Source organism: Polypterus senegalus, chromosome 4 (assembly GCF_016835505.1).
Source record: "Polypterus senegalus isolate Bchr_013 chromosome 4, ASM1683550v1, whole genome shotgun sequence".
Taxonomy (NCBI): domain Eukaryota; kingdom Metazoa; phylum Chordata; class Cladistia; order Polypteriformes; family Polypteridae; genus Polypterus; species Polypterus senegalus.
In genome coordinates this window covers 57,311,661-57,372,608 of record NC_053157.1, presented here as the reverse complement: position 1 = coordinate 57,372,608, position 60,948 = coordinate 57,311,661, and the positions used below count along the sequence as shown (strand labels likewise).

General features: G+C 35.6%; 2 protein-coding genes and 1 long non-coding RNA gene across 5 annotated transcripts; 1 reads left to right on the top strand and 2 right to left on the bottom strand.

Annotated features, from left to right (window-relative positions):
• Positions 1-1,023: 1,023 nt before the first annotated feature.
• On the bottom strand, positions 1,024-29,989 carry carnmt1 (carnosine N-methyltransferase 1). Of its 2 annotated transcripts, none has more exons than XM_039750703.1 (8): positions 29,738-29,989; positions 23,798-23,993; positions 19,731-19,897; positions 16,673-16,813; positions 11,733-11,911; positions 8,209-8,322; positions 6,137-6,240; positions 1,024-2,108 (listed from the first exon to the last, which is right to left on the bottom strand). In XM_039750703.1, exons 1-8 carry the CDS (start codon positions 29,887-29,889, stop codon positions 1,923-1,925), a joined length of 1,239 nt encoding a protein of 412 aa, XP_039606637.1. In that variant the 5' UTR covers positions 29,890-29,989; the 3' UTR covers positions 1,024-1,922. The 2 variants fall into 2 exon arrangements, with proteins under 2 accessions (XP_039606637.1, XP_039606638.1); XM_039750704.1 differs by lacking the exon at positions 29,738-29,989 and adding an exon at positions 29,562-29,694.
• A 653-nt stretch (positions 29,990-30,642) lies between these two features.
• Positions 30,643-33,129, top strand: LOC120527367. Of its 2 annotated transcripts, none has more exons than XR_005633326.1 (2): positions 30,643-31,281; positions 32,376-33,129. It is a non-coding gene; the product is annotated as an uncharacterized LOC120527367 (long non-coding RNA). The 2 variants fall into 2 exon arrangements; XR_005633325.1 differs by lacking the exon at positions 30,643-31,281 and adding an exon at positions 31,763-32,278.
• Positions 33,130-47,211: 14,082 nt separating this feature from the next.
• On the bottom strand, positions 47,212-54,179 carry LOC120527366 (alpha-1-antiproteinase-like). Its single transcript, XM_039750702.1, has 4 exons — positions 53,470-54,179; positions 49,111-49,378; positions 47,788-47,935; positions 47,212-47,442 (listed from the first exon to the last, which is right to left on the bottom strand). Exons 1-4 carry the CDS (start codon positions 54,137-54,139, stop codon positions 47,251-47,253), a joined length of 1,278 nt encoding a protein of 425 aa, XP_039606636.1. The 5' UTR covers positions 54,140-54,179; the 3' UTR covers positions 47,212-47,250.
• Between the last annotated feature and the right edge of the window lie 6,769 nt (positions 54,180-60,948).

The window sequence follows — 60,948 nt, the reverse complement described above, 5'->3', positions numbered from 1 at the left end:
TCAGCTCTTGGTTTTATATCAGATATAGAATTGTTTATTTTGATCCAATTCACATTCAATATGGTCAACACCAACAACCAAGACTCCCAAGCAAAGAACCATAAGACAGGTATTACCAATGGAAATAATTTGTTAAACATTTATTTTGTTTTTTGGCTGTCTACTGTATCTTGGATGATGAGTCTGTGAGTTTTAACATTCAAAAATAGCTAAAGACACTCTTCATCACCCATGTAACTATTCTTTCTCTGTGAACCTTGTGAAGTGGACTGGATCAGCTTTTAGTCTGCTAAGCTGTCTCTAGTTTGAATTGCTTTCTTTGTTTCCACTGTGAATATTTCTCTTTTCAGGGTTTCAGGTTTTTGTTTTAATGCTCCTAGTGTTTGCCAGTAATTCATTTTTGTTTCTACTCAACTGAAGTTTTCAGATTTATCAATTTGAAGGTGGACTTTAACCTTATCTACTCTGATACAATTTTTTATGCTTTATGCTATAAAGGGTGCTGTGTAAAATCAGTCAGAGGCAGAGACTGAATCGACAGCCTTGAAGTTTAGAGTACACTAGGCTGCACTGTCTAGCATGACTGATCTTGAAATGTATGTCATACTAATTCAATTACAAATATTTTAAATGCTCCTTTATATATTTCATTTTCATAATATTATTGCTGTTATTAATGTTACTGACTTGCATTTAAAGTTCAGTTTTAGGAACTGGCATAATCTGTGATGCACATATATTTTTATATAGGAATTTTTAGGGTTTTAATTTATTTCTAGGCATTTAATCTAATTTTGCTTTTGAAAAAGATGGTTCACTAAATAAGTTTAACTGCCCCTATTGAGGTGCCTGAACATATTCATTCAGTAGCCCAGGAAAAAGACTAGTGTGTGAAGGAGTAGCTACCAGAACTTGTATTGCACCCCTCACTCTGCAAGGAACTATACACTGGGTTTTAGAAAGCCATCCTCCATCTCTGAATTTTACAATCTCAAAAAGAAAAAAAAAAAAGACTTTACAGAATTTGCACACACAGGACATCAAGGCCCTGAATCTCCTTTATTAGAAGAAGAAAAACACTTTCAAGAATGTAAAGTTTGGTATAAGAAACAGCATTACACTATTTTATACTTCTTACATTTCTTACATAAGGGTTGTATTTTTTTTTTTATGAAAAAAAAAAATCAATTTCCAAAAAATCCTGGCACCCCATTACACCCAAAGCTGCCAGATCTGACCCAGCAACCTTGGACTGGATTAATGTAGGATGAAAATAGGTGGGTGGGTGAATAGATTTTCAAAAATATTCAGGATAATATAATTTTAGCGAATAAAGTCAGTCATCAGTAATTTTTAATAAAATAGATTTTAATTGAAAGAAAAAAGAATTTTTAAGACCACTTTAAGAAGTATTTGCTTCAGAAAAGCTAAATAACACCAGACACATGTCAGACTAGACCTAAAAAAAAAAATCACTCCTTTCTCATGATTGAAGGAAAAAAACCCAAAATACACACGGCTGTAACAGTCCAGTAATGAGGTACTTATTTTTAAAATACTGATGTAGTTACTCATTTTTTTATTCTTGAAGTAGTTCAAAAATGTAGACTCTTCTAAATCCATTCAACTTCTACTCAAAGCTTAGGCTTAGTGCAGTATAGTTAAGCTGCTCAGATAACAAAAGGCACACATTTGTGTATCTCACCCAAAAGGTAACAAAAGAAAAACATTTTCAGTAAAATACTGTTTCAGCAATTCATGCTGATTCACCTGTGAATATGGAGCAATTTGCTAGATAAAAATTAATGATTTGCTTTGAATTCACAAATTCATTTTGAAAATTTCACAAAACAGAAGCTTTAAAAATATTTTACCCTCAATGCCTTTATTTTGTCTCTGCTGCTGTTTTCAGTTACAGCCTGTCATGTTCTTTCAGATATTGGACCTTTCAAAGAGTCTTGAATCACTGCACCATTTGTAGTAGGCAATCCACTGGGAGTGAACTGATCAAGAGGTTTTCTCACAACAAAAAACACACAATCATAGAGGTATTTTAACATAGAACGGTCATTTTCTGTGTATGTCGTTGGCACCGATTCCTTTTCAATCTGTAGGGAAAGAAATTTATAGAAAGGTAAAGATTTAAAAAAGAACATTACAATATAATTATTTACAGACATGAGTTACTGTAACATATCAGCATTACACATACATGTAGCAATTGCATAAAGCTTACTTTCGATAAAAATACATTTTAGGAAAAACAGAGATGACTCAATACCACATTTTTGTTTTCCAGAGCTGATACCAATATTGAAATGTTCGGTATTTGAACAATTCCTACATTTTAATTGAGCTGTATTTATCAAAGTGCCACATTTAAGACAAAGATCTAAAGTACTTTGCTCAGACTGGTAACATTTTCACTCTGCTGTCCTAAAGGTAAGAAACATAACAACATGACTAATGAAAACTGAAGCTTTGTTTTATTCAAATGAACCATAAAAATATTATGAGTACTTTTATACAAAACTACAGTTTTTTAATAAGGCAAATGTAATTCTAGTTTAATATTTACATATCAAGAAAATCAAAACAAAAAAAAAATCTGCATGTACTGCGGCTCAACCCAAACAAACATGTACACGTAACTGCCTTTTAATAACTTTTACAGGAAATAAACAGAATTTTTTTTTGTAATTATTCAACCATTAAAAAGATCTAAATAATGTAAATCTGAAAAAAGACAAGTGTGGAACTTTTTAACTTACTGAGGTAGCGGCCTTACCTTTAACAACTTACTAGTTATCGACCTTTATATATATCTCACTGTGAATGCTTTCTCTTGCTAGAGAAACAAATTATCTCTTAAACAAATTGGCTTTTCAAGTTTTCTCAGCTGTCTGCCTATTCCTTCCTTCATCAATTATATTTGAGGCAATGCCTCTTAATTGCCACACTAGGGCTGTCAAATCATTTTGAAAATAGTCTGAGGACTCTTGACACTACATGTAGAGCTGTACTATTATAAGAATTTTTACCTTTTTCTCACAGTGCGTTTGAAAAGGACGAAATATTAATGACTCAAGAACTGTTGCTTAAAAGAAGGAAGTTAAGACTTACAAAAATATGACACTTAAAAATATAGCCCTCAGCAAAAATGCGATTCTCTATGTACACAAATTGCTGGAAGTAAAGAAAAAACAGAGATGGAAACACTCTGTACTACCTGTCATGCACATAACAATAACAGACCAATTTGATCATGATTGTTCAATCACATCATCAATATTTTTTAACGAATTTAATTGATTTACACATTTTTTTCACCAGGCATGCTTCTTTTTGCATCTATGTGAATGAGGAATGGTGTAAATTACAACTACACTTTGCAATTCTGACACAAATTCTGGCTGCTGGAATTCATCTATTTTATTTGCCCAGGGAAATAAATAACATCATCCTTATTAATGTTTATATTCCTACATCTGCAAATGGTGACTCAGCAATGGAAATGATCCACTCATTCTGAAATCTGCAGGAACAGATGGAGTCAGTTCTAAGGTCTTTGCTGACAAACTTTGTGGTTTCCTCCTTCATCTGTTTAAACTAACCCTAAGGCTTCAGAAAGAACAGCTTCTATGGAAAATATCCTGCATTGTTTCTGTTCCAAAGAAGGCAGTCACTTCTTCACCTAATGACTACAGACCAGTGGCAATTATATTTCACATGAAGATCTTTGACAGGCTGATCCTGGACCATATGAGTCCTCTTGTGTTAGACCACCTGGAAGATCTACTGAAGTTTGCCTATCAGACAAAGATTGACGAAGAGGATGCAATTATCCAGAGGATGCAATTATCTGTCTGCAAGGTTTATTCTCACCTGGACAAAGCTCAGAGATTTGCAGGTGGATGAGCCTATCATGTCCTGGATAATGGACAATCTGTCTGTCAGACTGCAGTTTGTGAGACTGAAGAACTATGTCTATGATACAGATGTGAGCAACACCAGAGCTCCTCTTCACAGCAGAAATTGAGACTTGCTTTTTCTGACCACTGTTAAACTGTGCTTGAAGCTCTTGTGCTATGAGGCGTCTATCACGCAAGCTGGCTACCCTCAAAAACTTGTCTTCTGATTGGGTTTTACTTTGAGTCTGCCAGATCTCTTCCTTCCAGTTTCCAATTGCCTTTGGATTGTGTTGGACACCATTGTACTCGCTGGCCCTTTGATTTTTTTTTGCAATTTCTCTAAATGAAAGACTTATACTTCCAAGGGTAATAATGCTTTGTCACATTTCATTTGTTAATTTCTATTTTCTTGTCATTATTACTGGAATTTACAAATCCTACAGTGTAATATTGTCCAAGTAGTACTTCAAAGGGTGAGTAACACAGTCTGTTCCAAATCTACTTTAAGACAGACACGGGTTTTTAAAGTAATCAACAGATGTTGGGACACCTGTGCAAATTGTTTTACTTCAACTTTCAAGCCTTAATTTACTTTAATTGCTGCATAGTTTAAAAAAAAAATCACATCTGTTTATTAAAAATGTAGTGTACCCAGCATAAGTAATATGGTGCTATAGCCTTTCAAACAAACAAGGGCCTAAAACCAGGAACCTTCTCAGATAAAGATTAATGTTCAAAACAAATTTAAATAGGATTTAAAGTTACAAACGTTCGCTACTATAGTTAAAAACATGCCATTTACAGGTTCCAAAAAGGCACTAACATCCATCCATCAGTCAGATTGCGCACCTCCCTTGTAAATAAATTTATTAAGTGAAATGACTGAATTTGTTGGAGAACTGGATCAGATTCTTACTTTTCTTTTTTCTGATATTTGATTCAGCAAACCTTTGCTAGTATTGGCCTGATACTCATACCGTGTATGGATTGGAGCCATCTAAAATTACAAGATGAATCCCATTACACTTGCATAAATCTATGTGACATTTCTCTGCCTAAAATTATAATTCATAACACCTTCATAAACAGACTTGAATTCTAGGCATAAAAATGAGAATGTTAAAACAAATGAAATAGAAATACAGATACATTCCTAATACAAGCATATAAAAGAATGGAGCATCATGATCTGTGTTACACTTGTCCTTGTGGCAAGTGTGGTAGCAACATACTTAGCTACAATACTTTCTGGGGGAATAACCCAGATGTTCTCAGGATAGCTGAGGGATTTAACTCCTTCAGCATGTCCTGGGTCTTCTTCCTGGGGATGAAGTGTCGCTGCCTTTTATGCTTGCTGATGGATTCTGAATACATGCAAGGCCAAACCATGTCACATGTTTTCCTCCACAAGAAATCACACGATGCAAATGGGACAAAAATAAGATAGGTCCTTAAAATCTTTTTTCTGAGATGTCAAAATAATAGGCCAAATGTGCACCTTGAATACTACTGTTCTTTAAAAAATATTGACATTAATTTTCAAATTTTTTAAAAAGTTTATTTAGAGTTTTTTTTTCTTATGATGTTAGTATACTGCACAGGAAAAAGTCTACATCTGTCAGTAGAGTGTTTCCATAAAACACACTGTATATGAAACTTTTTCATGCCAATTGACTTTTAAATATTTTGCTAACACACACATCTGCTATGCTTAGAATAATATATTTTAAGATATAGTTTTGATAAAATTTCAAAGATGGTCACAGTATGTACGTTTACTGTTGGATCGGTAATGACAGCAGCTTTCAAACTAAGGCAAATCCCAGCTCACAGCTGCTTCATTTTTCAAGCCCCGCATAGTTATGTGATTCCATGCCTTGCCTTACTCAAGACATTATTCAGAGGGCCACGGTTGTTGGTCTGCCTCACAGTTTCAAGCACATAAATATAAGAAAATTCATTCAACGAACAGGGTCTGGGTCTCTTGCACATCCGAGTGTGACAAAATACATATATTTAACTGAAGAGCAAGGAAAACTTACCTTAATGCAGTTACCTTACCGTTTTTAAAAATTGAGTTTTACAGTACCGGTATACCACACAGCACTAATATATACAAACTTATGCACACAAAAATTGCTACAACAATGGATTTCATTTTCTGAATTATCTAACTATTCGCATTTAATGCATTTATTGTTTGCTAGCAGACAAAATATTCTTACCTCTATTTTGAATCCATACTTTAAAATTACAGACTTTATATCTTCATAACTTAATTCTACTGACAGTTCATTTGCCATGCTTTCAAAGTGATACAGCAAAGGTCCTAGAATCAACAGAAAAAATAAAATGTTATATAAAATTGGAAAAAGAGATTATAGAACTATTTTTTCCAGTAGTAACAACGATACTTAGAAATATGCCACATGAACCTGTCCTACATAAAAAATCAAAAAAGAAACATCTCAGAAATGATGATTAGTGTGTGATCTGTGATGTTAGGCATCTTTTAAATAGCAGAGATAGCAACTTAAATGCCAAATGCAAGATAAGCACCAGTGGGGAGCGGGAAGCTTATGTGAAAAGATTGTAAGAATTTGTACCATTCAACTCTGAACAGACCATGATAAAGGTAATTTCTTTCATTATCCCTTATTTTTATACCTACAGGAAATATGTGATTGTCCAGTAGTGATGGCATTTTGTGGTGTCAGACTCTTCTTAAATGGTACATACTGGCTGATAGTGTGGGAAAACAATTAGTAATCTGTACTGGCCTTGGCAAGTCTACCTCAGTGCACCAAAATATACATGGAAACTACAGAATTCTCCATGAAAGGAAAGCAAGAAAGTTGAATGATGAATAAAAAAAAATTGATCAAGAATCTAGCAAATATAGAATGTTTTGATAAAGGAACAAACACTGCTAAATTTAGCAATCAGTAACAAATATTCTGTCATTTCCAAATAGCAAAACTAGTTTCTCAGGGAAACCCTACTACAATTAACAGAAGAAATTTTCAAAACGTGCATGGCTCAAAGAATTGTAAACTATTGTTTGTACAGATCCTGAACAAAGTATTATGGACAGTTGAAAGACTAATAATATTGCACCCAAATAATGACCATGTAAGCAGTCAGTAAAATACAGGGAAATGTCTTATCTTTTAGAAGACAAAAAATGTATAAATAATTTCTATTGTACAATTCTAAATCACCATCACATTTCTGCATGTACTGTATAAATCATGATCTGACACTGTCTTTTACACAGTTGTCCCATTAAAAAAAGTGCATAGTGAATAATATATGTTAAATTATTAGATTAGAAACAAATTATTTTAAATCCTCAAAGTGTGCCTTCATGCTGCTGTTTTTTCTACCTCTCGGTACTGGATAAAGATGATTACATTTTCACATTTATTTATTCTGAAATGTTTATATTGTTTTGTTTGTTTTTGGATGAGAGAACATTATCCAAACACATATTTTCTAGACTGCATGTCCTTACTGGAGGCGATGATGAAGAGATTATCAATAAAAGTGAATATTGCCTAAAAAAGCACAATTGTTATATTTCTTTTGCAACAGAAATAAAATGGGCTTCCATACTTATCATCATCTGAACTTTATCAAGGAAACAACAATGCCATCTCTATACAGTATTTTCAGGCGAGGAACTGCAGCATTTATGCTTCTAGAAACTGGGCTTTGTTTACAATTAAATAAATGCACAAAACTGTTAAAAAACTATAAAGGATACTTACATATGTATCAAACATTGCATTATGTATGTTAAAATTAGAACTGGGTGAAAGAGCAGCAGACTTCATCAGATTAGACGATCAGTCATAATGACCATATTGAAATATTTAAGTAATTATATTTTTAAAAAATGATGTAAATAGATTTTCGCAACACTTGTAAAACACTTTAAAACATACATTAAATCAAGGGTAACTGAAATCTGTGTTTTGTTTTTTAAATTAGGAAATTGTATGTAAAATATATTAAGTTCCAATTTGCATGAATAAGGTATAAAGTATTTCGAGATGTCAGCAACACATAAAAACCATTAAGAAATTTGTTTTTATGTTATCAGTGATATGTTTCATTTCACTTCTTTGGTTGAAAATTACACACAACAAGTAACTACAGTTAAGAAGTAAAACAATGTAAATAAATGATTTTCTTTTCGTATAATTTTTCTAAAAAACGTTGTGCTCCTCATGTTACATTGCATGACTATTACTTTATAATTTGAAATCCAAATCTTGGAAAAAAACAACATTACCTAAATTAATCCACACTCCTCCTGGTTTGAGAATTTTCCATATAGTGTCAATGTAGTCAATGACATTATGTGCTGTGTCAATAAAGAAGCAAGTTGCAATGCAGTCCCACGTACCTGTCAAGTTTAAAAACACATTAAAAGGTCAGATGAAATGCTGACTTGAATATTCACAAATGTGTTGCTTCAAATTGCTTTGATCTTTATCAAGAAACAAGAGCTAGATCATTATAACAATACAAATATTGTACATATGGAAAAAAGAGATACAATACATTTACAAAAAAACCTAATTTACGTATAATCAAGTATGGCCAGTCAGCAAAATGAGTTCTCTTTTTGTACAATTTGATGCTAAGATCATTCGTAAGAAAGTCTTAGAATAAGAGGCTAGGATGCACAATAATAGATGCACTACAAATATGTTGCTTTTGCCTTGCTGATGAACTACAAAGAGGTCATACTGGGTGTTCTGACCAGGACTGAATTAGATATTACTGTCACAAGACAGTGTCCATACAAATTACGTAGGTTAATAGTACAATCCCTTAAAGCAAAAATAATACGGTGGTATTTTCTGAAGTAATATGTTTGTACAAGACAGACTGAACAGAGCTGGACATTTACCACATGGCTCACATTTAACTGTGGGACAAGTCATGTCAGGTTTAGGGAGCAACAAGGCCTCTTTTGGGAGAGACTGTGATGTGTACCATTATAATGATTTGAATATGAATCAGAGGGCAACAAATGCATTTGGGAGGGAGTATGTACAGTTATTCAACAAAGGCAACAGGCCATAAATGGTTGTTGTTCAATTGTACGTTTTTGTTGATAAGAATGATTTACAAGAAGCAAGCAGTATAAATGAATACTGCAATTTGAGCATTTTCATCTATTTACGTAATATTTGATGAATGTTGTTTACATAGAAATTGAGCAGCAATTCTGGACTAAAAGGCAATTTCATCATAACTGATTTCCTAATAAAACTGAAAAGTTTATTGGGATCTCTGGTAGAATAAACCACACTTTATATAAGCACTCTGGGGTGTGGTGAAGCAATCTTAAATTCAGAGGTTATGCAATTAACAAAGAGCGCTATGTTTACAGATGTCTTCTATCTAAATTAAATTGTCATCTTTTGCCAATGAACTCCTCTTCTGAATACAGCTCATCTATAGCCACTGGAATTTGGTCCCAAAACTACCTTGTATATATATATATATATATATATATATATTTTACTTTCTCGTATATGAAGTATAGGGAAAGTATTGAAATCGTCCAAAGCTTCCATTTCAAGATTTTGATGTATCTCAACATTTTAGATCTCCCTGAGCCGAAAAATACCATTTTGGAATTATGTCTGTGTGTCTCTGTGTGTGTCTGTGTGTGTATATATATATATATATATATATATATATATATATAAACAAGATAATTGGAGTAAGCTTTTACTTAGCTCAACCAAATTTTGCATACAAGTATTAGGTACAAAACTTAGATTTCTATCAACTTTTGGGAGTATTTCCGATAACCAGAAGTGGTACCTTACCTTTTATTCATGCAGCTGCAGAGCCCAATTTATTCAACTTTACTTTTATAATAATTGTTCAATATATTATTAATTAGATTTCATTTGTTGTTGATGGATCTTTAATGTACATAATATAAAAATATAATCATTGTCTTGTGGTTCACTCTTCAAATATCTGTGTATACGAGAAAGTCTAGGGAAGACCACTCCTGATTTTGCTGCTTTTTTCATACAATGTATCTAAATATTACATAACATGTTGTGCTCAGAACTGAAAATTCTTAATAAGAATAAAATAATAAATATTCTTATGTAATACTAAGAATAAAAAGAACTGAATTGAATTAAACAGCAAAAACTATGTAATATATACAGCACAATACATATTCTTGATTATAAGTTGTGAAATTGCAGGTGTTTCAAGTTTCTCTATGGTTCAATTAATATCACACTACATTTGGAATGAAAAAAGTTTTTCATTACAGTATCTTATCCACTGCTGGGAGAAATTCAATCCAATGCATAGGTTGTCTAATGGGGGAGCATAACTGTCTTACCTAATCTCTAGAGCCTCACTAGCCCCACAGCACATTTATATTTAGGTCCTTCCATGGCAAGCAGCCTAAAACACAGCAGTCACATTGCTGTATAAATAATGACAACTGGTTACTTACAGGCAATGCAACATGTGCCCCTCTCCTTTTTCTCCCGCTATCCAAAATTTATTTTCTCTCTTCTCCAGAGAATGACAATGATGTTTAATCAAACAAGTTTACCTCCATCTCTACTCTTTACATAATTTATCTGCTGTGCATTAGAAAGCCTTTTTTCAAATTAAATCAAGCTATACATTCATACCAAATATGCCATCTTCAGTTAGTTTGAAAAATTTTCAGGCTCTGGTACCAACATATCCACGTCCACATTACAAGTAGACAGAAGGAATACCTTGACTGGATAATCAAAATTAATGCTCTCTTTGCCATTAAAACTAATTATGTAAATTATAAGTTACATTTTCCCATAGCAAAGGCAGGATCACAACACCTAAAATACAACATTCAAGTTATTTTTGTGTTTTCATTTTCGAAAGTTTAGCTCTTCTGCCCTCTATAAAGGCGTGCCACTAGTTACCAAATACATTTTTTTTGCATAGTAGATGAAAAAAGACAATATAAATTTTTTCACAAGGTTGAGAATTTGTGACACATAGAAACATATTATATGAAAGAGGCTTTAAATTAATCTAGTAATAATAAAATAATACCTAATCCAAAAATTAGTGCTACAAGAAAACTTTAGTTCTGCCCTGTGATCATATCTAAGCAAACAATATATTTTCATGTATCTTGTGGTTCGAAGCTAGATATCAACAAATACCTAAAATTCTCAGTATATTTATTTCCTGAGTACCATTATTAAACATGATACAACAGAAACTGAAGATACATAAAAGAGAATAAAGATATTTATTAATGGCAAAGTTTTCTGTCGCTGATGGCCAGCAAGCTTAAGCAATAAAGGCTGTGTTTATACTGTATCTATGGGATTTTGTAAAATATTTATTTCTGTTCAAACTTTTAAAACTATAGACTGAAAAAAATTCTGAACTTCTCTGCAATATTGGAAAGTTTAAAGCTGGTTTGGTTGTGCTAAATTCATGTGCATTTTCTTTGAGAGTGACATACTTGGGCTTCTTGGGTGTATAATACCTTAAGTACATTTTATTTAAAATACATGGCAACTCTGCCCAACTGAGTAAGAACTTTTTTTAACCTAATATAATTTAGAACAATTTTTGAACCTAATGGAATTTATCCTAAGTGCATTAGCAAAGACCTCTCCTACATCAACAGCAAAAAATTTAATATTTTAAGCTGAGAAACAATTCCTGTCCTTTTAGTTATGCTCACCTTCTCTGCTTTATAAAGCCATTTTTGATAATATAGTTTACTATATTATAAAAAATAAAATTATAAACACATACAAGGTTCTGTATAAACTTCCAGAAAATCTCCTGCTACCATGGAGAAATCAGAATTGGGTGGGAGAGACTGTGGATTGACATCAGGAAAATGAACAGGCCGAGTCTGGTCAGCAGACTGCTTGTTGTTGCTGAACTGATGAATCCAAGGATATAACGTCCTAGAGTTAACTTCTGAGCATCTGTTGAAAATCAAATTTAAAGCCAAAGGTCAACTATTGCCTCTAAAAGTGAAAATAAAATCGGACATAAGCAATACCGTAAAGCGATATTAAAAAAAAAAAAATAATCAGAAAAACAGAAAATACTTTATATAATAAACTGAAAACACTTTTAAGGGTATCTGCAACAGTTCTTGTTGAGCTACTTTTACATATACAGTATTAATTCTTCCTAATGTACGGATGATTTCTTGTAACTCACCATTTAAATTCTGCATTGCAGGACTTTATTGCTAGTCAAACTGCTAAAACAGAATATGTAGTGGATTACAAAAGCTTTGTTAGGACAGGTTCTGAATACAGCTATTCCACAAACATTTTTTCATCTCCAGTGTCGTCTCCAGTAATCTGACGAATATGTCTACATGCATTTTTATTAAACTGGTTGGTTATGGGCTGTAGATGAAAGATTATTACTGTTTCCCTCATTTGTAATGATATTTTATTTTAATGAACTTCATCATACTTAATTCTATGCACCTAATATTATTATGGCTATAAAGTACTGTTTTTATGACTCTGTTTTTGCTTTTCACATTCTTCGCAGTTAAGTAAATCCTTATTCAGATGTTTCTAAAAACTTTGACCATCTATAACAAAAACAAAAGTTAACACTGTCCTCATTCAGTTTATGTAAAAATAAAAATCTGAAAAGATGCTACCTTTCTTAATTGTGCATAATCATAAAATCTCAATTTATCATCAACCTGAAATATTTGTAGGATGTGAATAAAGGAATACACTTTTCATTTACTTGGACTGGTTTCTTTTTCCTATTAAAATCTCTTTCATTACTTCTGAACTACCGCATTATTACAGGTATGCAGTAGTTTGCTTTCTCTTAGTCATATTAAAATGGCTTTCAAGAGTACTGTCAATTTTCTTTCTGACATATATGGAATAGTGGATCATGTTATTTGTAATTTCTAAAGACACTTGCATTTTCATTTGGCTTATTTGTCATTCTCATCATTTAATATGATATAAATGAAGTAAGTCTTAAGACAAAAAAGAAAATAAACATAAACTTCAAAATTTTCATTAGATTTTTCAATCAGAAAATGGTGGTAAAGGGGTAAGCATTATTACCCAGAAAGTCTTAAACTCCAAACAGAAAACTTAAGTGTATATGTAACTGTTTTCATGTATGAATAAGGAAACTCATGTATTATCTAGGTTACTTGCACTACTTAGGTACTTTTGGCTATTACCAGTACCTCAAAGATTAGGTTAAGAGTGAGTGAGGCCCAGAATGAGAACAAGTGGTGCTACACCCAAGAAATGACTGGCATTCCATCTGGTTTTGATTTTTACTTTATGTTCACTGATGTCTGGATAAGCCTTAGCACCAACTAACCATGCATCCTTAAGCTAGTGTGTTGACCACAATGTCTAATACAGTATCCTTCATTTACAAAGAAAACTGCAAATATACTCAAATACATTTTTATTATTTTTAAGGTGCTAGGCCTCCCAGAAATACTCATACACATTATATCTCTGAGTATTCCCACCTTCTTTAAAAACTACCTACTTTCTCAGTGTCTTTGACTTATTCAATATTGTTCAAAAAGTAACAGTTCTGAATGTAGTGTATGCCTCCCATGAGTGCTGCAGCTGCACAGTTGTGGGAGAGTCAAGGATAAAGCCTTATGAGTGCGTAACAATAGTAGTACTGGTTTCTGTTTAGTCATTAAGTGGTCACACTTAATAGTTTAATCCATATTCTGTGATGCTGGTTGCAGTGATGTTAACTCTTCTGTGAGACAAAGATGCTCCTGCGACAGCAGCATTAGAATATTCATAGTAGTTGCACTGAAACGTTCTGTCCTGATGTAGTTTGTGATTTTTGACATTTTCATCTGATAATGAAGTGAATGAATCTCTGCACCATGTCTTTCAAAAGTTATTGGAGGGCTATGAGAAATAAAGTGTTACCAATTCCAATGATTTTTTTAAATGATTAATGGGAGAGTCTAAGATACTTTCAATTAACTTTTAATTTAATTGTAAACCAACTGCCAATTCCAATATAAACTGTCACATTTCTATCCTCACAAAGAAAGTTAACAAGTAATAGTGCTGGGGAATATATATTGTTTTTTTTAAATACCACTAAAAGTGAAAATAAGTTTAAAAATATGGAAATTGTGACAACTCTAAAAATTCTGATACACATTGTGATGGACGGATGGGGATCTTGCCCGGACAGGACGCCCTTTTAAAGAGAAGACCGGGGAGGAGGAGCTGTCCAGGCACCTCCTGTTGGTGGCCACGGCCCCCTGCCGGGTTGAGCTTCCAAGCTCCAGTTCCGTGGCCCCACTGTAAACCAGGGGGCCTGCCCTCTCGTGTCCCGGGGGAGGTACTGCTGGTCATATGTCCCTTCTCCTGGTCTTCTCTTTAAAAGGGCGTCCTGTCCGGGCAAGATCCCCATCTGTCCATCACAACATACATAGTTTAAGTTTAGACATTGACTTTCTAAACCCACCCGCACTGATCTGACGTAAATATATTTGCCTGTTTCAGGTCATTATCTTACTGTATAAGGAAGCCATTCCTCAGCTTTACCTCATGTATTTATGGCCAAATATTCTGCTAAAGATACTAAGTATAATAGATGGTTCCTTCAGTGAAGGCAATGGGTGCAGATCTTAATGCTGCAAATCATCCCAAACCATGACACTACCAGCCACAAATATGACTATTACTATGAGGTTCTTATTAGAGTTACAGTTTCCCATGTACACAATGGTGCTCAAAGAGTTCCACTTTTGTCTATTATGACCACAGAAAATGTATCCAAAACTCTTTGTCAATCATCAAGATGCAGTTTGTCAAATTTGAGGTAAGAACTAGTGTTCTTACTTATTAGCAGTTCAAGCTTTGCCACTTCGCCATGGGCTCATTTTTGGCCCACCGTCTTTATTAACACCAACCTTAGCCGAGGAGTGAAAAACAAAGATACACAGATATTATCCAACAGTTCTTACTGACTTCATGAATGATTGTATACCTTATTTTCAGAGAGATTCTGGTAGGGATCCCCCTGGTATGACTATGTCAAATTTTGTCTAGACCGTGGTGGTTTTTTTTTTGGCCATGAAATGATGTATGTCCCTTTAGGTCCTCTGTGTTGAAAACTTTGCTTTGCAAAATGGGTACTGGTGCAAGAATAGCAAAAATATATAGTTATTGCTAATTAAATGATTTAAATAGATCACATAGATCATAGAATAGATAAATTTAATCTGGCAGAATTTACCAGAGAGATACTTTTTCATGTCAGGATTAAGAAGAAAAAAAAAAGACTGATGAAGTTGGCCACTGACTTTTCATCGCCCATCTTCTCTTACTGAATGGTTATGCTATCAGTGCATAAGGAACACATGCCTGAACTACGTATACTTTAAATTATACTAATATTTATATTATATTAAAGTATGATTGGAGGAGGCTAGATTGTTACATCACACTTCAGACTTGTTTTACAGAATACTGTACATGGCAAAAATGCCCAAATAAGACATAGTTTATATTTTCTAAAGTACTGGACAATAAGTGTATAACAGTATATTTATTATTTATATACTGTTATATTATTAATTATTATTTTATATATTGTAATATATATATATATACTGTATATATAGATACATGTATATACACACACATACAGGTATATACATATATAGATTTATTTATAACACTTTTTACTACTATGATTAAATGAAAATGCCAGAAGCAAAAACATTTATATTTATGAAGCATCACACTATGAATAACTGAAAAATTCAGTATTGTTATATTTGTTCTGAATGACGTAATCAAGCAAGATAAAAGAACAAGGCATCAACAGATAAAGGAAACTGTCACATTCTTAGTAAATGATGCAAGAATGTTGGAAAAGGTATTCTTGGTTTCCAGCAAACTTAATTATGCTGCACACCCAGGTTATAGACACCCAGAACCCAGCCTGGACAAACACCCCATTTTAATAAATAAATTAACTGCAGAATCTTCAATTCTCCACATCAATTTCCCAAACACAGGAATACTGCAAGTTACATCACTCTTACCAACTTGGAACTGCTGTAACAAAAGTATAATGCACATGAAAAATCACTCAACTGCATTAATTTCTGAGTTCTCACAAATGTACGTATACTTTCATAAACTCGTTTTCAAATTAGTTTTATAATCTATTTATTAAGCACCCAACCGCAAATTTCTAAGCACTGTTACAGGTCACACAGATCGTCACAAACCATCAGAAGAAAATGTCTGCTTTGCAATAACTGCTCTGTTCATATAAACTGCATTAGTAAACTAGAATGCAGCTACTAGAATTTGACATAACACCATAATACAGAATTAACTGTAATCTAAATAATCACAGAGTACCCAATTGTTCGATTTAACGTATTGCTATTTGATACAATATGAATCCTGGATAAACATTGTCATAAAAGCTTGCACTTTTCAAATTTTTCAGTAAAATCTATTAGTGATTCTTTGGATTACTGTTTTCCAGATTGTTTGCACAATTACAAGTGAATAACCAAACCAATAGTCAAATACAGTTACAAATTTAAACAAAACAAGAAAAAAACTAAATAATCAGCAAAAAGGTATCTCTTTTAGTCAATGGCAGAAAAGTACGATAGCAAATAAATTAGACTTCAATAGTTTAGATAATTTCATAGCAAAAAATATATATATTACCTGTTTAATACAAAATTAGAAGAGAACAACATAAAAAAGCTCCACTCATTTCCTTGGCATGCATATCCCAGTTTGGCGATCTCCCAAGCTAGCCTTCCAAGACCAGCTCCAGGAACAAGAATACGGACTTGCCTTGGATCACTGTAAATGTTAAGAAATATTATAAACATGAATAATGTGTTATTTCAATTAAGTACAATAAAAGTACACTATGTGAATAATATGATTGGTATTGCATCTGTATCAACATTTACTTTTTTAAATATGATGTAGTTCAAGGCATTTTAGAGATCGAGATAATGAAACTCTGAAGATCCATTTTATAAAAACTGACCCAGGGTTGTTTTGTTTCTAAAGAAGGACAAAATGGTTTTATATTGCACCTTAGCCTGATCGTTTGGCACATAAATAGTGTAAGCTAGTCACATCTAGAGACAAACTATAGAGACTGAAAGCTGCCTGAGACAACCAAGCACCAGTCAACTAGATCTTAAAAATATTTATAATGGTAGTATTACTAGCTGCATATTTTAAAAATTATTTCAGTACTTGCATTAATGGTGTGATTTTTTTTCTATGGTTCTACTTGTATTCTAAGTATGATCTGAAAAGGTGATATAATGTATATGTAAACTGCCATTGCCCTAAAATGTCAAAAGGTCAGACTATCACTATTAGCGAAACTCAGAACAGTAAAGATACTTTGGAAGACTTTTCACAGTATCTTTATTATGACTTTGCTGCTCGTCTTTTTATTTTTCTGCTCAAAACCCAATCAAATTTAAAACATAAACTGTACTCATTTGAATAGTGCTATTTTATACTTTCTGTCTTAAAAAAACTATTTTTATTACTTTCATTACCAATTACAAAGCCAGAAACTTTAACAAAAACAAAAGTGAAGAAACTCCTTCACTCTCATGTCATTTGACATGCGCGTCAGGCAACGATATAAATTGGGCCAGGAGTCTTGGTAAACCAGAAGAAAAGTAATCTTACACTTTACACTGGTTATGTGTTATGCTTAACTACAAATACTGTACTTACATCAGGGTAACATTCCTGAAAATTATATGTACAGTGGAACCTCGATTCACGAACGCCTCGGAACATGTACAAATCGGTTTACGACCAAAAAGTTTGCCAAACTTTTGCATCTGTTCACGACCATAGACTCGGTATACGAACAAGCCAATTTCCCTTTCGGTTTGTGCGCGCCGATGATTTCCGCATGTGTTCAGTCTCTCCCTGTGCAGCAAGAGAGAGAGAGAGACAGACACACACACACACACACAGACGAGCGTGCGAGAGAGAGACGCACACGTGTGCACGAGACACACACACGCAAGAGAGAGAGACACACACGCGAGAGAGAGACACACACGCGAGACCGACACATGCACACACGAGAGAGAGAGAGAGACACACACACACACACGAGAGAGAGAGACACACACACACACACACACACAAACGCGAGAGAGACGGCTGGATGCATAAGGCTGAGAAGGCAGTTAAAGAATGCACCAGGCTTGTTTTTAAAGAGACAGATCCAAGCATTGTTTTAACCTCGTTGTATTTAATGAAGACTTTTTTCTATTGGATTTTAACCTTCACTTCTGTTTACACCGATCGGTTCATAGCGTGCATTGTTGCAATGTTACTTTTCTTGGTGGTTTATTAAATTACGGATTTTTCAAATGTTCATTTTTTTCCCTGTGCTTAAAACTCATTAAAAAAAGTGTTTTTAGCGAGTGGTTCATAGCGCTCTGTTGTTCAAGGTTTTCTCAGTGTTATTCAATGTTTTTACATTTAGTTTACTAAGATGCTGTGCATCCTATGGAATAATTAACTATATTTGTGCTTAAAAATCATTAAAAAAATATATTTACATACAGTTCATACGGTCTGGAACGGATTAATTGTATTTACATACAATCCTATGGGGGGAATTGCTTCGAGCTCACGACCAAATCGGTTTACGACCAGAGTTTTGGAACGAATTATGGTCATGAACTGAGGTTCCACTGTACTTTGGTTTCTATGTAATTGGTCAACTACTTTTGTGAGCACAAAAGTTGACAAGTTTCCTCTCTACATAAGAACCAGGTCAGGGAATGTGAAGCCTATTGCATGATCGAAGTAAACATGTTCCATGGGAATGTAGGTGCTGCATTATTTTAAATATGCCAGAGGATAGAAAATGGCAGCCAAAGAAAGAAGACCAAGAAAATATAGATATATACAGCCAAGAGAAGAAATGACAATAGTGAAAAGAGACAGATAATTATGAAGCCTGTCTCATGATCATAAATAGTACAAAATGAGAGAGAGAGTAACCTACTTTCCTGTTCTGTTTGAATACACCTTCACCCATTCACAATAGAAATGTGCAGTTTCTTTGCTTCTTTCATCACCCATGAACTGAAGATTACTTAAAATATCATGTGCATTGTCAATAATGTACCTTTTTATGATTTAACATTTGCCACACATGGTTAAATTACAAACTCATTCAGAATACACAGAACTATGGAGTATAAACCAATTGATTACCTAAAGTATGCTTGAGTAGCTATAAACATGTAAAGTATTAGAATCCTACTAAATATCCATCCATCTTCTTAACCCATTTATCCAGGGCAGGGTCACGGCGAAGCTAGAGCCTGTCTTTGCAAGAATCAGTTGCAGTCCAGCACAGGGTGTGAACACGAACGCACACACATGCACAATGGCCAATTTAAAAACACCTATTCATTTGACTTTTCGACTGTGGAAGGAAACTGGAACACCCAGAGGAAAACCACAGGGACGTGAATCTCAGTTTTCTTGTTAGAAGGGAGCAGCATATCCACTTTGCCACTGTGCTCTCTTAAATCACTATAACTTTAACTTAATGGTTTGATATTTTTCAGCTAATGAGATTGACAAATAAATTATGACATGCAAGGCACTTACAGAATTCGCAGATCAAAATGATAAGTTAAAAAAACAAAACATACACGTTACCATAATAGGATCACTAACTGTGTACAGTAACATCTAAAACTGAAAGTACCAGATGTCCTTTGGAAAGATTTCCACAATTTCATCAATAATGGGCTGATAACAAGCATCTCTTTCAGCTTTTCCCATATGACTCCAGTCTCTCACGAATTGTTTAATTGTTGATTTCAGCTTGTCCATGTCAAATGTAGAAGCTGGCTGGATTTTCCTTATATCATCCTGCAATTGCACTAAATATCAGAAATGCAATTCAAATCTTTACAATATTAACAAAAATGTAAAAAGTAAATGCTGTTAGATTACAAAATACAAATCAACAACTACTTGATTAGTCTATTAATACATGTTCTTACTTTTATACAAAATGAAGATTTTTTTCATACAAAAACATTTCACAAAAACAATGTATAAAAACAAAATCAATAAGATGGGTAGTTAAATCGATAAGCTGATCCTCCTTGCTATCCAAGCCTATCAGCTCGCTGTAAATAAGATTATTTACTATACTATATAGTAAAATTTGAAATGTGCATCATCTTTCAGATTGGAATATTGCTGAGTACTGAAATCAGACAGATAAAAAAACTCATTTACCTGTCCATTATTTTGCTTGCTTTGTGAATAAACAGAAATGGATATAATCAATGTCACAAAAACACATACATTAATATTAAAGGCAAATAAAAAAGAGGCAACCAGCATTCTCTACTCAGAGAAAAACTTTGTAAGCAGAATTTGCTGGACTCTGCTGGAATGCTTTCATGGCAATGACATGTAAATGCAATTTTTTTTTTAAAGTTGTGGTTAACTTAAAGAAACAAGCTCTGCTTCACATGAAGTATTTAATTCTAGCTCATAAGATTCATCTAATTTCATTACCGGCCATGCAGAATGTGAAAACAATTATCCAAAGTTTTAATTCACATAGTCAAATACAAAGAAACAGTATGATGACATCTGAATTATCAGATGCATCATCTTACAACATTTTAGTTAACAGAGCTATGCCTGTCCTGCACAAAAATCAACTGTGTATGTTTTATGTCTCTGGATAAATAAGGCAGATTTAGTTTTTAATGAAGTCGAACAGAAGATGAGACGCTGTTAAACACTAAGCCATAATTCAGTATCCAAAAGTCAACCCTATCTTTAAGCAAACTCTAAACAGTAATCAAAAGTCATATTCATTATTTTGAAGCAGAAACATCTTAAACAATGAGGCATATCAGCGAGGCTAATGAAACACCAATGCACAAGTGCAGCTTTATCTACATCTCAGAAAGGTCGGAAGTATGTTTACATTTTCTATCCTTTCACTATTCTAACTCAAAAAAGTGTACAAACAACCATGAATCAATTAATCTACAATCTTTCAGATCAAAAATATAGAAAGCAGGGTAATTTAATTCAGGTATCCAGCAAATCAGCTTGGAAGCTATAATTGGGAGTAGAAAAATAATAGCAGTACAATATTAGGAGTATTTTAATCACAATATATCATCAATATACTGGTAGTTTGAGGGACCGTATGAGATTCTCAAAACAAGATTATTTGTCTAGGGACTACTTGTTCTGGTAGTTGACAGCAGCAAAATCTGCCATTGAAAAGTCAGTGCCAAAATGCCCACCGGAGTTCTTTTTAAAAACCTTTCCAACTCCATAACTTAATTCAGTACATAAACTGTAAACATTTAAGATACCCCGAAAACACAAGTGAAGCACTATCGTGATGGCTAACAAACCTTATTAAATTTGTTAAGGCAACATTAGTCAGTCGGTCATTATCCAGTCCCAGCCAACACAGGGCGCAAGGCAGGAACAAATCCCTGGGCAGGGCGCACACACACACACCAAGCACAAACTAGGAATAATTTAGGATCACCAATGCACATAACCTACGTGTCTTTGGAATGTAGCAGGAAAACGGAGCACCCAGAGGAAACCCACACAGAAAAGGGGAGAACATGCAAACTCCACACAAGGAGACCCGGGAAGCAAACCTAGGTCTCCTTACTACGAGGCAGCACCACTACCACTATGCAACCATGCCGCCCTAATGCAACATTAACTGGAAAATTTAAGAGTGAATGTCCAAAAAATAACATTTCATTCTGTACTTTGCTCTTTATATAGCATAACACAGCATGGTACGTTTTGAATTTACAAGTTATTAGTTTAGATTTTCAGTCTGAACTGTTGTGCAGCTTCATCTGTGTTTTTATATCAGTGTTGTTACGAACATTTACTATTTCAGGGATACTGACTACAGATGCAAAAAACACTTGCTTAACCATACTTTGTTTCACCTCCTTTTAACAGGAAACTGTTTAGCCCAAACACACATTGATGAACATATCAGACGACTCTTTCAAACTCAACATTTACTCTGACTGTACTATCATAACTGTTACCAACACAGAACACATGCAGCTAACAGCAACGCATTGATCACTTTTACCACTAGTTCAGTGTTATATGAATACCAAAGTACTGTACAATCTATAGAATGGGTTTTACCTTGCAACAGGATATATTTATTTTTAACACATACAGTATAATGTGTTCTCTGCACACATGACGCACATGTATGAATTTAGCAGGAGTACTTTTGGGAGACTTTTCAGTCATTAACCATTCATAACCACAGGCCTACTAATCAAACATTGACTAGAAAACCACTTCTCTCTGGTGTTTAAATCACCACACCTACTTTGAGCCCCATTCCTTCACAAGATATTGGAATAATTTAGAAATGTCATATTGCAATTGCCTACAGACATATAATATGTACACTGGCCATACGAGACTAATAAACTGGAGACAAGAAGTTTTTTTTTTTTGCCACTATGCATATGAAAATTAACCTATGACATAGTGGTAACATTTCCATCGTTCTATAGTATATTATGATGAGCAGGTGATCTAAGGATCTTACAAGGAAGAAACTGAATTTGCTACCTAACGTACAAGTTTTGCTGGGAGAAAGAATTTGCAAAACAGCAGACTGCCATTGACTCAGGAGGAAAGCTGTTTAGTTTTAGATATAAAACCTTTCCTACACCTATATTTACATCTGTAACACTTTTCTACATGTACAAAAGCATGGGGATTTAATTTCTGGTGCATGCACAATTGGTTTAGCATGGCTTCATTGGCATTGCTAAGTTTGTACCTCCATGTTTTTATCTTATTTGCAAGCAATAACTTGTGCAAGCATGGGGCCACCATATGCTATGCTAGCAAAGGCAGACATAAGAAATTTATATTGCAAAAAAATTAGTGTTACTGTTCTCACTTATATCCCTAAAATCCCTACCACATGAACAAAAAAGTGTGACTCATTGAATATTATTTCTGAAAATTCTGCAATACTTGAAACGTAAAAAAGTACCGACTGCCTACTACATGAAACATATGGCTGATGTGATGTGCAATAATCTAAACTGTATAGACCAATAGAAAGTTTCCAATGTTGAAGGAAATTCTGTCTCTCCTATAGTTAAACTTATGCCTCTCCCATAGTTAAAAGTTAGACAAACTGGATGTTAAAATCAAGTTTAACTGAATATCCAGAAGACATGAAGGAAATTAAGTCCCACTAACAAAACTACTTACAGTAAACTACTTTTTAAAGAGTATTCTTCAGGTATAAAGTTAAATATTCAGAAACTCATAGACAAACTTTTAAAAAGTAGATAATTCTTAAAAAAATTCTCACTGATTACTTATCAACAACAAACTGCTAACTGATATTGTACATGTCCTGTGACACAAATAGTTTATATATTTGAGAGAAATATTATCTTCAAGTGAAAAGTCAAACTGTAAATATAGTTCAAAACTTCACAATATATTTTTCTTCATTATTTTCTCACATATTTCTAAAAAAAAATACATGTAAAAGAGATACTACATACTACTTAGTTTTTCATTTAAAATTACCTAAAATCTTTGATGTTTAGAACAATGGACTCAATATCTACAATACACATACAATTTTCCACCACTGTATATTCTACGGTCAAGGGAAAATATAGCATTAAGGGTGTTTAACATTAACTAACAGCCAGAATAATAATAATAATAAAGGCAGGTAAAAATAACACTTCATTTACCTACCTCTTCACCATATTCCATATTTTCAAACATATGAATGCAATTCTGCACAACACCTTGTAAGACTTCCTGATTATGATCAATACACTTGCGAATTCTGTTGAGGTTGGGAATAAAATCCGTAAGTAACATCTGATGTTGAAGGGGAAGGACGAAAAACTGTCGCTCAGCACGATTTACTCTCTCATGAACATGAACACTAAAAGTATTAAAAATACATACTTAAGTATCTCTAAAGCAAAACAAAATAATAAACTCTCAGAATGTGTGTATTTCACAAATGAAAAGTATAAACTCAAGTTAACAAAGCAGTATAATTTGTAAAGGTAAGTTATGACAAGTTCTTATTATCAAGAAAAAAATATAAAAAATACATTTAAAAAATGATTGCATATAGTATAAAAAGAGAACCTTCAAGAAATAAATGTTTTTTTAACAATTTTTTTAAATATCTTGAAAAAACTGCACTGTTAAATATTAATTAAAACATGGTAAAAAAAAAAATGTAAAAAAAAAATTAGGCCATATGCCGACAATGGATCGGTGTCCTATCCAGAGTTGGATCCTGTGTACAACCATGCAGGGACAGGCTCTGGCCACCCATACCAATGTAATGGTATGAACATGTTTAAAAGATCAATACAGAAAAATTGATTTCTAAAATATTTTATTAAAATTGTAATAAATTCAATATATTAAGACAGTTTAAGCAGCTTCCACTTGGCAGAAATATATGTTCTGCAGTTTCAATAAATTCTAACATATTACATTTACCCTTAAAATGTTTAGGGACTCACAAATGCAACAAATTGTGTTGATGTGAAAAGACAATGGAGGTCCTAAACAACCATTTCTTTTTTGCACAGTTTTTTAAAACAATACTGAGTAAACAGCTATTGGTCCTGTGGTATTCCTATACAAAAATCTGCTAGGCCATAGTTTTTTATCTATGTAATAAGATATTTTAAAACTTTTGTGTGAAATCTGTAGTTAAAAAGCTTCCAATTTTATGATGATGCACCTTCATAGAACATACAGTTGTATAATAAATCTGATTATGTATAATATCGCTAAACTAGTACTTCAGAAAATATAATATGAACCTACATAGTCCAGTTTGCCTTTATAGTCTGAACTAATGGATGCATTACAGTCAATGAGTCAACTGTGACTTCTAGGTCTTTTTGATTTGATATACTTTTTTGAATTAAATACATGCTGGAAAAATATTACTTGTCCATTTTTACCACACTACTTGGAAAGAATGTTTTTTTTTTATTTATAATATGGAGGACTAACAAAAGGTCACCTGTTTCAATAAATTATATTTATTAAAATGGCCAACAGAACTTAAGTGGAATACACGTACATTACTTCTGCGGTGGGTAATGACACAGTGGTATTACTTGTCAAAACATATAATGAAACCAAATAATATTTCTGCATAATATTCCTGAATAGACATCTTAAAATGTTTGTCTTTTACAGAAATTTCAAAACGTTTTTCAAACAACCCATTATCTCCACATTTAAGCCCATCAATACTCCAATTTTGACTCAAGCCTCTAATGTTTTAAAGCATTATGGGTTTCCGTCATCAACTAAGAAACCTTCCAGATAACTACTCACATCCACACCTACAGCTTCAACATAACATGAAATAAAAATCGGGAGTGTGCTCCCCTTATCTTTTTCGTTTACTGAGATAGTGAAAAGGTCATCAGAACCACTTTCAGTTGCTCAATATTTCTCAAATATCACATAACTAATTGATAAATGATATTTTTGCATTTAGGGAGGTCAAAAACGGTGGTGGAATTTTTTTCATGATAACATATGCATTACCTAGATTACGTGTAAAGTAAAAAGTTATAGCCACCTAAAAATATAGAAAAAGTGTTAGTATTATAAAATATTGTTGCAATAAATTTCTATAGGAAAAACTGTATTTAGCTATATTTATTTTATATACATTTTATGGTACTGAGGGCGGAAATAAAAAGAAATATCATAAAACTAAATGTATTACCAGGAACACGACAGGGCTGTAGCAGCTTATTTTTCCCATTACATCTTTATATTTACACATGGCATGTTCAATGTTTAAACATCACTGTTAAAATGATGATGTACAAATTAAAATACAATTAATAGGAGTTATTGAAAGTATATGCATTATATTGAATAGTTTTTAATATCATGTACACATTTATATTTCCATGATACAAAATATTTGGACAGTTGTTTAAATAAAATGCTACTTCTAGCTGAGCAATTTTTCTCAAATTTCATATCTGTTTGCTTTTTACCATTATAAATATCTATACAAAATTAGAATTATCTATATGTAAGTAAAACCAGAGTTTACTTGAAAATTGCTGAAAGATTTCAGTTAAAGTACCACTTCTGGTTGCCGGAAGTGGCCCAAAAGTTGATAGGATTTCTTATTTTTGATATAAAGCAGGAGTACAAAATCTCACTGACCTAGGTCAAAGTGTTTTCGAGTTAATCATGTTTACGCACAAACAGACATCATTTCAAAAATGGTATTTTCAGACTCAGGAAGGTCTAAAATGTCAAGATTTATCAAAATCTTGGTTGAATTTTTTCACAATTCCTATACTTCTCTATACATGGTATTTTCAGAATCAGGTGGGTCTAAAACGACACAAATTTTTTCACAATTCCTATACTTCCTCTATACTATGTACAGTATACAAGAAAGTAAAAAGTGTAAAACTTTAGTCTGCTAAATTGCTCCTTGCTTTGCATAGAACAAATTCATACTGTAAATAAGAGGAATCCTGTTTCACTACAGCAAATGACCCTTGTTTAGCTGTTGTGTTGCAACATGAAACAAGGTGAAAATTACGTGGATTTGCAAGCCAATAATAAAAGGAAAAAACTCACAAGTGCACAACCACCATGAACATTCAGGATTTTTTTTTATCTGCACTTTAGAAAACTATGCCAGTCTTTGTTTTCAAGTAAGGAATAAAAAATTATAATTGATTGCCTTCTAAAAATGAAATCAATTGGTATATTTACTATACTGTTTTTTTTTTTTATGATACTGATCCCAAAACGAAATCACATGAGCAAAAACTTTTAAAAACTGAAAAAAAGTACAGTGTGTCTGTCAAAAGCTGCTCAGCACACTCTTTACATTGGTTTTAAACCAAAATATTCCCTAAGAATCACACCTCGCATTCTGCTTTTATAACTGAGCCCAAAATGCTAGTTCCCTGACAATGTTATTAATCTCTGCTGTATTAATAATTAGAGCATTTTAAGACTTGTTTACATTATTTACAGCAGCCATATTTGAACTCTACTATGCCAATATTTATTTTTTAGAAAGGTTATGAAACCAATAAGCAGCTCTTCATTGTCAGCACCGGCCTGCTACTTGTTTTTCATGATGCATCACAAGGTGACAAAACACAAATCAGAAAAATCCAACCAATGTTCTTTCTCCATTTCAAGGAGTTGAACTGAATAAGTTGTGCTTCTCTTAATGCATATACATCTGCCACTTGTTTCACGGCAAATCACTTTGAGAAGAAATAAACAGTGCTGAAAATCAGAAGCTATTTAACAATTAAGAACTGACCTTGGTGTTTCTCTCTGTATGCACCACACCTGCTGTTTAGGGTTTCAAAAAAATGTTAGCCCAGACACCTTACATGCAAACTGGGAACAATATTTTAAAACTTGTATGCATTACATTGATGCATAGACACTCACATAGGGCCAATAAACTTACTTTGGGATGTGGAAGGAATGTTGACATTTAGAAAATGAATAAATAATAAGACACAGAGACAGTGCTACATGTGGGAATGTGTTAGCAATAACCATTGTGCTGCCATTGCCCAATGATGATTTGAAAAAGAGGCATGTTTAATGTTAACATATAAAAAAATACAGTAAAGAAATGCAATCACACAGACAAACAACAGACCATTTAACAGACATACTGTAAACAGATATTAAAATAAAGGGATCCAATAGTTATACACTTTAGCATTGAACTAGATGGGTTTTTTTTTTTGAAATATCAAATAAGTAGCCAAAAATTCTATAACCAAAGGGTTTTGATTATTTTTAAAAACAAAGTCTAAGGCTGCGGGGGAAAGGCATTTTATTGATTTTATTTTTTAAAAAACTTTTTGAAAAACGTTGTACTGAAACATTTATCAAAATAATCAGAAAATTCACTTATGCATTTTTTTCCCCCAATAATCTAAAAAATGCTTTTCTGTAAGCCTGACATTTGTTGATCAGAATTAAAGGCAACATTTTTTTTTTAAAACAAGCAACTGCACGGATGCACTCGGGTCCAAATCTGGGTGGTTCATTGTGTGGTGGGTGCGGCAACCTGCTGCAATCAGCTCCCTACCTCATCATCAATGGTATACCATGGATTCTGGTAAATGCTCTTAAAACCTCTCTATCATAATTAGCATGTAGTTTTGTACTGTTGCAAATATTTATGCCATAGAAAATGGAAACAAAATGTTTTAATTTTGAACATTTGTGTGTCTATGGCATTTTCATATCAATCACATAATGCAAAAAACAAAGTGCCAGAGTTATTTATATGCTTACTTGATGCAGCACAGATAGTACTGCAGCCTCATAGGTCCAGTAACGTGAATCCTACACCAGTTTGTTGTTGTGGTGTCTGTGTTTTTTTATCCACTTAAAGACACGTTTGTGTGGTGAACTGGTGGTTTTAAACTGGCCTTCTGAGAGAGAGAGTGTATGCTTAAGTCAGCCCTGCAGTGGACTGGCACCTTATCCAGGGCTGTGTACTGCCTTGCATCCACTGCTGCCCTCCATAACTTTGAACTGGATGAAGTGGTTCTGAGAATGTTTTGAAAGTGTTATATAGATAGATGGATACATAAACACACACACACTTACATAAAAAACACACATACTGCTATAAATACAAATATAGTTTGTGCAGATGTAATTCTACAAAAGGGCTAATCAAAAGAAAATACATTTATTCGATATACTGTATCACTGTGGAAATTTAAAGATTTTGTGGCCCACACTGAACAGTAGAATACTGACACAAAGCAATTCACAAGCAAACAAGCAAATGTTAAAAAATACAATACAAAACTTCATTCAATATAGCATTGGTACATGAACTGATATCTGTTGGATCACTCACTGAATTCTTTTAAAAACCAGAAATTAAAATCATATGGTCTTACTTTTGAAGAAAGGATATGCATAACCCTTTCATTATAAATTGAAATCATGTAAAAATTGACTATTAACTGTCGATCTTTTACTTTGCAAAATGTACATACTTTACATTAACACAGAATAAAATATACGAAAAGGTAATGTTTCTCTACACAATAAATTGGAAATTTTAAATATTTATTGCTGCCATACATTTCTTGTTAACCTCAAACTTAATATTTTATAATACTGCATAAACTGTAAAATTCGTCATACTCAACTCCGTGAAACCCCCGAGTTTGCACATTTAATTCTAAGTGCAAGCTTAGCACGTAGCATTCAAAATCAATTTCCATTAGGCTGAAGCTTGATCTATTTAGCACGGAAATGTTCGTGAAGGGTACGATGCGTTGGTGAATTCCTCGATTTCTCTTAAAATAACTTTGAACCCCAAGCTATTTTTTATGACCTATATAAAGACACGGAATTCTGTACACGCATGACACACTCTCTGTCTAAATAAGTGCCTATATAATTGCATGAGACTAAGGATAATACCTACTTTGACAAGTGAAATCCACATCAATGTTTTATTTCATTTCTTTATTCACAATTTATTTATTTCAATCTTAAACTGTTCACGCTTCTGTTTTCCCAGCCCCGATAAAGCATGACCATCATTTTCCCCAGACGAATGCTTCGCTTTTTTGCTTTCTGGTATAACTCGAATGGTGTTACCTATAGTATCTAAAGACGTTGATTATTTTCCAGAAGTGCAGCTTCTCGAGCCTCTCTTCTTCCTCGGGGCTACATTTTATTTTCTCCCTATACAAATACGTCTCTTTCTGCTCTTCATCAACACTCGATTCAGCCTTGCTTTCGGCCATCATTGAAATGAAGCGAGATTACCAAGCCAGAGAAATCAAGAGCTGAGACATGCGGCAGGGACTAAAATCGAAATCAGAATCCTGCCGAGCGACTGACGTCAAAGGTAAGAAAGTGACGCGTTTGGGACTTTATATGGGCGGAAATTTGAGAAGGGTATTGCTGCAGACAGGAGACATTATGGGCGGATCCGAAGGCGGGATAACTATAAATACAAGCGGATAGTATTGGCTAATTCAGAATTTCAACGAATGAGATTATTGTTTCTCTATGGCAATCAAAAACTCACCTGTCCAATTATCAACGTTTGAAGTTGTCTATCAAGTGTAACTTTAACCAAATGTTTCACAGTTCGTGATCCCTACCTCTTTGTTATGGAGGAATATTTTGGACAAAATTAAATAAATAAATAAATAAATAAATAAATAAATAAATAAATAAATGCGAAAATAAATAAAAGTACTGTGAAATGTGAGCATATATAAATAAATATGTCATGAAATGAGAGCCCAAATAAATAAATATGTCATAAAATGAGAGCATAAACAAATGAATTTGTCACGAAATATGTTTTTTGTTGCTTATTTATTTATTTCATTTTGTCCGTAACATTCCTGCAAACCGTCATGAAATACGACTTGAAATAAAACTGTCACTTTCACTCGTCAAAGTTTAGAGGGTGGGCTCTAATACGCCCTCTAGTTACTGATTGGTGAATCGATAGTACAAGAATTAATTAAAAAAATGCTTATGAAACCTTTGAGTTGCATTTTTTTTTCGTATTTTTAATAACTTTGTTTTGCGTGGTTATGTTTGCACCGTGAACCTTTACGTTTGTATTAATAATCATTTTCGCTATAGTAATTGATTTATATTCAGTGCTTGAAGTGGGTCGGCACTCAGCGGTACCGGCAACTCTTCACATTCCACAAGACGAGTTTCACGAGAGCTCCTCGATTGTGCATTGAAAACGAAAAAAAACTTTTACAAGCATCTTGGAAACGCTTGATCAGTTATTGTATCGTTGAGTAGGCTTTTGATAAAGTTCAGACTGACTACAGTGGTGCACCATGTTACTTTTTTTCTTTTCAGTTTAGTTCCTTATGTTTCAGTAATGTGTCTAAATTGTAATACCAAACAATCTGCGACGTTTTTGTGCCGTCAATTTTAATAGAATTTCGTGGTAGTTTTTTGCAGATGATGCCTGTCATTTCTAAATTGTTAAGACTTTCCTGCAATGGTCAGTGCGCCACTGACTTGTTATGTGACTCAGACTGACAGTCGCGATGTTCACAGAGCCTTTCAGTTTAATTACAAGTGACATTTATATTTTTTTTCCTTTCAGGCAGCTTGCTACAAGAATATCTTCTGGAAATTGGATGTTAATGAAAAATCAGGTAAATTGCAAACACCCATTTCTTAAACGTGTAATTCACGTGTAGTGTTTGACTTTCACGTGTGTCTTTCTTTTTTTCTTTTCTTTCCTTCTTTTCCTGGGACATCCCTGCTGGTTCAGTAGACTGCGGAATAGACACGTTGATGGTGTTTGAATATGAACTGTACGCTTGATGTAACTTTACATTTGTGTTTAGATTGTGTAGGAGTTCAGTACTTTATCTCTTATTCTTTCTCAGTATGCTCTTTATCGGACTATGGAGGAACCCATTGATTTTACTGTCCGTCTTTTAAAGATGCTAATGATGTATATATTTTTTCTTCATGTGTGACATACTTTTTAACTGTGGCATTCATTTAATGTGCCCTCCACTATTAATGACACCCCTTATAAAAATGTTAATTTTATAAAATATGTATTTCTTGATGAGGGCTTTGTTTTTCTTTTGAATGAAATTGTTTCAATTCAAAGTCAGATGTTTCTAATTTTTTCAGTGCAAGATGACATTTCTTCAGCAAACTGATTTTTTTTTTTTCTAACCCTTCTTACTAATTTTTAGAAGGGGAGCCAATAATAGTGGAGAGCACTGTATTTATCCTTTTTATCTTAGGATGACATGACTGTGACTTGCATATTACTTTAGGTAGTGTCCATAATTGATGTATTCTAAAAAACTATTGAGATCACCATGAACGAGAGAAGCACAGAGTAATTCTCACAGTTTGACTTTATTCCAAAGTGTCCACTTTTATGAGAAAACGGGAGTTCTCAGACCAAAACCAGATAGCTTTCTCAAGACAAACACCTCATGTGACAATCTGATGTCTTTATCTGTGTGTGTCGACGCTGGCTGTGTGGCTGCAGAAGGGCAGCTGACTCGAGGACAAGGGGCTCGGGTTTATGAGGCTGCAGAGATCAGCAGGGCCTCCAGGAGGACTCAACATGAAAAATTGTTGGAGTTCATCATAAAGGGCCATGGAGTAGATGATCACTTGTTGGTAACTTAGTTCAGATAACAAGTAAAACTTTGTTATTGTAATCTGTAGCAGAGAGCTATGATGACTTTAGAGCACCAAACTCTTGCTTGTCCAACAGGCTGCTGTATCTGAAAAGGTGTCATCCAAATGGTTTAAGGTCACCGGGTAATGACCTCTGTACAGTAGAAGATGAGGAGCTGACAGATGGCCTCTACAACTACTTGATGAGATGCTGTGAAGAGCTGTAGGCACTTTTGTAAAGATCAACAGAGTTCACGTCGTTCTGGATGTGCTGATGCTGGAGGCTCATTTGTCTTCAGGGAATCTCTGATGAGTACAGAATGTGTCTATGTGAGTAAGAAGCAGAAGGTCTGTTCATTGGTGGACCAGCAGATGGTGAGTGGGACGTCATTTGGTGTTGGGGGAGAGAGAGAGAGAGATGGACCTTTCTTTTTCTTTTCAGCACCATTCTTCTTTTAATCAGAATACCATTTTACTTGTAGTGAATTTAAACAAGAATATAAACTAAATACATATAAATGTAAATATATGTTTAAAGTGAAATTTAAAATGTGCATTAATACACTTTTAGTACTGGTGAAAGTAAATCTTTTTTTTTTTTTAAAGTGAGCGAATTGTTTGACAGACTTGAGCTTCAACTGTTGGAGTACAAAGACAGACAGCATCACTGAGGCTTCTCAACTTGGGATTCCATCTCAGCGCCTCCTCTGATAAACGTGTCACTGGCTTTACTGGTCTTTGGCCTTTTTTATTTTTGACTGTTAAACTGACTGTGCATAATAATAGAGTTGTGTAGATTTGATTTAACAATTGATGTACAGTAAATAATAAAGGACACTTTGTTGATTAAGTTCTGTATATTTGAAATTGTCTGTGTATCTGTTTTAGCCAATTCATGCCATCTACATTTTTTTTCTTTAATTTTTATAACTGCATTGTACAGTTTAATTACATTTTTGAACATCACAAGCAAACCTGTCTATCCCCACTAAATATTATTTATATATACTATATGGAAGTGGGTGTGCTTCAGTATATTTCCTGATCAGTCTGTTAGAATGCACAAAGAAGATTAATTTTTCTTTCAGTTCAACTGACCCATCATTTATTGTTAAATGTAAACATTTCTTGAAATGGTTGTACAATTTATACTGAATAATTATTAATAACATTTTGTTTTTGGCAGTGACAATACTGAGTGTTTTAATTTGTGCTGCTCCAGTCAACTCGTGTATTAACACATCTAGAACTGATAAGATTTGAGCAGAGCCTCCTCTTGTATCAACACCGTCTACAAATGGCACTTTGCTGGACTCGTCAGTAATCCCACTGCTTGGAAACTGAGCATTCTGATAAAGACTGTGCTGTTCACTTACAAACATACTGTAGTCTACAACAGTAAGGGTCTTACTGATCTTTATTTAGGAGTCACATTTTCAATAAAACTTGCATTGTCTAAAACTGAACATGCAGCTTGTATATACAGGAACAACATTAAAGGAAAAGGGATTAAATACTCCTGATAAATAGAGAGGCAAAACCTTTGAAGCTCAGAATGAACCTCGTTATTCTAAGGTCTTGACATTAATTGTGTGTCAGTGTTTATATATATAGTGTATATATAAACTGCTCAGAAAAAATTAAAGGAACACTTTGAAAACACATCACATCTCAATGGGGAAAAAAAAAATCCTGCTGGATATCTCTATTGATATGGTGATGTGTGAGGAACGAAAGGATGGAAATGAAAATGATTAACCTACAGAGAGAGGGCTGAACTCAAAGACATCCCGAAAAAATGATGCGGCGGGCAGGCGAGTCGATTTTGCCAAAATTTCATTGCACCGACTCCAAATTGTACTCACCCAACCTTGGGACATGCTCCTATAATGAGACAACGGATGGTGTCCTGGGGGATCTCCTCCCAGGTCTGGACCAAGGCATCACCGAGCTCCTGGACAGTCTGAGGTGCAACCTGGTGGTGTCAGATGGACTGAAACATAATGTCCCACCCAGTGGTGTTCTATAGGATTGAGGTCAGGTGAGTGAGCGTGGGGGTCAGTCAATGGTATCAATTCCTTTATCCTCTCGCTGCATGAGGCCGGGCATTGCCATGCACCAGGAGGAACCAGCATAGAGTCTGACAATGGGTCCCATAGTCTAGCCTGTAGAGGTCTGTGTGTCCCTCTATGGATATGCCTCCCCAGACCATCACTGACCCACCACCAAACCAGTCATGCTGAAAGATGTCACAGGCAGCATAACATTCTCCATGGCTTCTCCAGAACCTTTTACGTCTGTCACATGTGCTCAGGGTGAACCTGCTCTCATCTGTGAAAAGCATAGGGCTCCAGTCGTGGACATTCCAATTCTGGTACTCTGTGGCAAATGCCAATCAAGTTTCACGGTGCCCACTAGAGGACATTGTTGGGCCCTCAGGCCACCCTTATGAAGTCTGTTTCTGATTGTTTGGTCAGAGACATTCACACCAGTGGCCTGCCTGCCTGCTGGAGGCCATTTTTTAGGCTCTGCCAGTGCTCATCCTTTTTTTCCTTGCCCAAAGGAGCAGATACCGGTGGGTCCTGCTGATGGCTTAAGGACCTTTTACGAGGGGCCCTGTCCAGCTCTCCCGGAGAAACTACCTGTCTGTCTCCTGGAATCTCCTCTATGCCTTTGAGACTGTGTTGGGAAAAACAGCAAAACCTCTGGCAATGAAAGGCACATACTGATGCGCCATCCTGGAGAAGATGGACTACCTGTGCCAGCTCTGTGGGGTCCAGGTATGGCCTCATGCTATCAGTAGTGACACTGACCGAAGCTAAATGCAAAACGAGTGACAAAACAGTTGAGGAGGGAAAAATGTCAGTCGCCTCCATTCAGCTGTTAAACCATTCTTTCCTGTTTTGGGAGTCGTCTCATTGTTGCCCTTCTAGAGAACCAAATCAGCTGAAACCGATGAACAAGCCCCTCTGCTACTTAACTGACGAGATCAACTGCCCACAGGTTTCATTGATTTGATGCGATACTCTCATTCAAAAGTGTTCCTTTAATTTTTTTGAGTAATATATATACGAGATGTGGCAGAAAAGTAATGAGACTGACAACACTGCAAGCGATCTGGCAACGCTGCGCTGTTGTCCTTAATAGAGCACGTGTATCAGTACCCTCCCATAGCTCAGTGTGAGTTTCAACTCCTTCCGTTAACTACGTGATTTTTGTGACTGCTATTAGCGAAGTTGTGTTTTTGGTTGTGCGTCACGCAAAATGGAACAGCGGAATTTGGAGCAACGTTGTTCCATTAAACGGCAAGTGTGACGTTTGAAAAGTTAAAACAGGCCTATGGGGAACATTCTTTATCCCGAGCTCAAGTTTTTCGCTGGCACAAATCATTTTTGGAAGGCAGAAAACACGTTGAAGATGAACACCGTTCAGGGAGGCCTTCAACTTCGAAAACCAATGAAAACATCGAACGTGTGAACACTCTTGTGAGATCAGACCGTCGTTTAACATTAAGAATGTTGAGTGAACAATTAAATTTGAACAGATTTACCGTTCATCAAATTTTGACTGAACATTTGCACATGCGAAAGGTCTGTGCCAAAATGGTGCCAAAAAACTGCCCTCTCCATAACAGAATTTTTGACCTCAAAGGCATTCCTGTGGTTCCCCAGCCCCTTATTCACCTGACCTCAGTCCGTGTGACTTTTTCCTTTTTCCTAAACTGAAAAATGTCCTCAAAGGACGTCATTAAAAGGACTTTAGAAAAATCAGTCTGATTACTATATATATGGCAGAAAAGTAATGAGACTGATTTTTTATTTACCAAAGTTTTTATTTTTTTCAAACATCAATGTTATCCCCTTCAAAGTAGTTCCCTTCGGCAGCTACACACCGATGGAGACGTTGTTCCCACTGTTGGTAGCAGCGCTGGAAGTCTTCAACCGGTATGGTCTTCAGCATGTCCGTTACACTCTTTTGGATGTTTTCTAAAGTCCCGAAATGACGTCCTTTGAGGACATTTTTCAGTTTAGGAAAAAGGAAAAAGTCACACGGACTGAGGTCAGGTGAATAAGGGGGCTGGGGAACCACAGGAATGCCTTTTGAGGTCAAAATTCTGTTATGGAGAGGGCAGTGTGACATGGGGCGTTGTCATGATGGAGCATCCATTTGTCTGCAATGTCTGGTCTCACGCGAATGACCATTTTTCTGAGCCTTTCAAGGACGTCTTTATAAAAAACTTGGTTGACAGTTTGTCCTGGAGGAACAAATTCTTTGTGGACAATTCCCCTTTTGTCAAAAAAACAAATCAGCATTGATTTGATCTTCGATTTGCTCATTCGAGCTTTCTTTGGTCGAGGAGAGTTTGCAGTGTGCCACTCCTGACTTTGCCTCTTGGTCTCAGGATTGTATTCAAAAATCCATGATTCATCACCTGTGATCACACGACTAAAGAAATCTTGCTCATTAGCGATTCTGTCAAGAAGATCAAGACACTTGTTTTTTCGATTGTCCTTCTGCTCAATTGTGAGGTTTTTCGGCACCATTTTGGCACAGACCTTTCGCATGTGCAAATGTTCAGTCAAAATTTGATGAACGGTAAATCTGTTCAAATTTAATTGATCACTCAACATACTTAATGTTAAACGACGGTCTGATCTCACAAGAGTGTTCACACGCTCGATGTTTTCATTGGTTTTCGAAGTTGAAGGCCTCCCTGAATGGTGTTCATCTTCAACGTGTTTTCTGCCTTCCTAAACTGATTTGTGCCAGCGAAAAACTTGAGCTCGGGATAAAGAATGTTCCCCATAGGCCTGTTTTAACTTTTCAAACGTCACACTTGCCGTTTAATGGCACAACGTTGCTCCAAATTCCGCTGTTCCATTTTGTGTGACGCACAACCAAAAACACAACTTCGCTAATAGCAGTCACAAAAATCACGTAGTTAACGGAAGGAGTTGAAACTCGCACTGAGCTATGGGAGGGTACTGATACACGTGCTCTATCAAGGACAACAGCGCAGCGCTGCCAGAACGCTTGCAGTGTTGCCAGTCTCATTACTTTTCTGCCACACCTCGTATAAGTCCTAGGTTACAAAAACCTAACAGCAGTTTGACAGAAATTTGTCAATCAAGAGAGTCTTCAAACACTTCTTTAACACATTGCAGAAGCCAGAATTTCGAATGGAGGTGGGCAGCTCGTTTCACCAGCTAGGAGCTACACAGGAAAAGAGTCTGGACTGAGATTTGATACCACGCAGAGGTGGCATCACCAGACACTGTTCATGAGCAGACTTGAGTGGGTTGAGAAAGGAGTATGGGATCTCACAAGTGTCATCATATTCCGTATATACTGTAGGTGCTGACCCATTGACTATGCTGTAGGCAAGCATGGAGGATTTAAACTTAATATGTGTCACTACAAGAAACCAATATAGTGATCTGAAAAGAGGAGTGACATGTACCCACCTTGACTGGTTGAACACCAGCCATGCCGATGCATTTTGAATCATTTGCAGTGGCTTGGTAACATGCCATTGCTCCCGCCAGCAGAGAGTTGCAGTAGTGCAGACGTGACAATACCAAAGCCTGGACCAGAAGTTGTGGTGTATATTCTGTCACATATGGTCTGATCTAGCAAACATTACCTATAGTAAATCTGCAAGATCAAGAAACCATAGCAACATGGTCCCTGAAGGATATCTGGTCATTGATCACCACCCCAAAGTGCTGAATAGACGGACAAGCTCGTGATAACAAGAAAGGTCATCTTTGTCAGGTCATTATGGCGATACTGTTTGTTTGTCCAGGTTGCAATATTAGTAAGACATGTTACCGTGTGGTGCTCTGAAAGGAATGGCAGGTATAGCTGTATGTCATCAGCATAGCACTGGTAAGTAAAAACATGAATCTTGCTGATGGAACCTGTTGAGGAGGTATATGGAGAGATGATGAGAGAACCTAGCATTGACCCTTGGGGCACCCCTGTGCTTGTCTGGTGCACCCTTCACTACTCTATATGCCAGGACAAATGGTAGCATCTGCCCATCTGAAACTATCTGAGGGCAGACCCAGTGATGCCAAGTTCAGAGTGGGTGGCAAGGAGGATCTGGTGGTTGACCGTGTTAAAGGCAGAGGAGAGACCTACCAAGGGTGGCACAGAAGTGGAGTAGTTACCACTGTTGTTTTACTGATCCATTGTCCTGGGTTTGAATCCTGTGTCCAGACATTACACATGTGGAGTTTGCATATTTCCCTCATACTGTATATTTGGGGTTTTCTTCCATATCCCCAAAAATGTGCAGGATACATTATACCAGTTCAGCCCTTGTGGGTGTCTATATGAGTGGTCCAGTGATGGACTGGCATCCTGTCAAGGGTCATTTACTGCCACTTACCTATGCTGTCAGGAAATCACCACCTGCCCCAATCCTTAATTGGATTGAGTGGGTTTTGAGAAAATTATATTTTTCCATATAGACATGTTTTGTTTTTAATTCCTTTTATACAGTTTAAATGTATCTATTTAAAACAATTTAAGTATAATCAAGATAACACTTAATAGTTGTTTTAAACTCTTTGTTTGAAATCTAGCATAAGAGTAAAGACAGATCTAAATAAAATACAGTACATGATATTCTTCTGATAACAATTAATCATTCAAGGCAAAGAAAATGTGGAAAACTGTTTAACCCATCATTTTTAAATTAGAAAAAATGACATGTTTGACTAAATGAAAATATGTGTATTATTTTAGTGGGTAATCTTATTAAACCAATACCATAATTATAGTGGTTATAGTTTTGCTACCTTACAGCTCTATTTGACCTTGAATTCTGATCCACGGTCAATAAGATGTTTGCATGTTCTCCCCATATCTCTGTGGATTCTTCTCTGCTTCCTTTTGTTTTCTTCCTACTTCTGAAGGGAAGTATGTTAAGTCAGTGATCTTAAATTGATCTGGTGTAGATACACGAGTCCTGCAATATACTCATTCCCTATGCAGACTGATTCTTGATCTGTCCCCACCTGCTTCAAGTACACAGCCATCATCCCTGTCCCAAAGAAAAATAAAGTAGACTGTCCTAATGATTACCGCCCAGTAGCACTTACTCCCATAGCCATGAAGTGCTTTGAGAGGATGGTGCTAGAACACCAAGGACATCATCCCTGACAGTCTGGACCCCCTCCAGTTTGCCTACCGTTGCAACGGGTCCACTGAGGATGCCATCTCCATAACACTTCACACCATCCTGTCTCATCTGGAGAATAAGAACTGTTATGCCAGGCTACTGTTTGTGGACTACAGCTCTGCATTTAACACCGTCATTCCATCCCAGCTCATCGCTAAACTCCTGAATCTGTGGCCTAGCTTTTCACTGTGCAACTGGGTACTGGTATTCCTCACCGGCAGACCTCAGCAAGTGCGTATTGGTGGAAACACCCCCTCCATCATCACCACCAACACTGGCACCCTGCAGGGCAGCATGCTGAGCACCCTTCTTTACTCTCTCTACACCCATGACTACGTAGCTAAGTACAGCTCTAAGACCATCCTCAAATTTGCTGACGATACCACTGTAATAGGTCTGATCAGCGAGGACGATGAGATGGCCTACAGGGAGGAGGTCAGACTTCTGTCAGAATAGTGTCAGGACAACAACCTCACCCTCAACGTTAGCAAAACTAAGGAGATGATTGTGGATTTCCACAAACAGGCAACAGAGCACAGCCCTATCTACATTGGAGGTGAGGCTGTGGAGCAGGCCAGCAGCTTTAGGTTCCTCGTAGTCACCCTCACTGATGACCTCAAATGGTCAAGTCACACTGTGGCAAGAAAGCCCAACAATGCCTCTGCTTCCTCAGCAGACTGAGTAAGGCTTGGATGTCCCCCACAACCCTGTGCAGATTCTACAGGTGTACTGTGGAATCCATCCTGACAGGAGGCATCACATCCTGGTACAGCAACAGCTCAGTTCAGGACTGCAGAGCCCTGCAGCAGGTGGTGAATATGGCACAGAAGATCATGAGCACACAGCTCCCTGCGATCCATGACATCCACACAACACGCTGTCTCAGGAAAGTGAACCGTATCAAGCGGGACCCCAGCCACTCCTCCCATCTGGGAAGCAACTAAAGTCCATTCAGACATGCACCTCCAGCTTCAGGAACAGTTTCTACCCAACTGCAATCAGACTCATGAACAATCAGTAACTTTGTGTCACCTCCACTGCTACCTGCACATATACTTCTGCCACTGTCTCTATTTATTCCTAGGATTCTGGTTTAATTTATTTACTTATTTAAATTCCTTTGTTTATTGTGTGTTTATTTTTCTTTTTTGTCTATGTTCACTGTCTGTAGGGGCATATGCAAGCAAGCATGGTACTTGTATACATGACAATAAAGAATTGAAATTGAAAATTGCCTTGTGGCTATTGCTACCTTCATGTGCTATCGAACAGCTGACAAATAGGACCTTCTCACTGTAAAATTTCACATGAACACCCTTTAATATGATATAATATCTTGGATAACTATAAATGGTATTGTTATAGTCACATTGCATTTGGAGCAGATACATCCTTAATATTTTTAGATCACATAAAAAAAAAACAGAAAAATATTAGAGCTAATCCTAAAATTGTTATTTTTTGTATGGACTGCGTGGCTAATCAACAACAACCACACTTTATCCTCAGAATGGCACCTAGAGATTCCAGTGTAAACAAGTGGGAGGGTGAGATGTCACAACTGACCTGCCCAAAATTCCCATAGCACATGAACACAACATACATTATGTTGGGACGAAAGTGGGTAAGAAAGTTAAGGAACATGATTTTTTAATAATTTCTAATAATTATAGTTATGATGGCTACATATTCAAACCACCATTTTGTTTCATTGCACTCACAGCCATTTTTTCTTTTGGTTTTGATCATGTGACATGATGATGTATTGTCAAAATGTCATGTCGATTTCCCTGTAGAGATGGCAGTGCTGAGGACTGAGTTTGCTGTCTCTGACTACATATTTTACCTGTCGTTTATTCTTTAACTCTTCATCTATTGTTCATTTTTTTCTCAATAAATAACTGAGCATAACAGAGTTAGTGTGTACACTATATCAAAACTATTTGCTTGTAGAGAAGAATCACGTCTAGATGTCTAAAATGGCACTCACTTCTACCTTTTATCTATTTACAAGTGTATATACCTTTATATATATATATTGTAACACACATATCCATATGTAAGGATTAGTCTACGGTTGGCAGCAGGAAGTCTTTCACGGTGTTTTTGGGGAAGACTGTTTATATTTTTGTACAGGATCCTGTGAGCTTGCTGGGATAGCAGGTTGCATTATGTGGAGATTTTTGCTTTAGTGCCCTTAGCCCAGAAACGACTTTGAAAGTACTTACAAGTGGAGATTTACAAGGGTTTAACTTGGACATGTGTGAGCTGAGCAAAAGTTGAATGCCAGATTCTTTAGCAATAAGGTATTGTAAGTGAGAGAAAAGAGTGGGTTTGTGTTTTTTGGAGGAGACAAAAATGCTGTAGGAACTGAATTAGCTAGACAGGGGCTTTGCCTGTTAGGGAGAACCTGCAAGGCTTGCAGGATTTTAGTTTTGTCACTTTATTTTGATTCTTTAAATTCTCCCTCATCATAGTCCACCTGCTATTTATCAGTTGTTCAATATATCAGTAGTCAGTGCTTGAAAGGGAATACATTTCCGGTACTCTCATTTTTGTTGGCTTTTTAGACCTCATTGTGATGTGGTGTAAATTTCATACATCCATTCTGAGCACATTTGTTGTATGTATATATTTTATCGAAGAGGGGGTTGGTGTACCCTTGTTATTTTGAGCATGATAAGCATATAGGTTATCAAAAAGTCATCTGGGTTGGGTTCAGAGTATAAGGTGCCAGTGCACAACCATTTAATGCAAGTACTCAAGCCACTGTAATGGAATACTGCCAATACTGATGCATACTGCCTCACTTTAAACTCTATCCATAGTTGTATGATATCTTGTCGTGTTACTTCTGCATATGGGATGACCCACTAAGCGTCCCAAGTATACATTCCATATAGGAAGCAATAATAGTGCAGAGTCATGGTTAATTTCATGAAGCATGCTTATGAAATCGAGACATACTGTAGCTGAATAAGCTTTGTTTTAACAATCAAGGCTCAATCGGTTTCACAAGCACCAAGTGTTTCTTGTTAGGTTTAGGCAATCCACAATTATGTACACATTCATCATATTTAAGCAGTCCTGAGAATCAATTTCCAATGAGATCCATCAGTTCAAAAAGCACAACATCTGCATATTGAATACCTGTGACTAAGTGTAAAACTTATGGAATACATGGTGTACTGTGAGAAAGCTTGGAAAGGTTTATAGCAGACTGATGCCAAAGTACTGTATATTGTATAATGGTAATGTCATCTTTCAAATTTAAAGATTCCTTTGAATTATCCAGTTCGATTATAAATGTACTAATTTGAGAACATGCTTGGAAACCTTAAAACAAGTAATTTATTCAGTGAAAATGTGAAGCCTATTTAGCAGTGGACAATTTTATGGAACATACTTTACAATTACTAGAAAATTGTACACCCCAGAATGACTAAAAAAAAGTAAATTAAAAAGAAAAACTTCTGACTTGGCAGTTTCAATCACCTTAAGGCTTTATAAAAGGTCTAATGCTGTTGGTATCAAGGAGCCCCAGTAGCATTTCTTGACAAATTTCTGCTGAATAATTTGTTGGTTGAAAGTACTCCATGTTAGTGTGTCAGAGAGAGATTATGCAGCATTGTTCACAATTGCACTCAACTTTGTTTTAATTCTCCCCTTTGGTAGCATTTCTGGGAGGTCCAGAGGCTGTCCTGTAACCGAGTCAGCACACCTATATGCATACATACATGATCTAACACTAACACACACACACACACACACACAATGTAAGAATATACTGTGTAAGTGACAAATAATTCTCAGTTTATGCACAGAAAAATATATAAAGATCTTCCAACAAGGTTTTTCAAAGAAGTATCAGGCGTGCTAATTGATAATGTTCTTGACATAGTAAATTCGTCACTAGATACTGGGGTCTTCCCAGACTGTCTTAAGACTGCTGTAGTTAAACCCCTACTTAAGAAACATAATCTTGACCCTCAGCTCTTGAAAATTTTAGACCCATCTCTAACTTGCCCTTCTTAAGTAAAGTTCTAGAGAAGGCAGTCATTATGCAGTTAAATGACCACCTAAATAAACATGCTATTCTTGATAAATTTCAGTCAGGTTTTAGAACAAATCACAGCACAGAAACGGCACTCGTTAAAGTAATAAATGACTTGCGGGTAAATGCAGACAGAGGCCATTTATCTGTTCTCATCCTCTTAGATCTGAGTGCTGCATTTGACACCATTGATCACAACATTCTTAGAAATCGCCTTAGTCAATGGGTGGGCCTCTCTGGCAGTGTCTTAAATTGGTTTGAATCCTACCTGACAGGGAGAAAATATTTTGTTAGTTGTGGGAATTACAACTCGAAGACACATGATATCCAATATGGTGTTCCACAAGGCTCTATCCTGGGTCCGCTGTTATTCTCAATCTACATGCTTCCGTTAGGTCAGATTATCTCAGGGCACAACGTGAGCTACCACAGCTATGCTGATGACACACAGCTGTACTTATCAATAGCACCTGATGACCCTGATTCTATTGATTCACTAACACAATGTCTGACTTGTATCTCAGAATGGATGAATAGTAATTTTCTCAAGTTAAATAAAGAGAAAACTGAAATTTTAGTGATTAGCAATAATGGATACAATGAAGCTATTAGAAATAAACTGGATACATTAGGATTAAAAGTCAAGACGGAGGTAAAAAGCTTAGGGGTGATTGTTGACTGTAATCTGAATTTTAAATCACATATTAATCAGATCATTAGGACAGCATTTTTCACTTAAGAAACATAAGTAAAGTTAGACCTCTTTATCACTGAAAGATGCTGAGAAATTAGTTCACGCGTTTGTTTTCAGTCGACTAGATTACTGTAACGCACTCCTCTCAGGACTACCCAAAAAAGATATAAATCGTTTGCAACTAGTGCAGAATGCAGCTGCTAGAATCCTAACTAGGAAAAGAAAATCGAACACATTTCTCCAGTTTTGATGTCACTACACTGGTTACCTGTGTCATTCAGAATTGACTTTAAAATTCTGCTTATGGTTTATAAAGCCTTAAATAATCTAGCCCCATCTTATATATCGGAATGTCTGACACCTTATATTCCAAATCGTAACCTCAGATCCTCAAATGAGTGTCTCCTTAGAATTCCAAGAACAAAACTTAAAAGAAGTGGTGAGGCGGCCTTCTGCTGTTATGCACCTAAAATCTGGAATAGCCTGCCAATAGGAATTCGCCAGGCTGATACAGTAGAGCACTTTAAAACACTGCTGAAAACACATTACTTTAACATGGCCTTTTATAACTTCATTTTAATCGTAATTTAACTTAATCCTGATACTCTGTATGTTCAATTCATCATAACAACTATTCATGGTGGCTCTAAAATCGGTACTGACCCCTACTCTCTTTTCTGTTTCTTTTCCGGTTTCTTTGTGGTGGTGGCCTGCGCCACCTCCACCTACTCAAAGCTTCATGATGCTCCAACAATGATGGACGGATTAAAAGGAAGAAGTCTACTTGACCATCATCATCATCAAGCCCTTCCGTGAGAACCCTAAATCCAAAGAGGACTGTTTCATTTATGTTAGGTAGAATGCCCAGAGGGGACTGGGCGGTCTCATGGTCTGGAATCCCTACAGATTTTATTTTTTCTCCAGCCGTCTGGAGTTTTTTGTTTTTTCTGTCCCCTGGCCATTGAACCTTACTCTTATTCGATGTTAATGTTGATTTATTTTTTATAATTATGTCTTTCATTTTTCTATTCTTTAATATGTAAAGCACTTTGAGCTACTGTTTGTATGAAAATGTGCTATATAAATAAATGTTGTTGTTGTTGTTGTTTTCTTTGGTTCAGAATATATGACATCTCACAAAGACTTCCAAATGCTCTTTGAAAGGGGCTAGTAGGGAGCAGGGTGGGGGAACCTTTTTTTTCTCACAAATCTACCAAATGAATGGGCAAATTTGCAATTATTTTAAAAATCATGTAGCATACCACTTAGGTGAACCTACATTGAATGACTCGTCAAAGAATTGGTGGAATTCAGCAAGGATGAAAAAAAAAAAAGAAAAGACAGGCAACTTCTGCCTTTACTAAAGAGGACAAGATTCCTGTCAAGATGAGAATACGCGCTTTTGTGCGATTGTTATGGTGTTTTCTAGGTGCAATTTTCCCTGTCTAATTGTCGAGTTTCCTTTCCTCACAAATTAGGGAGTGTCACATACTTGCCATTTCAAATAAAAGAAGAATGTATGCCATTTCAAATTCATTCTTCTTTTATCTGGGTCTCTTGCATAATACTGGTTACAATTACAACTTAAGTTTATATGTGAGCAAATACAATAATCTAACAACTCTGCGTATGTAAAGTTAAACCCATTTAAAAAAAACAAAAAAACAAAACTTAAGAGGTAAAAATCACTTATTTTTATGCCTGCAAAAGCATGTGCCATCTACTGTCTGCCTCTGCTCCAGTATTTGAGTATCATTAAAAATAAATAGTTTGCCAGAAAAATGTATAAAATAAGATGCTGGCACACAACCAGAACCAAAGCTTAGAAAATTCGGAGTTCATTCGTTATAACGTTAGGATTAAGTTGCTTTTTTTTGCTGATATTCAGTTTGATTCAGGAATGCTTTTTTTTATTAAAGAAAACTTTAATAAAACTTTAATTCTTAAGTTCAGTTCATGGGGCCACCAATTTTCTTACCGATTAATATCTTCATTTCATTTTAACAAGAATTTGCTTTAGATGGGTAAGGATTATTTTTTTTCTAATATGTGATTGTTTTATTAATGTTCTGGTTATTTAAGTCATCACTTGCACACAAGTTGGTAACTACAGCTGAGCAGACACCATTACAAATGTGACAGAACAGCTAAATCATTAGCTGTCACTGTTTAGATACAATTAAGATTGTGACATCCACAGAGTGAGCAAAATATAATTAAAACTAAACAGAATTTAAAGATATGGAAAGAAATATAAATATTCAAGTTCATATGCATATAGAGCTCATGCTATTGCATTTTTCTAAATGCAAAATAAGAAAAATTGAGGCAATCAACTTAAACAATGTGATAATTATAGAGTTAAAATATATCACTGATTGTTGAACTGGTTGAAACAAAGATCTGCAGCTACAGGGGCTCTGCAGAACTGAACTTAACAATGAGCCTGAAACGGAAAAACAATAGTAGATGGTAATACTGTATTACATTTAAAATATTTGGAAAAATGACTCCTAAGTAAATGTGAATATGCAATGTTTCACTTTGAAAGGTTAACCGGCATGAATGACAACATATTTTGCTAATTTTCTTCCCCATTCTCTGTACAATATAACTAGACTTTACAGTATATTGACCAATATCTGCCTGCATCATTTGCACATTTACTTTTAGAAATAAATCACAACCAATCAATTATTCTATAAGAATTTTAATGTAACCTTTTAAAACAATGAAATATTTCATGCTACATACATCAGGTGAAAGCAGGTGAAAAGGCAAATATTCAAGGATTAGTTCACACAAATGTCTTCAAATTGTGAGTTGTCAATACATGTGATTCACTGTACCTGCATCCCAAAATAGAGCTTCTTGACTTTTAACACTCCATTTTAATGCCATTTTCCATTGATACTGCAACTACTTTACACCTTTTGCGGGGACTGCTTTACAGTTAATACCGCAGTGAACATAAAATGCAGACTTTGAATTAAGGAGGCTATCTGACTTCTGAATGTTTGATGTTATTTGCATATTCACTTTGCTGTAGGATTAACTATTTTACCCATGAAAAGAATGCTCTTGGTATTATGGTCAAGAATGAGAAGCAGGAAGGGCTTATCAAATGTCAGTGAAGGAGGAAGTGACATTGGGATTATTTCAGCACCAGTGCCTGCTGCTGCTTCACTTCCTGTCTCATCAACATCCAAAACAGCTTTGTGAACAATCTGTAAAGACAAACAGAACAGATTTTTTACTTAAATGTTACATTTTATATCAGAAATAAATTCAAAAATGAGATTTTTAAAATGATCATAATCAAAACATTGAGATGTAGAATATAAATCCCCACATGGCTGACACATCAACAAAGCTGTTGAACATTTGTTTTGCAGTATATATTTACTACACACTCTCTCTTTACCCTGGTACCACTGAACACCCATGTTTCTTACGCTTTTACATCTTAAACAAAATGGTTTTGTGACAAATCATAGGTGCTCAAACCTTTATTAATAATTCATGTTCACTAAATAATTGTTCAAAATTATCAAATAAGCAAAGTATTTTACCTTGGATACTTTCAGCTTTGTCTCATCACTGATACCTGAGAGGTCAGCTTTATCACTAAATATATCTGTCATTCCCATTTCAGAGAGCACTTTTTGGAGAGAGTAAGAAGAACTCACTGAAAATTTTGGCACATAAATTGCTAGTCGGCTGTAAAAGATAAATCAATTATTGTTAGTTGTTTTGAACATTTTATGGCATATTTGTAAAGGTATGGATACAATAGGACTTTATAAAATCATCTTCATTGTTTCTGTTTAACACATTACTATGAACAAGGTACTTCTGTACAATTTACAGTGTACAAATAGTCCAATGTGAAAACTTTAATAAGATAACTTTTGAATAGCTCTAATCATGTTATTTTTCTATTTTTTTATTAAAGAGTAATGAATTGAAAAAAAGAAAAAAGCTGGTCAGGCAAATGATAAACAAGTGGCAGGTTAAAAATAAAAAAACACCGTCTTACCCCATTACACTGTGAAATACAAATATTATTCAAGATTCTGTTTTAAGTTTTTGATTGGATTTGGTTAACAGAAATATTTTTATATACAAAATATTTTGGTGCTAGCCCTCCATTTATCCAATGTTAGTTCTAAATACAGTATATATACACTGTGTATGCAAAGAACTTTAATTCCTCTATGGTGGTGCACCACAAGGCTGTCTAAAAAGTTAAATGGCTAAACATTTTAGACTAATTGGGTGTTTACCAAAACACATGTCAACAGAAATGTCACACACATTGTGTTGCTTTTGTTCTATTAAGATTTGTGTTGCTATTCAAATGATGTGAACTTGGGAAGCCTCTTTGTAGCACCAATGTTTGCACAAATATTGTTAATAAGTGTTGTGATTTTTAAAGCTGAATTTTGGTATATCTGGATCTTTTTCAAAAGAGATAGAACATGCTGAAATCTCTTATTGAAAATCTAGGTGGTGCCTAGACAAAATGAAAGGGTGATAAAGACTGCTGCAGAGTGAATGCAACAGGTATGTGAATAATTTTGATTCTATGACAGCTGGAATGATGTAGCTACACAGTCTACTTGGAGTTACTGGATGACATACAACACAAGGAGATGTTATTACCTATTCGTGTGTAGTTTATGTAAAAATGAAATCTAAAGAAAAGGAATATGAAAGGCAATCTACTCATCCACTTTATACGAAAAAAAAAAAAAAAAAAACCAAAAAAAGGAGTGCAAGACCCCTGCATGTTTTGTAATATGAATTCATTAAGGCATTAATAAAACAGTAACTTAAAAAAAAACAAGCTATTTTCACAAGACAAAGCCTTTGGCACAACAGCCTGTGTTTACCTTTTCTGCAGATTTTTTTTCCACTTCTTCAGGTGTTGCTTACACCATAATTTTTCTACTTGATGAATATCCTTTGTGGGTTTAACAAGCAGCATAGAAGTACCAGAGTTGTAGGGGAGTTTCAGCACCTGTGCGCCCAGATCAGTGTCCTCATAGTTTTCAAAGTAAGAATCCTTATACATCATATCGACTACCACTGTAGTTTCATTATTAACGTGGAAATCATGTTTTCGGGTTACTTCTTTCACAAAAGGTTTTTCCCATTTTCCTAGAAGTAGTATATTCATTAACACTTATGTACAACTAAAGAAAACAATATATTGAACCTAATTGGGTCATTCCATAGCAGCTATATCAACGCTAATGGTAAACATAAGAATACAAATTTAAAACAAACTGGCACATGGACATATGGCTTAGAAAATGATGGATTTCTGACTGATTCAAAGATGCAACTAAACTACTGAATTATTATTACTTAGTTAGTTATTGCTTAATTATTGCAAGTTTAAAGTGATGTGCAAGTAATGTTGAAGAAAAAAAAAAAAAACTGGAAATCTCAGATGATGACAAACACCTATTACAGGCAAAACTTACCTATAGTAAATAAGGGAGGATAGTTGCTTCATAAACCAATACAAAACATTCCAGAAATTCCTTTTTAGAAATACTGGAGAAAAATATTTAGAGGTGGACAGGTTTTCCATATGTATTGAGTAACTGTCTAAAAAACTATTTTTTTTTCTCCCAAATGATGTAAATATTTCAGAATTTCTGCCAATTTCTTTTCCAAGAAGGAAAATGTTTTCTCATGTTAACATTCATAAATAAAAACCTTAAACATTATTATGCTAAATGCTGTTGGCACAGGCTACAGTTTCATACAGCTCTGTACTGAAAAAGCAGGCCGAGTTATCTGGGAAGTACATGTTTTTTTGATTATGAAAATGCTACATAAAAACAGGAGTAAGTCAATTCTGGTTCTGGAGGTCAGAAGTAGCTGTAGGGTTTCATTCCAACTACTGTACACCTAGCAGATAATGAGACTTGATATTTAATTATATAGCTTGTTAGCGTTTACATTCTTCTGAGACAAATTTTTATCATGGTGTAGATTTGTTTTCTGAGAACATATTTCATGTGTTTTAGGTTCCAGAACAGATATGTATGTCTTGGTCCTTCTTTTGTCTCTTATATATTTCAGAACATTGCATTAGCACAGAAACTTCATGATACATGCATACGGGTTTAAATGGAAGCATGTTAGCTGGTAGTTCTTTTGTTATTTTCACCTCATTATTGACTAATAGCTGGTTAACCCAGCCACAGGCGATGCATAGTGCCAGTCCCAAACCCAGAAAAATGGAGAGGGTTACGTCAGGAAGGGCATCCGGTGTTAAATTTTTAGCAGATCAACATGCGGACAACAATACAGATTTCCATACCGGATCGGTCGAGTTCCGGGTTAACAACAACCACCACCAGTACTGTTAGCCAACAGGGTGATGGTGGAAATTGGGCTACTGTTGGCCGAAGAAGGAGAAGAAGAGGGGGGAAACATGTCCAGAGGAGAGGAGGAAGGTAAAGAGAGTGGAACTGAAGGTAGGAACTTTGAATGCTGGCAGTATGACTGGTAAGGGGAGAGAGTTAGCAGATATGATGAAGAGAAGGAAGGTTGATATATTGTGCATGCAAGAGACTAAATGGAAGGGGAGTAAGGCCATGTGGATTGGAGATGGATTCAAATTTTTCTATCATGGTGTGGATGGGAGTAGAAATGGGGTAGGGGTTATTCTGAAGGAACAGTATGTCAAGAGTGTTTTGGAAGTGAAAAGAGTGTTGGATAGAGTAATGATTATGAAGCTGGAAATTGGAGGCATGATGATGAATATTAGTGCATATGCCCCGCAAGTTGTGTGTGCGATAGAGAAAGAAGATTTCTGGAGTGAGTTGGATGAAGTGATTGGAGCGGATTTCAATGGACATATTGGTAAAGAAAACGGAGACGAGGAGGTGATGGGTAGATATGGTATCAAGGAGAGAAATGAAGGTCAGATGATGGTGGATTTTGCAAAAAGGATGGGCATGGCTGTGGTAAATATGTATTTTAAGAAAAGGGAGGGTGATGTACATTAGAGGGTTGGCTCAGGTTGGACAGTTGGGACACAAAGTCAGAGAGGCGAGATTGCGTTGGTTTGGACATGTGCAGAGGAGAGATGCTAAGTATATTGGAAGAAGGATGTTAAGGATAGAGCTTGCCAGGCAAGAGGAAAAGAGGAAGGCCTAAGAGATGTGGATGTGGTGAAAGAGGTCATGCAGGTTATGGGTATAATAGAACAAGATGTAAAGGACTGGAAGATGTGGTAAAAGCTGATTCCCTGTGACAACCCCCAACAGAAGCAGCCGAAAGAAAAATAAAATTAACTAATAGCTGGTTAAATCAAACAGCAATAATTAAAACCTTAATAAAGCTGTTCTAAACTAAAATGGACAATTAAGAGTTCTGAATTGTAACCAAACTTTAAATAAAACTAAACCCTAAAAAACATATCACTTTAGTAGTAAATAAATTGGTTCTAATTAAACATTTTGTCAAATCAAAAACTTGTAGCCACTGTGGATCTCCAGGATCAGAGCCGAGTATCCCTGCTATATAATATTAAACACAAACATTGTTACAATAAAAAGCAAAATTAATGTTTTTAAAAAGGGTTGAATTCCTTAGAATGCTAAAAAAAAAGCAATTCACTTCACAATTTTTTCCAGTAGCCCTGCAGTAAATTAAGCTTTTTGCAGGATTTGTCATTACTCTTTTTCAGAGTTTGTTCTTTTCCACAGCTTCACTTATGTTGAAGTTGGGCCTCTGAGGATGCTACTCGAATACTGTTAGTGTTCTATTTGCAGACCCCTCTGCTGGGGTAGGCCTTAATTGTATTTGCAGGTTATTTTGACATTAACTGATTTTACTATAGGTACAGTATAATAAATCAAAACCTGCATTTTTTAGCAGTCAACATTCTATTTATTTTGACAGAATCAGACACCTTTGGATGAAAGGCTAGCCTAGATAAATTACATCCAGTATGCTTTACAGAGTTCAGTTCCGTTTGTTGTGTTTCCATTAAGTTTCATGGCTACAATCCACCATGAAAGACCATTTCTTTTAAGGGTTCTTTACAGTGTGTAATGAGTGCACTTCAGTACAAGATGACTCTACCTGAATTTCCTTTTGTCTGGTAAGATTGTGGAGTTAACTATTGTCTCTCAAATGCAGCCAATTTTTGGATCTCCACTTCACCGTTTCCAGCGTGTTTTTTTAAAACTCTGTTATGATAGTTTCATTTGGAAGATCTGGCTTGGTAAGCTGTTGCTTACTAACAATAACCTTGTTGATATAAATTATGACTTTACAGTATGTCCACAGCATGTTAGCTTAATCAAACCTCTCTTTGGGGTCCCCCACTATCTGTGGTTATCATCCAATACACCCTGTTACATTTCACCACTACCACTCCTTGTCCATCTAATCACCACCTCTGTTAGTGGGATTTAATACATGGAATAACTGGTTACCCAGAGTAAAGGTTGTAAATCAAACATGTGCTTTTCCCTGTCATCACACAAGATGTCAAAATGTTTTTGGAAAGCACAATAATTTTTTTATTTACTGTAATGTTGTAAAATGCTTTCATGAGCAAATAAACTTATACTGCCCAGACAACCTGCTTTTAAAAAATTTTGTTGGATGGCCTAAGACTTTTTGCATATATGTGTTAAAGAATTTGTGCATTCTTTGAGACCACTTGTGCCTCATTTGCAAAAAAAAAAATAAGTCTATTAAACTTATCATACTAAAACTTACTATTTTCAGGAGTAAAGAAAAATATGCATCCACCCATTCTTCAATTTTCTAAAGTAGCTTATTCTAATACAAGTCGGTATCCTGGGAAAAGTGCTAACTAAGCAGGATCAAACTCCAGGCAATCATACATAAACCCACAATGAGCGAAATAAGTTCCCTTAACCTTCTCTGCATGTCCTTGGTATGTGGAAACTGGTCTACCATGTGAAAATGCAGGCAAAAGCAGAATGTTCAAGCTCCATATAAATGCTGATAATGCTGGGGTTTGAAAACAGGATCCTGGAGCTGTGAGTTAGCAACACTACTACTGTGCAACCGATGAAGATTTGTTTTTGCTAAAGAAACATCACATTAACACATCATTCACAATACCGATATTTCAGTTGAGCACATAGTTTGGATGATACTCAGCACTCCTAATGCTGTAGGAACAAATTTATGCTTTTGTCGCATTTTAATACAAAATAAATTATAATCAGATTACATTATAGTCTTACCTTTGAAGAATATATAGCTAAGCAGATACATTACAGTGTGTGGGTCCAAATATTTGACCAAATCAGTAATTTTGCCGTGGGTTTTTTTTTCTACATAGTGATTGATTACAGCAGTGGCCTCCGTTGAATTTTTGAAATTTACATTGAAACCTTCTGCATGATAATAATGCTTAATGTCTTCCAAAAATGTGGGTTTTGGCTTAAAGCTATCTTCCATGAAGACCGCACCCCCAGTTGAAAGCTCCAAATTTTCATGCTTTGCTTGGGTTTTGACAAGATGCTCAAAAGCCTCATTCACCAAGGTTTCATTTAATTCGGTTCGGTTGAATCCTAATCCTTCAAACATCTGGTCATGAGATTCACCCTTCGCTCCCACAGATAACATTGAAAGAGCAAAAGAAATTCCCAGTGGAGAAAAAAAGAGGTTTTTGGAACCTTCATCAGCTTGCGATGCTATTTTATTATATAATCTGAAGGCAAACAAGGCATTGGGTTCTGCAATCTGGAATTCCTTTTCATCATGCTTATGTGGATGTTCATGATGAGGTTTGTGCTCGTGACCACTGTGATGTTTATCATGGTGGTGCTTTGAATGTTCACCATGGTGGTCACACAATACAGAGCAGCAAAACACTGCTACTATGAAGCAGAGATAAATGGTTTTCCCCATTTTTATTCCTCCTTCTCTGTTAAAATTAAAAATATTAAAATATGCATGGTTAACAAAACAGATTTTTTGTCTACTAAATATATTAATACATTAAACAATACATAAAGAATGTGAGAGAGTTAAAGTAAAGGCTCTGGTCATCTCAGGGGGGAACTTTTTTCTTAAACTCTCTTGAATCACAGAACAACATGCATATAGTATGCATTTTACATTTTAATTGTGGTCTGCTCAAAGTGTTTTATATCAGACATATATAGATTATTACAACTACAGGTAAACAAGTAAAACTACCTGACTACCTTAAAAATAAAAATGACTGCTCAAACTCTCAAACATGAAGTCAGTAAATGGTAAAATTATTGCTAGTGTAGGAGCGAGCAGATGAGAGCACATATTGACTGGGTGGCCCCAGCCTACTGCAGTATTTGTGTAAAACAATCAGTATACCCCCACATCTGTATTTCCTGTCTCAGTGAGCTTTAAAATTATCACAAACATTTACATTTCTCCCCAAAACATTATATAGATGGATTTCAATTTATTTCATTACATGTCAGGATTTGGCACTACAGTTTTAGACAAGACACATACGTTTTCATTTGATTGGTTAAATAAATTTTTGCCTCTGTAAATCTAATTCTTTATAGGAATGTGTCCTAAATGATGTCCTTTTGGCATTGGACTCAGGACTCCACGTGGTTATGGTTCTTCTCGACTTATCTGCTGCTTTCGACACAATCGACCACGACTCAAATCCTGGGCTGGTGTATCTGGCTAAGCCCTCGACTGGTTCAGGTCATATTTCTGCAACAGGACTCTCAGAGTCATGCTAGACGATTTTTCATCTGAATCAGTCCCACTCCCATGTGGGGTCCCCCAGGGTTCCATTTTAGGGCCACTACTTTTTTCAATCTACATCCTGCCTTTAGGTGCAATTTTTAGAAAACATGCAATTTCATATCACCTATATGCTGACGACTGCCAAATTTATTTTTCCCTTAAGCCAACTGACTCCACCAAACCTCTCCTCAACTGCCTATCTGACATTAAGGACTGGCTGGCTGTAAACTTCCTTCACCTGAACGATTCAAAAACCGAGGTCATTGTTTTTAGTTCCGACTGCAAACAGGCTCCACCCCTTCGCCTCGTTTCTCTTCCCATTCCAGTAACTTCGTCTGTCTCCAATCTTGGAATCAAAATGGATACGTTCCTGAAAATGGATGCTCAAGTCAACAGCACAGTAAAATCCTGCTTTTTCCATCTGAGGCGAATCGCCAAACTCAAGCCTATTCTGTCTATTCACCTCCTGGAATCAGTAATCCATGCATTCATTACGTCCCGGCTTGACTACTCTAATTCCTGCCTTTTTGGTGTCAGTAAAGCCACTTTTTCTAGACTCCAACTGGCTCAAAATGCGGCTGCAAGGCTTCTAACTGGAAGTAGCAGAATCCAACACATTTCACCGATTTTAAAAACCCTACACTGGCTGCCGGTTAGATTCAGAATCGATTTTAAGATTCTCCTCCTAACCTATAAGGCATTAAACGGTCTAGCCCCCACCTATTTGAGTGTCTTGCTCCATTGTCACAATCCCCTCGTGTTCTTAGATCCGCAGATCAGCTGCTCCTAACCGTTCCCAAGGCACGTTTTAAAGCTCGTGGTGAAAGGGCTTTCTCCGTCTGTGCACCCAGGCTCTGGAACTCCCTGCCCTTAGTGGTTAGGCAAGCCGCTTTAGTCGCCACTTTCAAATCTCGCCTAAAAACGCACTTCTTCACATTGGCTTTTAATTCTTAACCTGTTTCATTTTCCACTTGCCTTTTGCTATTTTCTCTATTTTATTTGGTCCCCTGACCTGTTTTTAGTATCTCTGTTTTAATTCTCTCTTAATGTTTGTTTCTAATATTTTGCTTTTAGTCCTGCTTGTTGTAACTATACAGCGGTCAGTTGTAATGCTGTGTTTTTAAGCGCTCAACAAATAAATATGGTATGGTATGGTATGGTATAGGTTCTTTGATCAAAAGGCTGTAAATAACAAGGGACAAAAATAAACGTATGCTAAGTTTTATATTTTAAACAGTAAAATTCCGGGAAAAGCACTACCATACCTTAAACTAGAACTAATTTATCTTCATTAAACATGTTCTTTCAATGTGTTTAAACTGAAAAGATGCTATCTTACAAAGTAAAATTTGACACATATTCTCTTTAACAAAGTCAACCAAAATATAATGTCTCTCTCTATAATAAAAATCCTGTGGGAGGGAATGACTAGGAGACAATGTGCGATCTTCACGTTAAGATCACGGTAGACAAATAAAAGGCCCGCGAGACGAAAGAGAATGGCCACGGAGCATCTCGGGGGATATAGAACATGAGATTCTTGCAAGACACGCCCTACTTACAAGCAATATCAGAGCACGGCCAGAAAAAAAAAAAAAATAATCAGTAGTGTAAAGGCACGCAGCACACACAGATACAGGGGTCTCTGTGCATATAAAGTGTATAAAGAACAATACATTATAAATGAAACGTCGATGACTAAAGATCACATTAGCGCAAACAAAAGGAAATTAATCATCAGGACCAGGTGTAATTGAAAAAATTGCAGGACAAAGCGAGGTCAGAAATAAAAGGCAAAGAGCAGAAAACAAAGTCTTTTTGCATTCACATCACTCAATGTACAAAACGTAGATTTACACAATAATGGACCATACGCTATGAGAATCTGTGGTCCTGAAACAGCTAAAGCAACGACAAGTTTGATTTCAAAGAAAACACAATTCGGTCAGGTGTATATTTATGATCACGGAGAAGCAATCACAGTGCGAGCAGCAGAGACACAAAGTGGCAAAAAGGACAGCAGCTGTACAGGCTTTAAAATGATTGAAGGGCAGCATGACAACAGCTGCCCCCCCTTCACAATGCGAGCAGTGTTATAAGTCCTGCAAGAAAGAGATTTAACCATGCCCGGAGCTGGAAATAAAGAACAATTATTGTTTTTACAATGTCATGCGAGACAAGGCGGCGAGCCATCATTTAAAACAAGTCCACAGACATCTAACATAGCAGTTGTTGGATTGCTTTTGACAGACAAGCATCATGTGCTCCCAGCTCTTAAAACAATGACATGCGACAAGCAGAACAGGCAGCTCGCAAGCAGCAAAAAGACAGCAAATAATCCGACGGCATATCCTTAGCGTGCACGAGCAGCATTATACGTCTGCCGAGAAAGAGATGTAACCATGCACGGGGCCGGAAATAAAAGGACAAGTATTGTTTTTACAAAAGTTTTTAAAGTGAAAATAATGCATATGTAACAATTCCCATGAAAATAATCTCTTTAAATTGTATATTGCCTGCCTAAGGTAAAGTCATCCCTGATGGAGGATCGCAGGAATCGTGGGAAAGAGGGGTCCTTTCATCGGATTAGCGCTATTTCAGCTGTGGAATGGCCAAATGGGGGAGGCAGCTTGATGAATGAGGTCTCCCGGACTTAAAACAAATCCATATCGTATTATGTGATATCATCTACTGTTAAATTCTACTCTAAAAGTTTTATTTTTATGCTGTATCGAGGATTTGTTCTGTTCTATGTATTATACTGAATTGTATTGACCCCTTTCTTTTTGACACCCACTGCACGCCTAACCTACCTGGAAAGGGGTCTCTCTCTGAACTGCCTTTCCCAAGGTTTCTTCCATTTTTTCCCTACAAGGGTTTTTTTGGGAAGTTTTTTCTTGTCTTCTTAGACAGTCAAGGCTGGGGGGCTGTCACGAGGCAGGGCCTGTTAAAGCCCATTGTGGCACTTCTTGTGTGATTTTAGGCTATACAAAAAAATAGATTGTATTGTACTGTGCTTATCCTGGAGTAGGAGCTTACAGGAGGAGGAGGAGAAAAAAAAAGACTAGGAATTACAAAACAGGCAGGGAATGGCAGATCAGGTGTCCACACTCACCTCTTGAAAGTTATTTGAGATGGAATTCCTGCCCTTCTAAGGCATTTAAAATTGCAAAATTGGCTTAGAAACATGTAACATAAGTAACAAAATTCTACAGTGGGTAAGTCAGCAACTGTAATGTGATTACAAGAAATTAAACTGCACCGTTACTTAGTACTGCATTACCATCAACTCCGATTACTGGGTTTTTAGTATGTTGCAATTAATGGGGATCACACTTTTAAAAAGGATCCATCAACTTAGCTAATCAAGTTAAATGGAAGTGAATAAGCAATCAATGTGTATAGGGTACTATGGCAAGTTTTGGGAAAAAGAAAAGGTGTTAGATTCTCACAGTTTCAGACAACTGTCATTGAAATCTGGTCCAGTCACCATGGGGAGTCAGCATGAGTGAGTATGTGAATAAGCATGCATGGGATTGACTGGTGCCTCACTCTGATTTTTCTCGCCTTGTGCCCACAGTCTGCTGGAATAGACCCTTGTTTCCCCAAGATCCACAAATGGCTTATGCACGTTGAAGAAATTGAGAGATTATATATTTTATTTAAAATTAAATAAATCTAATCATGCGGAATGTAACTAAGTCTACAATACAGCATTTAGTAGAACAGACAGTATAAGTTTTGCAATTACAAAAAATTTTTCATGCAAGTTGTATTAACGTATTACATGTAATAATAACTGAATATAAATTTCAGCAACAAAAAAAAAAAATCCATCTTTTTTTCAGTTCATGGCTACCCAAGTATAAAGAATAGAATCTGAAATCTAACAGGAGTCTAATCTAAAAACAAGATAGCCTTCTCAAAACGGATACATTTACAGTATGTAGTAAGCTCATCGCAGAATACTGAAATACACACTTGTGTAACACTAAAATAATTACAGGGCTATACTTTTGGCAACACAACCGCTTCATAGAGGGAATGGCAGTATAGTGATTTATGCTCCTGCCTCACAGCTACTTAAATCTGTCTGTACCAAATTTCACTTTCTTCTTTTATGTGTTTGGTTTTACCCAGGTGCACACATGTCCTTCCAAATCCCAAAGATATGCAGTTTATTGCCATTTCTACTTTGTTTAGACTTGAATAAGTGTGGCTATGTGACTGCCTACATGGCTTTAGATCATGCTGGGTAGGCAATGGCTCCTTGCAATCTTGAATTTTAATGAGTAGGCACAAAGGGTAGATGGATGGATGAATAAAAGAATGGAAAAAATCTTCAGACACACCGACTATAATTTCACTATTATCACTATGATTAAAAAAAGTGCACGCTATGTTGATTGAGGAATCTAAATTGGCCCAATGTGTCAAAGTCTAGGTAAAAGTACATCTGTAGATGGACTTATTCCCAATTACTGTAAGCATATGTCCCAACAATTTGCGGCCCCAAAACTGGATTTAGAAGACTTAGCAAATTGATCAATGAATGGATATTTTTCACTACACAAAAAATACTAGCAGCACACACAAAATCAATTAACATCAAATCTGTTCAAGACTGCAAATCAAAACTATGCAGAAATGAAAGACAATGCTTACCTTACCGAAATGTTTCACTGCTTGACTTTGGTTTATCATTATCTCTTTTTAAATACTACTGAAAAGCTTACGTAACACTTATTTACACTGTTCATTCAGCAACCTCTGGACCAAGTCATGGCCTTCATTTATATTTATTTTTCAGATCTCCTGACTATACATTTCTTAAAGTTTAAACAGGGTGAAAGGTTTGGACATATATTTAAAGGGTGAGCACAACTAAATATGATTGTTTCCTATACATACTTTAACAATCATTAGACATTAATTTGAATTCAAGTTATATAAAGGCAAATAAGCTTTATTCATCCAATTATTTAAATGTAACTTACCATATATAACAAAATTATACCACAGGTTTGTCCCTATACTTACTCTATATGCAGTCAGGAAGATATCTATTACTTTATGAATGGTTCTTGTTATCAAAAATGATTATAACGTTTGGACAGCCAAAATTTGACCTTGCATTTTGAGTCTGTGAAATGTGAAAGCACAATGTTTACTGGGTTAATTGGACTTACTTTATTGGAAGACATCTTCCCATAAAATGACTAGCATGTATTTTATCACTTGCTCCAGCTTAAATGCCAAGATGCATCAGGGATACACCCTATTTCAATATGGCTCATTTCAGATTGGTTATGTTGGGCTGCAGGATTTTTATCTCAATTGGAGACATACAAAGAAAAATGTGATGTGGATAAACACATTGCAATAAATAAATAAATAAATAAAAACTCTGATCAGGGTTTATTTTCATCTTAAATTGTGATACTGCCACAAAAGTCAATGAAGAAAGGAGTCTAACTTTGGATACTATATTCACAAACTAACTAAAAATCCCATCATTGTGTTGCATGAACAAATACAATAATGGAAAAATGTAAGAAATAAGCAAATTAGTTGTGCTCAGTGTATTGTGAGGAAAAAATGTAATCAACAAAAAGAGTATAGCTGGTCTAAAGTGTTTTGTCTTTTACAGTAAAAGCGTCCCAATTCCATGGACAGAAAAAGTACAATGAGGAGAAGATTGCCAAATGTGTTACTCTCTCAAATCCACTAACACACAAGCTCATCTCCACCTTTCTTTGATGTAGCGGTAATGCCAATCAGCGGTTACAATTTTATCGCAATCCATTTGAAATACTGTAGAATGCATTTGCAGGAGAACCACCCCCCTTAATAAAATGACAAGTGTCCGTGCATGTGGTCCCATCCAGTTGCGCTATCTGTTCTATAACAGATTTAGCATCACCAACATTAGCACTGCTTTTATGAATCCCATGCCAAGTGGCATAGAA

What these genes read in the sequence shown, in the direction of transcription:
- LOC120527366 (XM_039750702.1), bottom strand. Translation starts at nt 54,139, where the DNA reads ATGGGGAAAACCATTTATCTCTGCTTCATAGTAGCAGTGTTTTGCTGC. An exon ending in AAAAAAAATCTGCAGAAAAG is followed by an intron (nt 47,936 to 49,110) that starts GTAAACACAGGC and finishes TATCTTTTACAG; the next exon opens with CCGACTAGCAATTTATGTGC. An exon ending in CAAAGCTGAAAGTATCCAAG is followed by an intron (nt 47,443 to 47,787) that starts GTAAAATACTTT and finishes TTGTCTTTACAG; the next exon opens with ATTGTTCACAAAGCTGTTTT.
- carnmt1 (XM_039750703.1), bottom strand. Translation starts at nt 29,889, where the DNA reads ATGATGGCCGAAAGCAAGGCTGAATCGAGTGTTGATGAAGAGCAGAAA. An exon ending in ATATGGAATATGGTGAAGAG is followed by an intron (nt 19,898 to 23,797) that starts GTAGGTAAATGA and finishes GTGCAATTGCAG; the next exon opens with GATGATATAAGGAAAATCCA. An exon ending in AGTATGGATTCAAAATAGAG is followed by an intron (nt 2,109 to 6,136) that starts GTAAGAATATTT and finishes CTTTCCCTACAG; the next exon opens with ATTGAAAAGGAATCGGTGCC.